The sequence below is a fragment of the Tenrec ecaudatus genome, chromosome 3 (genome assembly GCF_050624435.1).
Source record: "Tenrec ecaudatus isolate mTenEca1 chromosome 3, mTenEca1.hap1, whole genome shotgun sequence".
Classification (NCBI taxonomy): domain Eukaryota; kingdom Metazoa; phylum Chordata; class Mammalia; order Afrosoricida; family Tenrecidae; genus Tenrec; species Tenrec ecaudatus.
Window position 1 is genome coordinate 2,879,664 of NC_134532.1, and position 72,089 is coordinate 2,951,752.

Genomic DNA, 72,089 nt, shown 5'->3' on the forward strand with positions numbered 1-72,089 from the left:
TCAATTCCACTCTTGGAAACATCGTTCCTACTCATCTGTTTGGACGGCTGACAGCACCTCCTCATTTTGTTCTTCACCTCTTGTACGCCATCAAATTGCTGTCCTTTCATGTCCCTCTTCATTTGCAGAAACAAAAAGAAGCTACACAGAGCAAGTTCAGGAGAATAACTGTGGCACTAGAGAGGCATGCTGTTTTTCGTCAAAAACTGGGCACACTGAGATGGCTGCATGAGCAGGTGCATTGTCGTTGTGACCCACTCTGCCCCATACCAGGTCATTTCAGATGCACACTATAATTCAATCTTTTCAGAACGTGTAAATAGAAAGTTTGCTTAAGAGCCTGAGCTGGTGGAACAAACTCCAAATGCACTATTCCCCTCACATAAAAAAAAAAAAGCAAATAAGTATCGTCTTGATCTTTGATTTCACCTAATGAGGCTTTTTGGGTGAGGTGACAGTAGAGTTTTCCACAGGCTGGATTGATGTTTGCTTTAGGGGTCACAAGAATAGCACCATGTCTCGTCACAAGCAATGACCCTGGAAAAAGATTCTGGGTTGCTCAGGAGCTGTTCTTTTAAAGCACAGCCTGTTTCCACTTGATGCTCTTTTTCCTGGTCAGTCAGAACAATCCCCTGCTGGGGCTCAGTGGCTAGATCAGAATTTTCCTGCCTCTCTTTCTGCCTTATTGGGGGGTGGATTACGGCACTTGATGATTTAATCTGTGTAATCTCTAGACAAAACATGTCTCTACTCTGCTTCCAGGAAAATGTTAATGTATTTAACAGTGACACAAATTTCACAGTGACCCTTCTCATTCTCAAATCTTCCACTGAAATTTGCTGAATAGTGTTCCAAGGTAGTCCAGATAACTTCCTCCTCCCTTCATTGATCGGTCATCGGTCGTTGACCACAAGTCTAAGAATTGTGTTAATATTTTCATCCCTCAGGAAGTTGACAGATGTCCAGAATGAGGTTTATTATCAATGAACATTTCACCTTCTTTGAAACAAGAAAACCATGCCTATTTTTGAGTTTTCCTCATAATTCTGTGTTTGTAAACCATGTTCAACATCACAACAGTTTCTGTAGCATTTTCCCTAAGCATGAAACAAAATTTCACAGTGTCATTCTGTTTTCTTAAATCAACCATAACACACAGACACAAAAAATGAGGTTTGAGCGAAACTGCTTTTATGAAAAATTCACTGTCACCAGAGAGAACCTTCCCAGGTGACACCACTGGGTGGAGTAACTCAGAGGGAGTTGCTGGATGCTTGCGTAGCAGGGAAAAATGTGTACTATGAAATATTCGCCAAGAAATAGATGAAGTTGATTGTGAATCCTAGACACCCTATGGTTTTTTGAGGCTGTAAATATTAACAATAACCTCATATTTCTTTTGCATAGCCACTGATGAGTTAGGACATTCAGTCTTTCTTTCAATAGCCCAATGCCTATCTCATATCACCAAGGTTTCACATATATTTAGGAACATTTCATATAACTTTTGGGGTTGTGAAAGGTTACTGTACATCAATTATTCCTTACTTACTTTCCACTCACTTCTAAACCCCACAGATTTTCAGCATCTAAGGCTATTTGAATTTATAATTTCTTCCATCACACTTGGTGGAGGCCAGTATTTAAGAATAAAATTATATATTATGGCTATTAAATATTGAAGAAAAGTGATGTATTCCATCAACTTAATCAATGTTTTTACTGTAAAATTTATCAGAAATAATGCATTTCTTAACAGTCTCTTCATTCAATGTTTTCATAAAGCCATAATAGCAGCCTCATTACATCTTCAACACCAGAAAATGTGAAGAAGAAAGCAGTCCTGCGTGGGCAATTATTGTTCTCTATGAAGGATCAGATAATAAGCATTTTAGGCTTTGTTGCAGTTCATGCTTTTTTGGTTATAACTATTAAACTCTGTAGCTCAAAAACATTAATCTATAATGCATAAGCAAATAAAGATGGCTGGACCAGATTTGGCCATATAATGTTAATCCTTGTACTGCTTTTCAGAAATGGAGTCAAGAGATTGTCTCATAACAACTGGACAGATAGAATTGTCCCATAAGGTCTCTACAATTACAAATATTAATGGAACCGTCTTTTCCCCAAGGAGTTGCTATTGGATTCAAATCACCAATCCCTTAGTTAATAGCTGTGTGCTTAAACGCTACACCACCAGAACTAGTTAATGGTCAGGTACAGGTTAAACATTTATAAATGCATAAAATTAGAACTTAATAAATAAAAATATGATGTACTAAATTCCGAGATAAAAATTCAACTTCATAAAGAAAGTCACAGGCATGACTTAATAATACTTGTGTAAATTTATTGAAAGTACAATAACTTTCGATGTAATGTGCCTTCCAAAGAAGACAACAATGCATCTGTAGTAGGATGTCATGAGACATCCCTTCACAGAAGGGTCACAAGGAAGGGATGAGTCAGCCAGGGCACAGTATAGCACCAATGAAACACACAATACTCCTCTGATTCTTTGTGATTTCCTCACCCCTCACTATCATGACTCCAGTCCTGCCTTTCACTGCAGGCTACACTGGAGCATGTGCATAAGTACAGATAAGAGCTCATGACACATGAAATTCAGGAACAGAAACTGGAGTAGTGATAACAGGAGGATAGGGGTAAGGTGGAGTAAAGAGAGGAAGAAGAGGGAAAAGATCACAATGATTGACATATAATATCCACTCCCCCAGGGAGATAAACAACAAAACCTGTGAGGGAAAGGAGACAGTGGTCGGTGTAAGATGTGAAAATAATAATAATTTATCATTTATCAAGGGGTCACAAAAGTTGGGGTGAGGGAGAGAGAGAAAAAAGAGGAGCTGATACCAAGAGCTCAAATAGAATGTAAGTGTTTATAAAATAATAATGGCAACATATATACAAATAAGGATGATACAATTTAAGTATAGATTATTCTAAGAGCTATAAGAGACCCTAATAAAACGATCTTTCAATTAAAAAAGTGCAATATCACATGCTAGAAATCTTCATATGAAGGATGGCTGGTATGGTGAGTTAACTTTGATTGGGTTATAAGAAAAAAACCCTAAAAATATGACTTAAAATAATTTTATTGGGGGCTTGTTCAATTCTTATCACAATCCATACATACATACATTGTGTCAAGCACATATATACATTATTGCCATCATCATTCTACAAACATTTGCCTTCTACTTGAGCCCTTAATATGGGTTGCTCATTTTCCCCCTCCCTCTTCACTCCCCCTACCTCATGAAGCCTTCATAATCCATAAATTATTATTATTTTGTCATATGTTACACTGTCCGATGTCTCCCCCTGCCTGCTTGTCTGCTATCCATCCCCCAGGGAGGAGGCTTATATGTAGATTCTTGTAGTCTGTTTCCCCTTTTCACCGCACATTCCCTCCACCCTCCAGGCATCGCCACTCTCACCACTGGTCCTGAAGGAGTCATCGGTCCTGGATTCCCTATGTTTCCTGTTGCTATCTGTACCAATGTATGTCCTCTGGTCTAGCCAGATTTTCAAGGTAGAATTGGGATCATGATAGTGGGGGGGGGGGGGAGGAAGCATTTAAGAACTAGAGGAAAGTTACATGTTTCATCTTTTCTACCCTGCACCCTGACTGGCTCATCTCCTCCCCACAACCCTTCAATAAGGGGGTGTCTGATTGGCTACCAATGGGCTTTGCTTCTCCACTCTGCACTCATCCACATTTACAATGATATGATTTTTTGTTACTTGATGCTTGATACCTGATCCCTTTGACAGCTCGTGGTCACACAAGCCGGTGTGTTTCTTCCATGTGGGCTTTGTTGCTTCTGAACTAGATGGCCACTTGTTCATCTTCAAGCCTTTAAGACCCCAGACCCTATATCTTTTGATAGCCAGGCACCATCAGCTTTCTTCACCACATTTGCTTATACACATGTATGTCTTCATTGATCGTATCAGGAAGGTGGGCACACATTGATATGAGTTTTAGTTCTTTGATGTCTGATAACTGGACCCTTCTACACCTTGTGGTCAGACAGGCTGGTGCGCTTATTCCATGTGGGCTTTGATGCTTCTCAGCTAGATGGCCACTTGTTTATCAAAATATGACTTTTTAATCTCAAGAAAGAAAGAGTTCAATGGAACAAGACAGCTGTCTTCTGACATATTGCTATTATGTGTATTATTAATTAGATTTCTTATGAATTGTTCCTGAAGTTAGAATTGAAATTATTACATGCTAAGAAGTAGAGCTGATCTTCAACAAAGTGAATATTTTTGGGGGGCAAATATAGCTACCTTCCAGTGAAATAGATTGCCTTCACGGGAAAAAGTACTGTCTTACTGGAGGAAGCCTTCATTATTGAAGGGGTGTCTATGACCACTTTTTACAGCACTATAGAAAAATTAAATTATTTACTAGATTCAATATAACTCTATAATGGTTTGATTTCATTTACTTGTGAAAATTAAGTTGTCAATGAGCCTTATCATGACAGTCTTTATACTTATTTTTAAAACAAATGTTGGTTTATGATTGAATAGCACTAAACTCCTTTCTGAGTTTGTTTAAAATGTTATCTGTCTTTATTATCTATCTTTCACCTTTTACATTTTCAGCACAAGGTCCAAACAGCTTTTAAAAAATATTAATGATAGAATATATGAAAAAAATATTTGGACACTACATTGCTATTGTTAAAATTTATAAAAACCCTGTGATTGATTATGGAGACAAAAGTGCCCTTTGTTTGTCTCCCTGATTTTATTTAAAATGTGCTGTGACATTTTAAAAGCAAACTTTGCAAAAGAAAAATGGGTAGCTTAGAAACTGCAGTCTCATCACCAAATTCTAATCAAGTGAAGTTACAAGTAATAGCATTAATTATAATGTGACTTTGTAGTGACCTTGTCCTGCAGACAGATTCTTTTTTTGTGTGTGGATTTTTTAGTACGAGTTGTTTAAACCTTTTGTACCTGTGTTCCAAGTGTTTTGCTATAATTTTCTTAGCTAAAAAAATCATTTTATTAGGGGCTCATACAACTCTTATCACAATCCATACAAACATCAATTGTGGAAAGCACATTTGTACATTCATTGACCTCATCATTCCCAAAACATTTGCTCTCCACTTAAGTCCCTGGCATCATGTCTTCATTTTTCCCCTTCCTCCCCGCTCCCCCCTCCCTCGTGAACCCTTGATAATTTATAAATTATTATTTTGTCCCATCTTATACTGTCCAACATTTTCCTTCACCCACTTTTCTGTTGTTCATCCCCCAGGGAGGAGGTTATATGAAGATCCTTCTAATAGGTTCCCCCTTTCCACCCCACCCTCCCTCCACCCTCTCGGTATTGCTACTCACACCACTGATCCTGAAGGGATCATCCTCCCTGGATTCCCTATGTTTCCAGTTCCTATCTGTAACAGTGTACATCCTCTGGTCTAGCCAGATTTGTAAGGTAGAGTTGGGATCATGATAGTGGAGGCGGAGGAAGCATTTAGGAACTAGTTGAAAATTGTATGTTTCATCATTGCTATTCTGCACCCTGGCTGCTGCAGACAGACCCTGGAGCAGTGCAGGGTGCAATGCTAACAGGAGCTCTTGAAATATTCCTTACTATTGCTTAGAAATCATTGTATCCTGAACTACAGTTGCGGTTATCATTACGTCACATTGGTACAAGTCTGTTATTTGTAATGGTAATGCTCTCACAAGTTCTCTTTTCCTCACCACTAGCGTATCTTCCCCCTCCTTTCTTATTGTAAAGTACTGCAAAGTGCAGGAAGGCTTACTTTCAACATTATCAGTGTAAATTATGAGTTGGTTTTAACTCAGATTCAAAGTCATCACAGATGAGAAAAGTCCACACACAAAAAGGAAACCTTAGGAGAAAAAAATCTTTAAAATACGTAGAAGAAACATGCTAGTATAGAAAGAAAAGGCAAAATCATTATCTTTCTTAAATTAAAAACAAAAAAAACCCCTACTCTTCTAAATCTGGGAAAATAATTCTGTTGGAGAAAGTTTACAAGGCAATGTTAACTTTTCTTCCCTTTGGTAGGAAAGAGGGAGATGCTCAAAAGATGAATTGGCAAAGAAGCAGACGGCAGCAACAACGTGCTCCAACCTAACCAGACTTAGGAGGATGGCACGGGACTGGGCAGTGTTCCATTCTGTTGTACAGAGGGTCCTGTGAGCGGGAGCCAACTCAACAGCATCTAGCAACAACAATATCAACAATAGGTAAGTCAATCAACAAGAATGTATAAAAATCAACCTGCAAATCTCTTAGTCTTTCCTATATATAAATTTATTCTGAGGATAAACTAGAAACTGTTGGCTAAATAGGAGGAGCGGTTTTCTTTATCTCCTCCTAGATGGTTTCAGTGGACAGTGTCTGATATGTAGAGGCATAGAGTTAAGTGTACAAATTATACTGTGCTTTCTATTCAGAGAAGAGTCCAGAAAAACCATATTAAATACATTAAATGTCTTATTACATTTTTTTACTTTCTATTCAATGATTGAGGAATCAAATATTTTTGATTACTGTAGAGAATGCAATGTTTGATTTTGTAAAATGTAGACTTGTGAGTCCAAACCAACTCAATGATACCATGCACAAAAGAAAACATAGAGCACGCACAAAACTAGGACTGGTTTTCACCTAGATGTTGTTAGCCTGAGGGCTCAGTCCAGTGTTGAATTACATATTTTTTAAGGTTCAATTTTGGTTCATATTTACAATTTTCTTCTGTCTTCACTTTAAATGGGATATACTATCCACATATCAAATCATTTTCTTAAGGAAATTATTTTCTTAAATAAATAGTAAAGAAATTTCATAAAGAAATTATTTGATATGTGGATATTATATACTGTTTATATGCAAGATAATAGAAAACATCTCAATAATATTTTTATTTTACTATGGTAATTACAGAAAAGTATATTTATGTAGGTTTATATACCATAGTTATACATGCACATATCTTGCATATTTAAAGAGATCATCATAATATATTACATTGTTTTTATGTTGTTGTTATGTGATCCTACCACACAGTTTGTAATACAATGGTGACTGGAGTTGATTACATTGTGCTATTTAACACCATGGGGGATTAGTATGTCGTAACTGAAAAATCACTGAGAATCATGAATGAGTGAATTTGAAACAAAGAGTTTTAAAATTAGTGTATCTTACCAGAACACATACATTACATTCTTTCTTCACTAATGTACCCTTACTATAAAATGATTTCTTCTTCTTGCCATAAGAAGAAGCTTACAACATCAATGAAGTAGAATGTAATAAGAGTAATAAAAGCTAAGAAGTAACATATACTCGAGTATAAGCCGACCAGACTATCAGCAATGGCACCAAATTTTACCACAAAAACTGCATTAAAAATGTGCTGAAAACCTCAGTTTCTACTCGAGTATATATGGTACATCTTCAATGTAGTCCAAGATGCGGACTTCTTGCATCAGTTTGAAACCCTTTTCACAAATTCCCAATTTCATCAAGATCCAATTAAGCTTATTAAGCCAGTATGCCCTGCTTTACTGAGACTGACGTTTCCACACTGTGTTATCAACTGTAGAAGAAAAATACACATATGCACACACTCCTCTTTATATTCACATTCTTTCTCTCTGTATGCCTGCACTTATTACAACCAAGCCACGTTTAAACCTGTCTGTATGCTTAGCGGATGGGGCAGAGAAGTTATCTCAGTCATACCTTTCCCTTGTCTTTTTAAGGTGCTTTCAAAAGAAAGACCAAAGCATTAGCTCAAAACAAATCAAAGCAGTAGTTTCCAGGGAGATCCACTGGGCCCATTAAATTCAATGGACGGAGGTCAGTGTGGGAGGTTATGTTGGCTCGTATGAGTGTGCGCGTGCGCGTGATTTCAAGTTCCGTGAACTACACCAAGAACAAACAGATTTGCCATGGAAGAAGTACAGCCAGAATATTCTTTAGAATTAAGGATGTGAAGACTTCTACTAGATGACATTTCATTCCGTTGTACATGGGTTGCTCTGAGTCAGAACAGACTCAATATATATATATATAATCATTTTTTAAAAAGAAAACAACCTATATATATATATACATATATAACAACCTATATATAACTTTATATATATATATATATATATAACTTTTTAGAAAATTCCATTTTGTGGGTGTAGCCCCTTTTATAAAACCCTGGAAGGATAAATCTATAAAGACAGTAACTTGTATAAGGGTTCCTGGGTGGTATGGTAGGGAAGGGGATGGGGTGTAATGGGGAGCTGATATTAAGGAGTACAAGAAGGAAGAATGAGTTTTGAAAATGTGGTAGAGATTGTAAAATACTGCTTGATGTGATTGAACTATGGAATAGTATGGTGTCTGGATTAGGTCCTAAAAAATATTTGAAACAGAAAAAGAAGAAGGAGGAGGAGGAGGGGAAGAGGAGGAGAAGGAGAAGAAAACAGCTAGCTAAAAAAAACAAGCAAACAAATTGATATAAATATATATAATTTTTTAAAAGAAAACAACCTATAACCCATGAATCACTCTCCATTACATTTAATATATTTGTCAAATCTGTGATTCCACTCTTGGAAACACTTTTTCAAACTCACCTCTTTGGATGGCTGACAGCACCTCCATTGTTTTGTTCTTCACCTCTCCTACATCATCAAATTGCTGTCCTTTCATGTCCCTCTTCATTCACAGAAACAAAAAGAAGTTGCATGGAGTGAGCTCAGATGAGTAAGGTGCACGGGGCAAGAGAAGCATGCTGGTTTTTTGCCCAAAACTGGCATACTGAGATGGCTACGTGAGCAGGTGCATTGTCCTGGTGGCAAAACCAGTCCCTCGTCTGCCACAAAGCAGACCTTTTTCACTGTACACTGTTACGCCATCTTTTCCGAACCTCTAAATTGTCCATAGTTGGCCTTTGAGCAAAATGCACAAATTTTGCCAACATTTTCATAAGTAGGAGAATTTGACAGACATCCAGAATGAGTTCTGTCATCAATCAATATTTTACCTTTTCTGGAAGGAGGAAAACACTTGTATACTTGAGTTTTTCCGTAGCACTGTTCTTGTAACGTGTGTTCAACATCACAACGGTTTCTGAGCCATTTTTTCCTGAGGAGGAAACAAAATTTCACAGCTGCACACTGTTCTCTTAAATTGGCCATTACCAAAAAAAAAAAAAAATGGTTCAAGCTAAATTGCTTTTATGAACAAATTCACCGTGACCAGAATCTCCCTAGTGCACTAACTCAGAGAGAGTTGCTTGAAGCTCGCCTTGCAGAAAACTGTCTACTATGAAAACTCTGACCAGTGGAGCTTTTTTCTAGTTTTTTTTTTTTTTGCTCCCTTGTATACTGGAAAACAGAAAAATACATAGCAGAAAGTCAAGAAAGCTACCCAAATGACAAAATAAAATAGTGAAAAACTCCTATATAAAAACACAGCAAATATGAAAAACCAGATAGAGCACAACATTTATCAAAAGGGAGATCAGATGATGTGGCTTTAACTATTCAAGTGAGATTTATCATTTTCATCTATTTTAGTCATCTGAACAATGTTCTCTGTCTGATCACAGGTTATTCGAAGACCTCTATTATGACTAGAGGGAAATCACCGGAGGCTTATTCTCTATGTAGATCCTGAAAATACACTTTGGCCTTCTGAGCTAGTTGATTTTTGTACAGTTCTTTGGCATGATTGAATTGAGAGCTTGCCAAAGCTAAGATCTTCACTTAACAATTGAAAGCGCTGAGCCATTTGCGAGCAAACTTCCAATAACAAATTCATTGGTGTGAACTGTACAGTTTTCCCACTGCTTTCAGGATTTCTGAAATAATTAATTCATTCCAAGAGTTTGGTGGTATTTTGTTCATCTTTGAAGCCTGCCTAACCTCCCTTCAAGGACTTGATCTACCTAAAAATTGCTCTTTTGTGTGGGGCAGCATTTCAGTAAACCTGTCACCAATTATTTGGGAAGATGCTCAAATGACTGAAAAATGACTCGGGGAGCGATCTACTTGAGTTTCATCTAAATTTTGGCATTAGCCTGGGCCTAAAAATCTTTTTCCCCATGATACAAAAAGTATTCCCCTCCCTTTTTTTTGATGGCACTAATCACATATATTATATAATATATAATAATATAACACATGATATGATAAAATATGACATATGATACGATAAATATGATATGACATGACATGATTTGATATGATACAATATTATATGATATAATAAATAATTAAAATATGATATGATATTATATGATATTATATGATATGATATGATATGATAAAACTGAGAAAACTTGTTTGCAGCAATTCACGGATGACATAGCGGTGTTTAGGGGGTAGGGATGTAGGTCTGAAACAGTTGCAACACTACTTTTCAACGTATCCTCATAAGTCCACAAACATTTTAAGATTGAATGTCTCCTTAGAATTCATTTAAATAGCAATGTCTATTGTAAATCATCATAAAGCAGCATCTTGCCTTGGGGCCTTTTTGCTCTGTTTCACTGCAAACAATAATCTCCAATATATTTCTTTTTAAACTATTGCCACTACTCACTTTAGAGGTGATGAATTATATTTCTTAACATATATACTCTTACACCGAAGTCCCCTATAATGTGCCATCTATTTCTGTTTCCAATTTTATATCCAATTGCACCGCAAAAGTAACTAAATTCACCCCCAAATTAGGACACTCAACTATTTAAGATCAAAAGGGCAACATTTCCTGCAGGACAGAGTTCAGAAGGCTAGGAAAGGAAGAGGAGGGGAAGCAGGAAACACAGCTAGGAAAGGAAGAGGAGGGGAAGCAGGAAACACAGCTAGGAAAGGAAGAGGAGGGGAAGCAGGAAACACAGCTAGGAAAGGAAGAGGAGGGGAAGCAGGACACACAGGAAAGAGGTGGGACAAGTCCCAGGGCATTGAGGGCTGGTAGCAGCTGAGTTGAAACAAAATGTGTATGAACTGGTAAATGTGAACCTGATCATCAGATCTTGAAGCCTTCACCTCATTCACAGTAAAATGCTGAGAGAGAGAGTGGGGGTGGGGGGGTGAGGGGTGGGGGTGGGGGGGTGGGGGGAAGGGGGTAGAATATCCAATCATGCAATTACGTCAGCCTACAAATGTCCCCTATCATTTTCTTCTTCTTAGATATTACTTCTGCTTCATCCATTCCCAGGAATCCCTGCTATCTCTTTCTTTTTACTAGATCTCATGTCAAAGCCTGCTCATCCCTAAAAACCACCAGTTTAAATTTCACCTCCTTTGGATTTCTTTTCTAATCCTCTCAACCATCTTAAAACCCTTAGATAATGGCAATTAACTTGTTGTGATTGTATTGCAGATTATAGGGTTCACACTATAGGGTTCTTTCCTATTTTTTATAGTTGTCTGTAACATCAAAGATAAGAACATAAAAGAGTAGCTATCCATTAAACTTTAAGTTTTTTTAATTGTGTGATTTATTCACTCACAAATAGGATACCAAACCTGGACTTTGGATAATACATAAATTAACTCTTTTCCAAAACTTTTGGGGGGAAACAAAGCCAAAGGGACAAAGAAAAAACAATGACAGATTTAGTTGAGCAATAAAGTCTTTCTTAATAAAATGTAATCACATAAAGTGTGGTTATAAATCAAGAACAAATCTTATGAGAGATTCTAAGAAAAATGATATGTATCCATAAAGCAAAAATGCATCTAAAACTAAGTAATTATGAATTAAGAAAAAATATTTTACTTTAGGTATTTTTTCAATTGCTACTGGAAGCATGCTACCCTTGATAGTTTTTCAGAATTAAAAAGAGATGAAAACAAAAATGTACAAAAATCAGATATCCTACTTCTTCTTTTTAGTTTCTTTTGTAAACCTTGTAATGCACTTACTGAGAAAAGAAATACGTTCTGCTTATTAGAATCTTCAACTTTTTATTACTAGTCTTACATTAATTCTCCTAATTCAACACTAACAATCAAATTCCCAATGACAGGAGTCAAAAATATTATAATTTATTGATTCAGGTCAAAATCCTGAAAGTTTCCAAGTGTAGAAAATTTTAGCTAACAAGGACAAAAATAATAAGTAGGCGATCGATGTTAAGGGAAAGCATTTACTAGTTGCAGTGTGGATTGTTCCATGAACTTTGCTGTTTTGAAAACAGGTATCTGGTTTTCCGTAACGACATTTGGACTTGAATTCCTCATGGTACTGGCAAAGCTGGCTTCACAATGTACATTTCTATGATTAGAACATGCTTCACCGGTACAGTTTGTGAGGCCACTTAAGAAAAAAACTACAGAAACAGCTATCTATAACCCAGCATTTTAACTAATAATTTTTAAAAGTGGATAATCGTGTAGATGCTACTTAAACAACATGCTCTCAGCTTCATAAAATTAACTCTACATCAAAATCTTGCCCATAATTTAAGGAATCTGATTCTCACAACTGTAGGTAGGATATAGTAAGTATGAGTTTTGAAAAATTAAAAGGACACTGATTTGCTAAAACAAACCAAACCATGGTTCCCACAGCCCTTACCTCGGGAAAACTAACCTGAGTTACAAAGTTTTCACAAATTCAAGAAAACTGGAAGAACTCAGTAGGGTTTGGCCTTTGACTTTATCTACTGCTGACTATAAATTGTACAAGGTCTTGCCACTCCATTTCATTATTCTAAATCCAGGATAATAAATTATATTATATTATTTATAATAAATAAGAGAGAGTTCATTTGTGATTTTTGTTTACAAGATATTTCATATTGCATGTGACTTTAAATTGTTAGTGTTCCATTTATTTTCATTGATTTTCCCAGCTAATGCATATGTTAATTTTTAATCACATTTCTGAAGTTTTTGCTCTTGAATTGAGAATAAAACCAGAAAGTTTTACGTCAGGGTCTTTTCTCTCTTTTTATATGATCTATGTTTTTACAGGATGAATTTTGAATCCCAATTTTTAAAGTATTTTCTTCCAAAGCACATTTTAAAAATCTCATTCTTTCCTTTGACACACAGAATAAATCAAAGAGGAAAATTTAGCTAATTGGTAATTCTCTTCCCTTCTGTATAAAATTCAGTTAATAATTCAGGTTTAAAATAAGGAACTGTATAAATCATATCAAGAATTAAAGATCAGAATTTTCCATTAGTAACGATGCCAACAAATATTTCTTTTTCAGAGCTGGAATAGCTCATTTATAGAGTGCATGCTTTCGAAAGACTGGAGGAACCAAGAACTTGATCTATCATTTTTGAAACATGCCCTGAAGCACAAACACAAAGAGACATCTCAGAAGAGGATTGTGCTCTGTGTCACACCTGGCCGCTTGCCTGAGAGAAACTTCAAATCATGAAGAAAGCTGCTTTCAGGCTGAGCAGAGGAAGAGCAGAGTTAATGAAGGCATTCTATAAGCTTTTAAAAACACCTTTCACTAAAGCACTAAAGAGTGCCACGATTCTTTTTTTCAGGTGCCTGAGGCTGTGGGAAAGAAAAATTTCACTCAATTTTAATTAACACCTTGTATGGTCTGTGAGCAAAATAGGGGGGTGAAAAGACATGACTGGAAGTATTCCCTCACTTTTGGCCCTTATCTTTCCTAAATGTGATTTATATGCTTACATTGTTCGCTTATCTTAATTCAGAAAAATGTCTTCCAAATATTTGTTGGATTCTAATAGGAAAAAAGTGAGGGATTTTAAAAAGCAAAGCTGAGTACCAAACAAGCAAGGAGTTAGAAAATGAAGAGACATCTATGAATGCATTCCATAAAACATTAGATGAGAAGAAGTGCTTTATGTCCTGTAAAGTAACAAGAGGAAGCTACCGTACTTTTGGCCAGATAAGCAAACAAACAGAAAACAAATTCACTTCCATCAAATTGGTGCTGACTCATGAGGACCCTACAAGACGGGGGAGACGTGCTCCTGTGAGTTCTCAAGATTTTAACTCTCTAAGAGAGTAGAAAACATTGTCTTTCTTCTTCCGTGAATCTGGTGGTCTAACTGCTAACCTTGCAGGTAGCAGCACAACACACAACCAACACGCCTCCTCCTTGTCCAGCTAAGGCTTTGATATCATTTTTATAGGAATCTATATTGAGAGAGTTTCTTTGTACTCTATAACCAAGTTCTATGACTGGACATGGCCATTCTATAAAATACATCTAAATAATAACCTCCCAAAAGAATAAACCTGCTAGGGAGGCACAAATCTCTTAAAACCTAATAATTCATAAACTAAATATTTCCTCATTAGAGTCAGAGGAGGCATGAGAAATTTTCCATGTAAGAATGCAATGTAATATTCAATATCAGTTTTAATACTGAATAAGCTAAATGTTTTCAAATACTAATTGAAAATTCCTACGGTTGTCCAACTTCTGCTCTTTACACATATCTATTACTCTTTTTCATTGATGCTTTTACGATCATAATATATACTGATTCTTTCACTAACCCATCACCTCATACAATCTCCTCCCCATCCCCCGCACTCAAGTAAATCTCACATATAACACTTTATTGGGTCTGCAGAATCAACAGTCCATTCTTACTCGTTGTCTTCCATTGCTGTGCCTTGACAAACTTAGACATGTTCAGATATTTGCTGGTTCCTATCACACTGTACAATAGCCATGTTCTACTCTGCTTGTTCCTCTCTCAACTGCCTGCATCTTCTCTACACTGTATAAATTTCCAAGGTTTGTATAGCATGATTGTGAGTATTGGTTATGCTCTACTTTCTTGGGAAACTCTCTGGTGTCCTTTTACTAGTGTCTATACTGTATTTTCCCACAATCTCCAAGCTTTTACCCTGTGTCAATGCAGTTACTCACCATCTTTCCCCTTATGTCTGCTTTACATCCCACAGTTTGCTTTTGTAACTGAAAACAGAAAAGGAAAATCAAAAACCAAAAAATCACCTCCTTGGGTATTTTTTTGATCAATGTGAACACATTTAAATAGACACGTTTATTTAATGATTTCAATATAAAGACATTTACATAAACATATTTCTGTCTTTGCTAGTACTCTTCCTTAATCGTCCTACTCCAGAATTAAGCTCGAAATTTCCAAAGCATTTTTGTGATTACTTTTTGAGATGCTTATCAAGTTTTAATTTACTGTTACAATTTGGCTTGAATCCTACATATCTCCTACTAAGTAGGCTGAAAACTCAGTACGGTATGTCTTCCTATTCAAGGGTCTCATCTGGAATATGCATATTATTCTCATATTTGCTGAGTACATAAATTCAAGGATACAGTAAATGTTGTTTTTCTTAGAAATGAACTTGTGGAAAGAATAATGAATTTTGAATGCAAAGCCTCTTTACAGCTTTTCTTAAAATGTTTAATACTCCATTGTCCCACCACTAAGAACTACTACATAGAGGAGGAGAATTGGTGGAGAATTCACATTCCACAAGATTCACTCCAGGGCACAAACCAGGTGGGAGGCAGGACTTTTTATGATAAGAGATTTGCAGCCCAAGGTTAGGAACATGAATCTGTGCTCTTGGCCACATAACTTTTTTTAAGGGACTTGCAGATATTAATCCTTGTTGATTCCTCTGAATAGTGAAGACTCATATTTCAACACAACCTCTACCAGTTGTCAGGATTCTTCATGCCTGATCTTTGAGGCTTCCTTCTGTTCACTGAACCTGATGGGGATGATGGAATTTTTATCTGAAAGGAAAGTAAGTGGCTAAATCAATGTCTTTATTAAAGGGATTAGGCACATAATTATATGGCTGAATAAGGCAAAAGGATGGATTCCATCATCTCACTGAATGGGTAAAAGAACAAAGCTAACCTAGGAATTCAGGGAAGAGAGAGGCCCTTAACATAACAGACAGTACATGAAAGGGCAATTATTTACATGAGTAAATCTAAAAGACAAGTATAGGTTTAAAATACACTTCAAAAATGACATAACTATGTGGCAATGTACTAAGCAACTGAAAATAACATTTTAGTAAAGTAAAATCATTCAAACTGCTTTTTAGATAGTAAATTACCAGCAGTGATAGTTTGAAATCAAGAATGTTTTACTGTTGCATAATAGTTTCCCAGGTATTAACCAGTAATATGAAGGATTGAGTATTTATATCATGAACTATGAACCATGATTTTCCTAAGAAATAAAGATGCTGCTGCTGTGTGTATATGTAAGTAGTTTGTGTGTGTGTGTGTGTGTGTGTGTGTGTGTAGTGTTTGTGTGTGTGTGTGTGTGTGTGAGAGAGAGAGAGAGAGAGAGAGAGATTGTTCTATACATTATGAAAGTCCATGTGCCATTTAGAGAAGACAGACGCAAACAAGCTAACACATTGTGGTAATAGTTTATAAAAGAATATAGGGCTTCAAGGAAATTTTATCTTAAATTAAAGGGAAGCATGCTTGATGTTCACTCACTGAACAATCAAAAAGGATTCTTTCCGTACAAATTATTCTTTGAAGAAAATAAAGGCAATTTTGCCACCAAAATTATATTTCATGTCGTATAGCTGAGATTTCCTAATTCATATCTAGGTTGATACAAGTAAAATGTTCCTGTAAATTGTTTACTTGTCACCTGATTTTCCACAGCAAAATGATTTTAAGTTCAGTATAAGTATAAATGCTTGCAAGGCCCATTGGATTTCAAAGACAAAGAATATTTCTAATCTCAAAGAAAGAGTTATTTTCAATTTAATACACGCACAAGGTATTGAGTGGGTAATGAAGGATATACAGAAGGGATGATTTCCAATATATTGGAGAAAAAAGATAAATGTTTAAAATAATATAGCACTGTTCAAAAGGTGGCAAGGAATGCAAGAAAATCCCAAGTAAGGTGTGTAGTACTGGAATAAAACAGTTACTTTGGGTTCTAATCAAATCAGTCTTCCCGCAGGAATTTTAACAAATGTGATCGATTTGGAGAGTCCAAAATGTAGGTAAGTGTACAGTATAATAAATATGAAGCAAAGGCAAAAATGTTTACACTTGAAAAATAGATCAATTAAAATTAAATAATGGAAACTAACATGGATTGAATTGAATGATATAAAGCTAGCTTAACTGAACTGGAATGAATTGAGCCTTAGGGTAGGGCCTATCCATACCAGGTTTAAAAGTCCTGTTATGAATTTAGAATGTAATATGTTGGTTAGTGAGGTAGTTAGTTTATTGAGCCAACCTAGCTGATAAACACATGTGGGGTTAATTGAAGGGGAGAGAGATAAATGGCTTGGTGAGCCTCCCCTTTCTAGTTCTTGGGTCTCTTGCTTTGTGATGGTCAAACCAAGGTGCAAATTTCCTTAGCCAGTTCCCTGCTTCACCTGGCAAGGCTCACTTCCTGCAAGACATCCCCAAGGAGAAGCTCCATGGACCTACCCCAATGCAGCCCTGGGTGCTGGAGCAGCCGTGTGGAGACCCCTGCGAGTGCTAAGATGTTTGCTTACAAACTCACTGATTCAGCTTTCCTCCAGAAGTTGGCATCATAGTGTGTGTTTTCTGAGGTGGACGAGGACTTTGCGGATTGGTGTTGGACATATGGGTTAATGTTCGACTTGTGGGCTTGGGCAGCACTGAGTTGGGATGTTTTCTTCATATGCACTTAACCTTTATATAAAACTCTCTTATAGATGAGTTTCTGTGGATCTGTTTCTCTAAAGTACCCAGACTAACACAGCTAGTAATGTACTATTCATTTAATGAATATTTATTAATCGCTTCTCATTCACTGTCATTGAGTCTATTGCAACTCATCTCTACAGCTTCTAGGAATTAAAAAAATTAACCTAACACAGTTTGGGGCTTTAGAATATTATTTACTAGTTATTTTTCCAGAGTTAATGACAATATGTTTATTATGTTACCTGACGTGGTTTCACATTGGGCTACAATTCATAAAGTCAGCAGTTTGAAACCACCAGCTGCTCCGAGGAAGAAAGACAGGCCTTCCTACTCCTCTAAGGAGTTACCATCTCTACTCCCAGAAAGAGGTACAAAAACTCAAAGGGGTAGTTATACCTTGTCCTACAGGCTCACTGTGAGACAGCATCCACTTCACAGCACTTTGGTTTCTAGCCCCAGCGGTTATTGTTGCTATGAATCATAAACAGGATCTGAAAGGGTGAAATGGGCAAAGAGGACCAGAAAGAGAATTCTCCTGAAAGGTATCTTGTAGATAAAGACACAGGGGCCAGAAATGGCTTATTGAGTGCTTCGGTTGGCCTAGTTTCCCCCCAGACTTTTCTGATGTTCCCATGGAAACATGCACGTTTCAAGAATCCACACAATTTCAAGAATCCACACAATCGTGAACACATTGGAATCATGAGTCACCCTCATTGGTGAGGATGCATGGGAAAGACCACAAACCCAGTGATTCAGACTATGAAGTTTAGGCAGTCCTGGATTGGATTGTGTCCCTCCAAAACTTGTGTCCACTTTGCTAGACCTTGGCTCTCACCCCTTTGGTCATTATGCAGTTGTGCGGATTGGTAGGTATGTGATGATGTGATCATCCCCAAGATGTGTTCCAGTGTGACAAGCTAATCGTCTGTCAGGGCATTAGGATCGGTTGCAATTCCCTTAAACAGTTTTTTTGGGATATAGATGGAGCTTCCCTGGGGAAACCTGTAAGTAAGGTCAGGATGAAAGGGGAGAGGAGTACGAAGAGGAGGAGGAACCTCCCTACCACCTAGAATGAAGCGCTGGGAGGGCAGTTTGGAAGTTTGTCGTTTGGACCCAGAAATTCTGATCTGAGAATTTAGTGAAGCGAGGGGAAGATGGATGCAGAACACAGCTGAGTGTCTCTAGAGTATGCCGAGGCACAGTTGTTAAAAGGGGGCAAGGAGCTTCCACAGAACTTTCAGAGAAAGCCTTCCCTTTTGGAGCTGATGCCATGAATTTCAACTTCTGGCTTCCGATGTTGTGACAGAAAATATTTCTATTTGTTAAAGGCATCCACTGAGGGGATTTCTGTAATGACAGCACTAGATAATTCAGAGAGACAGGGCATGGCAAAATTTTATGCTGAAAAAATTGACATAGACTGGGTCATGGAGACTTTTACTTTCAGTTAAAAATCCTGGATTTTATCCCTAGGAACCATCAAAAGCTTCTAAGCAAAGGAATTATACCTACCTATTAAACGTTCATCCATAAGAAGGCTATTGACACATTGTCCAGGCTACAATAATATTGGCTTTGCAAATTGAAAATAGAAGGCTTGAGAAAAGAAAGTGGAAACACTTTGAATAAAATATGTGATAGTTGATTATTATGATAATGGATGAAAATGGTGTTACTCATGCATTCACTCATTAATAGAATAATTACTAAATGCTTACTAGGTGAGGACGTGGCAGGGAACAAAATGGGTAAGTAGTTTACATTCTCTTTAGGTTGCCATTACTTGAAGTGAAGAATTAGTTAGTGGAGATATAGATATAGATATATTGTATTAATTCTATTACATTATAGGTAATTCAACATTGAATACTGAAAGTGAAGAGGACTTGAAGCCCTTTTTAATGAAGATCAAAGACTATAGTTCTAAGTGTGGATCATATATCAACAGAAAGAAAATAAAAACCATCACAATTGTGCCAATAATCATGATAAATGAGGAAATCTTGAACTTAAAAGCATTTCATTTTATGCGGGTGATTATTCCAATAAAATCAGAGAAGCCTGTACTTATATATAAGTACCAATATATTTTTTAATATATAAAAGATTTTTGTCGATGCATCATCCATCTAAATCTATACGCTTCATCTCTCTAAACCTTCCCCAAAGAAGTCTGCTCTTTTCGATTTGCACATCGAGATGGCAGTTTAGAGAAATCTGCAGGAGTAAGACGAGGACTGGAGGGTGATGCAGAGAGATGTACCAAACATATTCTCTCACAGTAGCCAGCCCACGCCACCCTCTACAAATAAGCAGATGCAATAGGAGTAATGGTGTGGGCTTGGGGGTGGGGGAGGGTCCACAGTGAAACTTTCATGTTTTTATTCTCACCAATGTAGTTTTCAGATTTCAGAACACTTCTCCATAATTTAAACTCCATGCTCCTCTGATTTCTTTTAAGTAAATATATGAAGACTAGCCCCTTGTAGTTAAAAAAAAAACTAAGAAAAAAGAGTCATCGTAACTTTTGGAGCTGACCTCTCTGCCTTGAATGGATCTGGCCTGGCAGATCACTTCAGAAACCACAGGTGTTTTTTTCCCTTAATTCCAGTAACCATATTTTATATTTATTAGTCATTACAGCACAACTTTTTATGCTCCAAATGAAATATCAAACTATCAAAATGTTTACATTTACTTTTCTTTTAAACAGATTAAGTGGGAAAAAATGGTTTGCTCTGATATTCCCTTTTCAAATTATTGACGCAAACTTACCAGAGAAATAATTATGCACTTTGTTCAACATAATGAATGAAAACTTAGATTCATGTCTTGCTCGATTTCCAAAAATAAATAAGTGCAGTCTAGCTCTCTGAACATCAAAAACTAAAGTACAAAAAATATATCTCAGATAATGAATATCCCACTCAATAACATAAAGCATGTTGTATTCTAAAACTTGCGCAAATGCAAGACATTTACTTCCTAAAACACGAGTCTTCATCTTAAACGAGTCGGTCTGTTTCCATGGCAACACCTCGTGACTCCTTGGCTACCATAAGTCGCATGTGTTGACTGGAATTTCTCAATCTTCTTTACATCTTGAGCTTGGGCCATTCTGTACACCAGGCAAACTAAATCATCTGTTACTTAATACACAGACTCCCATCAGTATGCCTGTATTTAAGAACCACACGCACCTTCATTGGGTCAGTGAAGTATAGCTTCTCAGCAGTTTGGCTGAACTCCTCCCAGGTCTGCAAATGTGGCACCGTGGCACCGGGGTGAGGGGGGAGGGAGGAAGGGTCGTGGGACTGTAGACGGTGAGCCTCAACTTAGTCCAATTGCCTACCTACCCTATTTCCCCGAAAGTAAGAATCCCCCGAAAATAAGACCTACTTACAGTTTTGCCTTTCGCAGAAATATAAGGCACCTCCCCCAAAATAAGACCTCCCTGAAAATAAGACCTTCCCGAAAATAAGGGTTTGGATGGTTATGATGGTGATCCAGAAGATGATGACATGACTGTCATTGAATAAATGAGTAAATGTACCATAGATTGTTGTATATGGAAATAATGGTAGTAACAAGAAATTCTTGATACTGGAGGATTCACAGTTTGTGTGGTTATGCTGGTTTGTGATGACAACTACTACCATACCGTATACAGGTAATACACTTCCTTTTTTGTTGTTCAACAATAAATGTGCACCGTATTCTTCTTCAAGGAAAAGTAAGATAGTCTCTGAAAATAAGACCTAGCACATCTTTGGGAGCAAAAATTAATATAAGACACTGTCTTATTTTAGGGGAAACAAGGTATGTGCTGGCATCTCAGCTACACAGAGGGGATTGTCAAAACCACAGTTTTGATGGGTCCTACTCTATAGATCAAATCCAAGGTGACCCTAGTTAGGGTTCATTACATAAAATTATCTTCATTAGTAGCAGTTTCCTTAAAAGATTCATGATAATATCAGCTCTTACAGCAAGCTGATTTTTGTACAATGTTTTTGGCAAGGCTTGAGCCAAAAACTTACTGAAGCCAAGATATTTATTTAAAACTGAAAATGCCTAAAGATGTGAAATACAAACTTTAGTAGCTAAAACATTAATATTAATTATATAGTCTTCTTCCACCAATTTCTGGCTATTAGCCACAATCTATCCAGTTTCATAATCTTTCCTTTCTTTGCTAATTAAAAAAATTTTGAATAAGAAGTTTAATATTGACATGAGTTCTATGAGGCATTTATGAATAATAATAGTCACTGATAAATGACGCAGTAGCATCTAAGTTTGAAATATATCTTTTGTTTGAAATATATCTTTTATATATTGGGATGGTTAGAGTTAATAATATACAATTTGAAAATTTAGAATCAATAATAGTTAAGATATGGACAGCAGAAAATTAAAGTAATTTCTGTTGTTTCAATGAAGCTAATTTGGGCAATAAAGAGAGAACTTTATATCATAGAGTAATTTTACATTAAGAAAATATCCCAGCCCAGTCAAGTCCACAGGTCTGATATTAGCCGATGTGTCCAATACCAATCAATAATGTCCTCTTCAGACTCAGGAAACAGAAGGAATGATAGTGAATGCAGGAAGACCACAGGTCAGTGTGGGAGAGGTCTTGTGGATCCAGTGGCGTTGTAAGCATCTCAGCGCAGGCAGGGGTCTCCACATGGTTCCTTCAGCTCTGAAACTCTGACTGCCTCAGGGTAGCTTCATGTGACTCCTCCTCATAAATGTCTCATAGGGAGTGAGCCTTGTAGTGGAGAGTCTCCAAGAGAGTGAACAGAAAGAGAGTGTCTCGGCTTCCAGGGAAGAATACAGAGTTCCCAGAATCCTCAGGGGAAAGCCATATCCACACCGAGGCCTCACTGGCTATATAATGATTGACAGGCTATACTCCACCCCTTCACTCATAATCCTCTCAAATTGACAATAGATTATATAACTAACACTATGTTCAAAGTGCGACCTTCATTCCCCCAACAGGCAGCCTATGCCCTCCTCGTCATCAATTTTAAATCACTTGTTCCCTTGTCTCTGAGTTTGTTGGCACCCCCGTTCCATTCCCTTGCTGCCCCCTTTCCCCTGTCCCCCTGAAACCATCAGTCCCTTTGTTTTCTCCTCCAAATGTCTTATCCAACCTATCTTAACTAGATAGACATGCAAAAACAATAAGAAGAACAAAAACCATATAAAACAACAACAAAAACCTAAACCAGACAACAACAAAATAAAAGCCTGTAAATAGTTCCAGGTCTGTTTGTTGACCTTTATGAGTGTTTTCTGGTCGGGTCTGATGGGATTCCATGCCCTGGCCTCAAAATCTATATTTTGTATTCCTTGGAGACTCCATTGTTTTGCTTCCCCTGGTGCTGATGCACACCTTAGTGTTCTCCCTGGTTGCTGGGGTCAGATCAGACACAATTCCCACACTGTGTCTCCAATGTTGTCCCCATAGTGCTATGGGTCAGTGTCTCCTGGTGGGACCAGCCCTATGGGCCTCTTCGTGCATTGACTGCTCTAAGCAATAATATGACCCTTGGGTCTTGGTGAACCAAAATGTGTTCCACTCTCTTTCTCACGTCTTCCCTTTAGTTTGCTCCTGTGTGTTTTGATCAGATATGTCCCTATCCCCAAGCTGTAACTTCAGTGCTGTCCTCTGCATTCTTCAGGAGGGTTAGGATGCGGGTTGGTCCATGAAGCTAGGATTGGGGCCAACCATGTAGACATCTCTAGTGGTTCACTGGTTCATACTGGTATGTTGCATTCATGCCTTGGCACACCAGCTTGAAGTCTGGTCCCTCTCTCTGTCTCCTGTGGAGATACAAACAATACCCTTACCTTGGGTGGGTCAGTGCCCTCTTTCCACGCTACCCATGACTCTTTTTAAAATTTCCCCTTCTTTATAGTTGGCTGCCATATGAATGCCTGGATTGGGCCTGGCCCTTGACAATACTACCTGGACCTCACCCCCAGGACTGGATGGATATACATTTCCCCTCTATGCTTCTTTTGCTTTCCCAGCTCACCTCAGTGGACTCATGCTGTACTTGTCCTTTTGTACTTGCATTACTTTGATGAGCATAATGCCCTCCAATTCTTCCCATGCGATAATGTGCTTCATGTGTTCACCACTGCGTTTTAGGAATGCATAGTACTCCATTGTATGTATGTACCACCGTTTTTTAATCCATTTGTCCATTGATGGAAATTTGGGTGGTTTCCAAATTCTTGTGATTGTAAATTGCACCGCAATGAACATTGGAGCACAGATATCGGATGATTTTTTTCTTGCCTCTTCTAGGTATATGTCCAGTAGGTGATAGCTGGGTCATATGATTGCTCAATTTTGATCTCTTTCAGATATTGCCAAATTGATTTCCATAATGGCTACACATACCTAAGATCTACCAGAACTGAACGAAAGTTCCTACCTCACCAGTGCCCCTTTGATACTTGTTACTCTCTGGGCTATCTTTGAGGGAGTTAGGTGGTATCTCATAGTTGTTTTAATTTGCATTTGTCTAGTGGCTAATGATTGTGAAAAATATTCTCATATGTTTATAGGACATTCAGATTTCTGCCTTGGTGAAACTTCTGTTCAGGTCCTTTGCACACCTCCTCAGTTGGCAATTCGTTTTTTTTTTTTTTCTTATTGTAAGCTAACAGAGTACTGTAGATTTTAGGAATGAGGTCTTTGTCTGATGTGTCATTGTTAAAGACGTTGTCCTACTCTGTGGACTCTTTTATTACTCTCTTGGAAAATTCTTTGAATGTGCAAATACATTTTATCTTCAGTATATCCCACTTAACAATTTGTGTCTCCTCTGTGTTTCTGTCCTTCCCTTTCACCAATAGCCTATGTATTCTCTGTGCCAAGGTGCTCGGGTTTGTCCCAATTTCCTCATGGATAGCCCTAATATTCTGAGGTTTTACCTCAAGGTCTGTGATCCACCTTGAGTTTATTCTTGTGCACGGAGTGAGATAAGGGTCTTGCTTCATTTTTCTGTAGGTAGATATCCATTCTTTCAATTTGTTGAAGAAGGTATCTATTTCCCATGTGATATTTTTGGGACTGTTATCAAAGATTAGTTGTCTGTATGCTGATGATTTCATTTCTGGGTTTTCAGTTCTTTTCCACTGGTCTTAGTATCTGTCATTATACCAATACCACACTCTTGAGCAACGTGGTTATGTAATAGTTGCTAATGTCAGGTAAAATATCTCTCCAATTTTGTCCTTCATCTTGAGGAGTTCTCTGCCAATTTTGCTAATTCTCTGCTTCTTCCCTCTCCATATGATGTTCGTAGTCAGTTTTTCAAATTCTTTGAAGAAAAATGATGGTGTTTGTATCAGGATAACATAAAACTTATATAGTGCCTTGGGGAGAACTGACATCTTTACTATATTTGGTCTTCTGATCCATGAGCATGGGATATTCTTCCATTTGTTGAGGTCACACTTGGTTTCTCATAATAGTGTTCAGTGGTTTTCATTATGCAAATCTTTCTGGTTTTTTTGTTGTTTATTTGTCAGGTATATCCCTAGATATTTCAATTTGTGCCTGGCTATTGTGAAAGGCAATACCTATTTGATCCCCTCTTGTCTGATGTGCAGAGCAGACTTCTATAGACTTGTTTGTTGATCTTGTATCCTGTCACTTTGCCATATTCTGTTATTGCTTCTAGCACTCCCCTGTGGAACTTTTTGGTTTTTCCATATACAAAAATTATATCATTTGTGAATAATGATAGTTTTACCACCTCCTTCCCAAGATTATTACATTTTATGTTTATCTGCTTTATGTTGTTAGCTAGGATGTTAATTAAGAGTGGGAACCAGGGGCATCCTAGTTTGATCCCCTTTTTCAGTGGGATTGTTTTCATTTTTTTCTCCATTGACTACCACATTAGCTGTTGGTTTTTCATATATAGCTTTCGTTATGTTGAGTAATTTTCCTCCCATTTCTATCTTATTGAGTATCTTAAACAGGAATTGGTGTTGGATGTTGTCAAATGCTTTTTCCACTTTTATTCACAGTATCATGTGGTTCTTATAACTTTTCATGTCAATGTGGCAAATAATACTAATGATCTTTTGTATTTTGAATCATCCCTGCATCCCTGTATTAATCCAACTTAGTCATGGTGAATTATTTTTTTTATATATTTTTGTATTCTATTGGCCAGTATTTTGTTAAGGATTTTGCACTGATGTTCATTAAGGATGTTGGTCTGTAGGATCCTGCCTGCTTTAGGTATGAGAGTTATACTAGCTTCATAGAAAGAGTTCGGGAATTTGCCATCTTTTTCTATGCTCTGGAAGAGTATGTGTAAGTTTGGTGTCAGTTCTTCCCTGAACGCTTGGTAGAATTCTCCTGTGAAGCCATCTGGCTGGGGGGATTTTTTTATAGTGATCCCTGATAATCTTGTTTATTTCATTTATTGCTGTGGGTCTGTTGAGATTCTTGATATCCTTCTGGCATAGTCTAGGGAGGGATTGATTTTCCAAGAATTTGTCCATGCCTTCCAAGTTCTTGAGTTCATTAGTGTGCAGATATTTGTAGTACTATGTAATTATCCTTTTGATTTCATTATGGTCCATTTAATGTTTTGTCCTTCATCCTTGCTATTGAAATTTGCTCCTTCCTTTCTTTGGTTAGGTTTGCAGGGGTCTGTCAATTCTGTTAATCCTTTCAAAGAACCAACTTTTATGTGCATTAATTTTTTTGATACTTTTCTTGTTTACCCTCTCATGTATGTCAGCCCTTGTGGTTACATAATCTGTTGTCGATTCGGGATTTATGAGTGAAGGGTGGAGCTTACTTGTCAATTAGGTTGCAGGTTGGAAGCACTAAGGAGAAAAATAGCTCACTGAAGACACTCGCTTACCCTCTGGGAGACATGGCAGCTGACAAGACCCATGTACTAGAGTAGTGCCCTGAGCTGGAGGAGATACCTGGAGACCCCTGCCAGCACTGAGATGCTTACACTGCCACTGGATCCACAAGACTTCCTACCCACTGGCCTGTGATCTTCCTGCATTTGGTGTCATTGCATGTATTTCATGAGTCTGAAGAGAACTTTATAGATTGGTATCGGACATATGGGCTAATATCAGACTTTTGGACTTGATCTGTACTGGGCTGGGATGTTGTCTCAATATTCAATTGATCTTGTATATAAAGCTCTTTCTTATTCACATATGAGCATCTATTTATTGTTTCTCTGGGCTACCCAGACTAAAACAGCCCTGATTTTTATTATTTCTTTTTGTTTTTGATTAGTAGGATTTTCTTGTTGATTGTAGTTTTGCTATAGTTGCTGTAAATTTTTTGCCAGCATATCAATCATGTCTCTTTTCCTTTTACATATGTGCAAGTGTTATTAGCAAACCTCCTCTGATAACTGCATGTGTTTTGTCCCTAAGGTTTGGTACATCGTATTCTCATTATCATTCGTTTCTATAAACTTCCTAATTTCATCTCTGATCTGGACCAGTACCCACTCCTATTGAAACAGAGAGCTATTCATCCTTTAATTGTTTGCCCTTGTTTTCTTAATCACCATTTTGTTGATTTACAGCCTTATTGCATAGTGGTTAAAGAGGAAAGTTTGTATGATATCTGTGTGCTTGAATTTGCACAGATTTGACTTGTGTCCCAGCATGGGGTCTATGTTTGCGTGTGTAACATGTTTACTTGAGAAGAATGTGAGTTTTTGTATTTAGTTGGAGAAATCTGAAAATATCAGGTAAAGTCATTTAATTGTAATGTTTAGCTCTGCAGACTCCTTGTTAAGCTTCTTTCTAGCTTTCTCAGAGAGTGGTATATTAGTGTCACCTACTGTAATTGTTGAGCCTGTGATTTCTTTTTTTATCGTTTGGAGCATTTGATTGGCAAATGTTGTTGGGTGTGTGTATATTTATTATGATCATTAATTCTTGGTCAACTGTTCCCTTGAGCATTATACAGTGTCCCTCCTCATCTCTTATTATGGCTCGCACCTTGAGTTCAATTTTTGTCTGATATTAGAATTGCAAGCCCTGCTCTTTAAAAACTGCCATTTGCTTCTTGTGTTTTTCTCCAGCCTTTTATTCTCAGCCTATTTTTATGCAGTCTTGAGATATGTCTCCTTTAGGCAGGAGACCACCAAGTTGTGATTTCTAAGCCAGTATGCTAGCCTCTGTTTTTGAGATTTTGATCAGTCCATTTATATTTACGATTATTACATCCATCTGTGGATTCTATGACGTCATCGTACATTTTGTGTTGCGTGTTTTCCTACCTCCCTTTCTTATCAGTGTGTTATGCGTACGTGCATGCCTGTTTGGTTCATTCTTGCCTCCTTTCCACCACTGAGTCAATTTTATCTTGGGGGCCTTTTTCTTGTTGTTTCCCTCTAAGTGGAGATGTTCTATGTGGCAGTCTCTTATTTATGCTCGGCGAGTGTTGTTCTTTTGCCCATACTAGGTCTGCAAAGATCTATTGCATAGCTGGGTATCTTTTAACATATTATTTGAGTTTTTCCTTGTCCAGGAAGACTCTTACTTCTTCATCCATCTTGATAGATAATTTGGCTGGATAGAGAATTTGGGGGTTTGTGTTATCTTCCTTGAATTTTCTAAATATCTTACTCCACTTTCTCCTCTTCTTCATAGTGTCTGCTGGAAGGTATGGGTAGAGTTTTGGTTGGGTACCTTTAATAAGGTGACCAGAGTTTAACATTGGTAAAGCAGGACACCATTGATAAAAATCATATCCTGGCCAAATAGCCACACGGCAGCCAAAAATAGTATACCCTAGATTGTCGTGCATTCTTTCCAAAAATCGGGAGTTTTTGAAAACACTGTGGAACATGGGAAAAATTGTTTAAAAGAGGGACTGTCCCGCCAAAAGCGGGATGTCTGGTCACCTAACTTTATAAGTGACTGTTTGTTTTTCCCTAGCTGCTCTTATGATTTTCCTCAAAATTGGATAGTTTATCTTTTTAAAATCATTTTATTAGGGACTCATGCAACTCTTATTACAATCCATACATATATCAATTGTGTAAAGCCCATTTTTACATTCGTTGCCGTCATCATTCTCAAAATATTTGCTTTCCACTTGGGCTCTTGGATTCAGCTCCTCATTTTTCAGTGGATAATTTAAGTATTATATGCCTTGATGACTTCTTGGGATTCACTTTATCTGGTGTTCTTTTGGCCTCCTGAATTTTTGCTTGGTTTTCTTTCATTAGGTTGGGGAAATTTTCCTTTAAGAATTCTCTTACTATTTTTGGCATTGATTTCTTCATTTCATCTTGTTCCAATTATTCTAATTCTTATTAGCATCAGACATGGTTCTCAGGTTTTCTTCAGCTTCTCTGATTATCTTATTTGTCTGTCTTTCCAATTTGTTGAAGTCTGCCTGGTTATCCTCTAGGTCACTGGTGCAGTTTTCTGCCTCCTCAAGTCTGTTGGCAAAGTCTGCTAATTTGCTACTGGCTTTTGTGATCTCGACTTTTAGTTCTTGTATCTCCCTTTGGTCCATGGACTTTACCTCCTCTATCATTTCATCTTTTTTTTCATTGCTTCCCTCATATTCTGTATGACTCCTAAGGTGACCAGATTTTAACATTGGTACAGCAGGACACAATTGATAAAACTCAAACACTGGCTAAATAGCCACATGGTAGCCGAAAAACCATATACCCTAGCTTGTCGAGCATTCTTTCCAAAAATTGGGACTTTTTTAAAACACTGGGACGCAGGAAAAAATAGTTTAAAAATCAGGACATCTGGTCACCTTACCTAAGCAGCATTCTGAAGATTTGTTTTCTGTGACAGGTCAGTGTCTACCTCTTCTTTGACTGCTGTTAGTTTTAGGTCATCCCCTGATTTTATTTCTCCTATTTTCTTATTTATGCGGTTTAGGCAGCTTTCCATTTACATGCCATTTTGGTGAAACTCTGCCATATTCCTGGGAGACAGAAACCGTGGGCTCTCTCTCTCTGTTAGGTTGGTATGAGTGTGTCTACAGCCTGCCTGTAGCCAACTACCCTGAGGAGTTGTGTTATACCTTTTCCCACTGGCATTTTCCTCTCACCTTAGCCTATTGGGATCTGTTGTTTGGAGGGTAGGTTGGATAGCCCTCTCAGACATCAGGCTCTAAGGTCAGCCTGTGTTGTGCTCCAACAACTCTCACTCCTCTGTTGTGGCCACTCACACCTGTGCAGGCTGTGGTCTGAAGGAAAGTGCTAACCTGGGTGAGGTAGCATGTATCTCCTAGGGTGGGATGGGGTAGGGGTAGGGGTTGTCTGCTCCCAGCTAGAAGCACTACAGACAGGCAGGTGGGTGGGAAATAGGGTCCAGCCACATCTGTTAGAGGGTTTAGGAACGCTGGGAAGATCAGGGAAAAGGTAGGATGAAGATGCTGGTCTTGGAGGAGGGATCCGCCTGTGGCCAGCAGGAGGGCCCCATGTTTAATGGTTTCATACTGTTACTGCACAAGACTCTTCTGGGAAGCTTGAAAGCTCGAGGAGCTGCAGCCAGCTGGCGTGTGGCAATCTACAGCATGGCATTCATCTTTGCCCAGACCTGTTCCTGTGGCAGGTCTAGGTCCTCAGGACTCCACCACTTGTGCGGGAGTTGGGGTGGGAGCCAGCTCCTGGTTCAGAGAAGCTCCCTGGATTGTCATGGGAATTAACTGACAGCCTCAGAATCCCTACTCAGCCCCAAGATGTCCCCACTCACCTATCTCCATGGAACTCCCAGTTTGAGCTGCCTACCTCCTCACCATCATGCCCGACTGCTTAACTACTTCTTGACTTAACATTCTGAATTATACATAGATGAGTTGGTGTCACTGGATTTGTTTTGTTAGACAACCTGGGTTAACAAAACAATGTTGTTTGCTGATGGTGAATAAGACTTGAAACACTTTACATTAAGGTCAAAGACTACAGCCTTTACTTCAACAAGAATAAAACAAAAATTATCTCAACTGGACCAATAAGAGCCATCATCATAAATGGAGAAAAAGATTGAAGTTGTTAAGGATTTAGTTTTTCTTGTATTCACAATCCATAGACATAGAAGTAATAATCGATAAAACAAACAATGTATTACAATGTGCAAATTTGCTGCTAAAGACTGCTCTGAAGCAGTAAAACAAAGATATCACTGTGAAGCCAGAAAGGTACCTTGACCAAAGCAATAATATTTTTAGTAGTCTTACGTAAAGGCAAAGTTGGACAACGAGACAAGAAAGATCTGAGAGGAATTGATGACTGAATTCTTGTGTTGGTAAAGAATATGGAATGCATGATGGACTGCCAGAATAATTTAAAATATGCCTTAGGAGAAGTACAGCAAGAAGATTCCTTAGAATCAAGGTTGGTTCGATTTTGTGTTATATACTTTAGACTAATTATCAAGATGGGTCAGTCCTTTGATGAAGGCATTGTGCTTGGTAAAGTAGTAGGTCATTGACAAAGTAGCCATAACAATCGGTGAAACTCTAGCAATGACTGTGAAGATCTTTCAAACTGGGCAAAGTTCTGTCCTTTTGTACATAGAGTTGTACATATCAGGTAGAACCTATTTGATGGCACAAACTAACATCACTAATAATTCAAGATTATTGACACAACAATAATGAGACAAAACACTTTTTAAGAAAGACTTCTAATTGAAAGGAAATTATAAGAATATTATATCTATATATTATATATATGTACACACATCAATGTTTTGAACACATCAGTGTTTTGAAATTATATATATATCTTCTATTGGCAACACGACTTTTCAATCTAAAAGTGTTTAAATCTTTTTTATGTCGAGGGAAATTTTTTCTAAGAGTCAAAATATCTAGTAAAAACAACTTTTCCAAGTGGAACCATAAATTAATCCCTCTCTTAGATAGGAGATTTTATGCTGTGTTCCTGAGTGCCAAGATGTAAGGCAGGCATGCTTTGCATGTCAACAAGGATTATTATCATTTTACTTGGTATTTTTTCTGGGAATTGTGCTATTAGCAGCTCATATAGGAAAAAAGCTTGAAGCCACAGATATACTGTTCTGAAATTCAAACTTCCTGAAAATTCAAATTGCGGAAGGCCCTGGGCATTAATGCTAATCTTAATTTTAGACTATAGGAGTATTTCAGGAAAAAAATACTTAGAAGTGAGGCTTTTGTGGCTTTGCTTGTTGAATGTATTATGTTTCTTGGAATGACTTTGTTTGACTGGATATAATATTTGGACTTGAGCTTCCTCTCTTCCTGTAGATGCATGCTGGTGATGTTGTCTTATTTACAGCCTTGTCATCAGCAGCACATCAGATAGGGGGAGGTTAAAAAGCAAAATGCTCCTAATGCATTCTTCTTCCTTCCATGTTGTAAATGCTCTCCCTCAGCTTGTCATGAGACAATTACTTTGTTATCATGGTTTCATTCGCACTCTGATTCAATAAAATAGGCTGGACAACATAGTGCAGCACATCAGGGCAGTTTGCTACTTTATTTCCTATTGCAGTCAGAAGAAAGGTCAGAAAAATGAGACTTCTCTGCAGCCAAAGGAACACCAACAACTATACAAAAGGGACGCAAATACCAAAAGAATGATGCTATAGCTCTTCTACTTCCTTTTCCCATGGAATCCAAGAAGAGGAGGTGGTTGCTGATGTTAGGTGCCAGTGAGAGGGACCAGACTCATCGTGACCCTATGTACAACAGAAAGACTCACTAGCTTGCTCCTGTACCATCTTCACAATGTTTCTTATATTTGAATCCCTTGGTGCAGCCACTGTATCAATCCATATCATTGAGTCCCTTCCTTTTTCCTCTGTCCCACTACTTTGCCAAGCATGCTGTCCTTTTTCAGGGATGGGTCTGTCCTGACAACAAAGTATCATCCTTCCTTTTTAACACTTTAAAGAGGCCTTGTCCAACATATTTACCAAATTCAATGCATTAGCTGATCACTTACCTGACCTCTTTCATCAGCATTGATGAATCAAAGTAAGATGACATCCTTAAAAACTTCTGTCATTTCCCCATTTACCATGATGTTCACTACTGGTCTTGTTGTGAGAATTTGTTAATGAACCTTCCTCCAATTTTGATGCTATTTCTTCATGTAGTCTATTTTCTGTGTTTGCTCAGTATACAGCTTGAATAAGTACGATGAGTAATATGTGCTTGTTGTGTTTTCACAACTACTTCTTACTTCATATACAGGTCTTGCATAAGCAACACAAAGTCGTATCCTGGAATTTCCATTCTTCTCAAGGATCTTCATAACTTCTACATTCCACAGAGTCGAATGCCTTAGCAGTGTCAAAGAAACAGAAGTAAACACCTTTATGGTATTCTGCTTTCAACTGAGAGCCATCTCACCTCAACAATGCTCTCCTCTGTTCCACATCACGTTCTGAAGTCAGCCTGTATCTCTGTCATCTCCCTGTCAATGCACTGCTGCAATCTTGGTTGGATGATTTTCAGCAAACTTTCATGTGTGTGTGGTATTAAGGATGCTCTTCTACAATTTGAGCATTCTGTTTGGTGACCTTTTTTGGAATGGCCACAAATAAGGATTTCTTCCAATTATTTGGCCAAGTTGTTATCTTCCAAATATCCTAGCATAGATGAATGAGAGCTTCCAGGGCTTTATTCACTTCTTGAATGGGTATTCCTTCAATTCCTGCAGAGTTATTTAAAGAGGTATTCCCTCAATTCCAGGAGAGTTATTTTTGCATAATGTTTTCAGTGAAGAACTTCCTACAGTACCATTGGCTTTGGTCCTATGATACCTCTTGGCATGACCAAATGTCCATACATGTTTTAGGGTACAATGACTCTGGGTTATGACTTGCTATTCTCCAAATTGTCCATACAGTCAAATGCCTTTGCATACTCAATGAAACACAAATAAGCATCTTTCTAGTATTCTCTGCTTTGAGCTAAGATTCATCTAATATCAACCATGATGTTATTTGTTCCACATACTTTTAGGAATCCAGCCTGAACTTCTGGCAGCTCCCTGTCAATGTACTGCTACAACCTTTGCTGGATGTTATTAGTCAAAATTTTACATGTGTATGCTATCGATATCATTCTATAGTTTGAGTATTCTCTTGGGTCATCTTTCTTTGGAATGGGCACAAATATGGATTTCTTCCAGTCCGCTGGCAAAGTAAATATCCATCCTCCAAATTTCCTGGCATGGGGCTTTCCAGCCTTCTGAAACTTTTCAGTGGGTATTCTGTCAGGTCCAGGAGCCTTGACTTGACTAATGCATTCAATGCAGCTTGGACTTCTTCCTTCAGCATCATTGGTTCTTGCTTATGTACTACCTCCCGAAATGGTGGACTGTCAACTAGTTTTTTTGGTAGTGTGAGTCTGTGTATTCTTTCCATCTGCTCTTGATGTATCCTGCATCATTCAATATTTTGGTACTATAATCTTTCAAAATTGCAATTTGAGGCTTGACTTGCTTCCTTGAGCTTGTTTCCATTTCACATATGGTGAATTTGTTCTTCCCTTTTGATGCTCTAATTGTAGGTCCTTACACATTTGCTTATATTTCGCTTTGTCTTCTCGAGCCTTTGACGTTTCCTATTCGGCTCCTTGACTTCATCTATCTCCGTGGACACTAACAACATAGATAATCTAGAGACAAATGGAAATTCTGGAACACTTCATGGTGCTCATTCAGAACTTGTATGCGGATCAAGAGGCGGTTGTGAAAACAGAACAAGGGCATGCTGGATGTTTTTACAATCAGTAAAGGTGTATGTCAGGGTTGTACCCTCTCACCATACTTGTTCAAACTACCTGCTGAGCAAATCATAAGAGAAGCTGGATTATATAGAGAAGAGTTCAGCAGCAGGATTGTAGGAAGGCTTATTAACAACCTTCAAACTGCAGATGACGCAACCCTCCTTGCAGCAAGTGAGGAGGAATTGAAACGCTTGATGATGAAAATCAAAGATTGCAGCCTTCAGTATGATTACCAGTCAATGTAAGGAAGACCAAAATCCTAAAAACTGGACCAATAGGTAACACCATGATAAATGGAGAAAAAATTGAACTTTTTGAGGATTTTGTCTTACTTGGATACACTATCAATGCTCATGGAATCAGCACTCAAGAGATCAAAGGACATATTACATAAGGTAAATCAGCTGCAAAAGACCTCTTTAGAGTGGTGAAGAACAAGGTTATTATTTTAAGGACTAAGGGGTGACTGACCCAAATCAGGGTATTCTCCATTGCATCACATTCATGTGAAAGCTGGACATTGAATACAGAACATCATAGAACAATTGGTGCATTTGAACTGCAGTGCTTTAGAATAATATTGAAATTATCATGCACTGCTAATGAACAAACTGATCTGTGTTGCAAGAAATAAGGCCAGAGGCAAGCATGGCAAGAATTCTTCCTACATACTTTGAACATAGCGTCAGGAGAGATCAGGCCCTGGAGAAGGACAACGTGTTGCTTGGTAAAGTGGAAGGGTGGTGAAAAGGAGGAAGATTCTAGATGAGATGGATTGACACAGCGCCGCATCAGGGAGTAGGAAATATGAATAATTGTGACGATAGCGAAGGATTGTGCAGTGTTTTGTTCTGTTGTGCATGGCGCCTAACAACAACATTCTCCAAATAGAGTAAAAAAACTCTGTATGAGAAGCACTGTTGTAGTGAGTGGCTTAAATTTCTCTTTACTGATCGAAATGAAGAATAATAAGCCATCTGAATTCATTTAAATTCCCTTGTGTCCTCTACACCTTTGTTACTGAAATTACTGCTACCAAGGGTGAATTCTTTCTTCTCCACTCTCTATTCTTTTTTTCCCCCAATCAAGTAATATTTATTCTGAGAATCTTCCCCCCTCCTTTACACCAGCCATCTACATCTTCTCTTTCATACTTCCACCACATCCTCTCTCACTCTCCCCACATATTCTCAAACTACACACTCATTATAATGCTGGGCTTCAAACATATATATTATGTAGTGACTAAGCCAAGCTTGGAAACATTTCCTCACACAAACATTCATGTACACACACACACACACAGGCACACACAAATATCCATCTACAGATTTTGTGTAAAGCCTCAAGTCCTTAAAAGTCACTCCCTGTTCCACGTATCCTTAACAAGCTTCCAAACAGACCAGTCATAGAATTAGAATAGATATGCCCAATGACAACCAAGGCAAAGACTTTGTCATTGTCTCTGAGATTTCCAATGTAAATGGAACTATAGCTTGTAATTTCAAATGGAAGAAACACCAAGGAGTGAAGTCATTGATAAAACTAGCTTAAGTGACATGCATGCTCTGATGTAGGGTCAAAAGGGCCATCAAGGAGTTCTATAAGCTGGAGCTTTGAAGCAGAATTAGGGATGAGACACTTACTTGGAAATAGGATACTGGTCTCAATTCACAGTAAAAAATCAGAAATAGGATACAAGTAATATATGTAATATAATATAAATATTATATATATATGGACAACTCTAGTTCTCTAACATGCCAATTCTAGTCCCAGGATATGTGTTGTTTTAGGGTACTCCAAAAACTCCAATCTCAAGTATAATTTTAGGAGAACATTTATTATGGCTTAAGAAATACAAGGACACAGACTCATCACCCAGATGAAGGAGACCATTAGTAAGAAGTAAACATTACATTCAAGTATTCACAGTAGGGATACTAGTTAAATAGACACGGAAGAAGGCAACTGTCACAAGTTCATTGTAGGTAGCAGATCAATACACCACAGTTAAAGGTCCAACAATAGAAGGAGGAACTACTGTTAGGGACATACACATCATGTTAGACAGAAGAGATTACCAGATTGATCCAGAGCCTTCTGACCAAGGCAGTCAGTGTGAAACTGATAGAACATGACTATGTGATCCGCAGTACTGTCCTCCTTCAAGGATACTCCCAGGGAAGCTCCTCAGAGAAATTGCCCCTCCCTAAGTCGACTGAAAAGAGGTAGAGTTAATCTACTTCTTAAATGCACTGTAACTGAAGCCATGCTTATTTACAACCATGCTTACTGATTAGAAACAATTCAATGGATGCTTAATCTATGGGGCGATGCTGAAAATGGATTTTGGGTGGTCACTGTTATCCATAACTTCCCATCAACTGAGGTGCTCAGAATTTATGCTCTAAGATAGTGTTTAGTAGTAAGTGTTAATTAGGTTTAATAACAGGGATAAAGTTCTCTTTGTTTTCCATTGTAAATTGAGTAAAATTTGTAAACATCAGATTTTAACACTTATCCTTTTGAAATCATAGTGGTTAAAGTGACCAGCTGTTAACAAAAATGATTGCTATACCAGCCCGTCAGTCATACCAGCCCGTCAGTCATTCTTCAGAGAACATGATTTGGCAATCAGCTTTTGTAAAGATTTTAAAACTCAAAACTCACTTCCAGTTTTGACTCTGACTCATAGTAACCCCATAGGAGAGGATAGAACTGCCCCCTGTGAGTTTTTGAGACTATAACTCACTACTGGAGTAATGTGGTAGCTATATAATAATTTGTCAATTTGCGAGGATTAAGAGTGAAAGGGTGGAGTGTAGCCTGTCAATCAGGTCTTAGCCAATGAGACCTCTGTGTGGGTATGGCCTTCTCCTGAGGATTCTGGGAACTCCTGTATTCCTCCTTGGAGACAGGAGACATGCTCTCTCTCAGGTCACTCCCTGGGAGACTTTGCAGCTGACAAGACACATGGAGATAGGCTGATGGCAGCTAGAGACTCCCAACTGATTTAGTACATTTTTTTCATAGCAAATTAAGGACAAAATAGTATTGTCAGAGAACATAACCAAGGATGTACTCTTTACTGCAGCAGACTGTCAGATCTTTCTCCCATTGAGCAAATGGTAGATTCAACCTGCTGTGTTAATCTGGGTAGACTAAAGAAACAAATTCATAAACCCGCATATTATATAAGGGAGAGGTTTATATACAAAAGCAATTGAACATGGAGAAAATATCCCAGCCCACTCCAGATAAAGTCCCAAACTCTGATATTAGCCCATATGTCTGATACCATTCTTTAAAGTCCTCTTCAGACTCAAGAAACACATGCAATGAAGCCAAATGCAGAATGATCACAAGCCAGTGAGTAGAAAGTCTTTGGGTCCAGTGGCATTGTAAGCATCTCAGCACTGACAGGGGTCTCTCTGTGGCTTTTCCGGCTTCAGAGATCTGGTTGTGTTCATGTGACTTGTCTTCTGCAATGTCTCCCAGGAAGTCGGAGAGAGAGAGAGAGAGAGAGAGAGGGAGAGAGAGAGAGAGAGAGAGAGAGAGAGAGAGAGAGAATGAATGAATGAATGAGAAAGAGAGATGTCTTCCACCGCCAGGAGGAAGTACCAGATTTTCCAGAATTCTTAGGGAATGTCATGCCCACAGAAGTCTCATTGGTTATCTCCACATTAGCAGCCTAGACTCCACCCGTACACTCTGAATCCTTAAATTGACACCAGATTGGGTGACTACCACACTTGCCAAACTTTCAATTAACAGCTAAGTGTCTCAACACTCTGCCATCATAGCTTCGTCAAAGCAAATAATAGAGGGGTTTAAATAAGAGTTGATAGAATTAAAGGTCTTAAGAAAATGTTAATGAAAACGACTTTGCTCGTAGTTCCTGTACACTATTAAAGATCGCTTTAAAGCCAAAATGTTTTGTAAAAGCCAAGTTTAAGTTATGTATTGTTCAGTAACTTTTGTCACCAAATTGCTTAGGTGAATATAAAAATTAAAATACATTCCCTACTTTTAATCTTTGCTAATATTTTAATGTCCACTTGTCTGTAGTGTGGCCATGATGGCTTATGTGACACTCTGATACTGGAAGCTGTGACCTCAGTATTTCAGAAGCCAGCAAAATCACCTATGATTAAAAGGGATCAACAGAGCTTCCAGACTAAAAGCAGCCTCGAGACAAGAAAGGGCTGGAACCCTTCTGAAACACTAACCACTGAAAATCTTAAACACTAACCACTGAAAATCTTAAAATCTGAAACACTAACCACTTAAATCTTAACCACTGAAAATCTTAAAGCCATGCGATTACCTGCCACATTGCCAGAAGATGAGCCCTTCACGTTGGAAGGCATCAAAATACAACTGGAATTGAGCTACTTCCTCAAAGTTGTCAGACTTAATGATGTGAATGGGACAAAGCTTTGGGGGACCTCAGAGTACTCAAAATGAGAAGAAAGATCTACAACCACCACTCAAAATTCAGAACATGAAAGGTAAAATGAACGAATTTAGGAAAATTGAAAGTCATCAAAAATGAAATGGAATGCCTAAAGACTGATATCCTAAATGTTAGTACATTGAATGGTAGTGGCCATTTTCAATTGGAAGGTATTGATGATCCTGAGAGAGATAATCATGGTTTACTATTCCCAAAATGACAAATTCATGATAAATAATATCATATTCCTAGTCAAAAAGAACACTTAAAGATACGACATGAAACACAATGAATGCTATCTGTAAAAGGACATCATACATACACATGCCTACAATGAAGAACAGTTAATGCAATTATTATTAAAATTTATACACCAAACACTAAAGACTGTTAAAAAATTATACATTTCTACTGGCTTGAAAAAATTTAAGTCTTGAGTAGCAGCCTTGAAATTTTCTATGGGGAAATTTTTGAATGGTGCAGGAAGCATCAAAAGAAAATGTAAAGATTCATTTTACCATAAATAACTAATCAATATTCCAACATTTCAGGAAGTAGCACATAAACAAGAACCAAAGGTGCTGAAGTAGAAGTTTCAAGTGACACTAAATGCATTGGCCAAAAACAAGGTTCCAGGAACTGATGGAACCCAACTGAAGTGTTTCTCCAAACTGGTGATGCCCTGGAAGCATTCATTGTTTATGCCAGGAAATGTGGAAGACAGCTACTCAGCCAACTGACTGCAAGAGACCCATGTTTGTGCTCCACAGAATGCTCAACTTATAGAATCATGCCATTCTTCTTTCCTGCAAGTAGAATTCTGCTGAAGGTCATCCAACGGCGATTGCAGTGGAACATTGACAGGGAACTGCCAGAGACTCAGGCTGGATTCAGAAGAAGACATGGACCCAAAGATATCAGTGCAGATCGAAGATGGATCTAGGCTCAGAGCAAAGGATACCCGAAAAATGTTTACTTGTGTCTTGTTGACTATGCCAGCCTTAGACTGTGTGGACCATATTAAACTATGGATAACCTTGAGAAGAATGTGAATTCCAGAACACTTTCTTGTGTTTATGCGGAAATTATACATGGTCCAAGAGACAGTTATGGGAACAAAATGAAGGAATACTGCATGACTTTAAGACAAGAAAGGTTTTTGCCAGGGTTGTATCTTGTCACCATACCTGTTAAATGTGTATGCTGGAAATAATCAGAGAACATGGATTATATGAAGAAAAATGTGACAACAGGATTGGAGGAAGGCTTATTAACAACCTGAAATTTGCAGAGGACCCAACCTTGTTTACTGAAAGCGAACCTCAAGCACTCGCAGATGAAGATCAAGGATTTCAACTTACAGTATGGATTACAAAATCCTGATGCTGGACCAAAAGGTAACATCATGGTAAATGGAGAAAAGGTTGAAATTGTCAGGGATTTTCTCTTATATGGATCCACAATCAAAACTCATAGAAGCAGCATTCCAGAGATCAAAAGATGTATCGAATTAGGTAAATCTACTAAGATTTCTTTAGGATATTGAAAAAATGTGGTAGTTACATAATCTGTTGTCAATTTGAGACTTATGAATGGAGGGGCAGAATTTAGCCTGTCAATGAGGTTGCAGTTTGATGATCTCATGTGGAGGTGCTAAGGAGATAAATAGCTAGCTGGAGGCAGGACTAGGTGGACTCCTTAGGAGACATTGCAGTTGATAAGACACATGGAGCTACGCTAGTTGCCTGATTTGGGGGAGTCACATGGAGACCCCTGACAGCGCTAAGATGCTTACAACGCCACCGGATCCACAAGACTTCCCACCCATTGGCATGTGATCTTATTGAATTCAGCATCATTGCAGTGGTTTCGTGCAATGAGTGGCATTGGACATATGGGCTAAGATCGGTTCTATGATCTTGATTTGGACTGGGTTCGGATGCTTTCTTAATTACAAATATTCTTAATATACAGCACTTTCTTATATACATATGAAAAATATCTATGAATTTGTTTCTCTATTCCACCAAGACTACCTCTTCTTTCTCTTGAGTAATAGTTGGTGGTTTTGAACTGCTGACTTTTCTGTTTCCAGCCAAATGAGTAACCACTACAGCTCCTTGTATTTGAATCAACTCAATATCAATGGGTGTAGTGAGTAGGGACTACTGACCTGTCAGCATCTTTCAGAAGACGTTGAGCTTTTTTAATACATAATTTCAATCATTCTAAATTTACTTGTCTACCTGTTAGCCACTCTGTAAGTCTTTGATGACTGCACCAATGCTAATACAAAAATCGTAGAAATAAGTAAAATTTGTAAGCTCATTTTCTTGCATTGACAGGATTTTCAGAATAAGAAATGCATTTATTGAATGTTAAGAATATTCATAGTCATGAAGCAATGTGTTTTATTTAGCTCATGAACTTCTCAGTTTCTCAGTCCAACAGATCCAGTTAATTTTTAAACCCAATGGATTCTCACATAAGTGCCCTTTCTGTCAACGTCAATACCTCTACCCTAGTTGAGGTCACTATTTTAGTCTAGTTGAAATGTCATTTTCTTTCCCCAAGTGTCTTCTTGGCTCTATTTCCATTCACGACAGTTAAATTTTCCATTCTGCCACCAGAGAATTCTAAAACATACATCCAATATTTTTACTCCAATATATAAAATCTTACAAGCCCACCTTCATGTTCTTAGCTGCTTCTTCTTCATGATAAACTTCTAAATGTCTTCATATTGTACACACATTCCAAGATTTCACAGTGCTGTCCTCTTCAGCCTCATTATTGCTCTTATTTCTTTCTTCTCTGTTGAAGCTTAACTAGTTATTTTGGTTCCACATTAGAGTTTACATTCTAAATTGCTTGATATGTGAAATACTGCAGCCTACACCAGGAACCTAAACAGCATTTTGAGTATTGGTAAAAGTTCAGACACTGCTTAAATTCTTTGTTGCATCCCCACTACTTTCTGACCATTACACCAACAATGTGGCTATGCTTACACCACGTCAGGGAGAGTCCAGGGAGGAGGAGTTTGTCCTCAGGAAGAACACAATTCAAAGAAGTGTATTAGTTCTTAAATTCTGAGCACCCCCATTGCAGAAGTATGAAAATGCCCAACAGTGAAAGCCTAAAACCATATGCAGAATCTCCAGGTGGATCAAGCCTCCATTGAATTATCTTTTACTTTCAACCAGTGTATTAGGCAAGATTCTCTAGAGAAATGAAACCACGACACTTATGATTACACACACACACACACGTATATATATATGTATATATATATATGTTATATATTTACATATATGTGGATAGATTTATACAGCGAGAAGGAATATAACAGCTAATTAGTCCACACGGCAGTACAGCAGGTTCAGTTCAACTCACTTCCATGGAACAACTAATATACTGGAAGTCCTTCAATTCACATGGGCTGCCATGTCCAAGGTCAAGAAAGCAGACAGCAGAGTCCTCCCTTGGGCAAAGCAAGCAGAGTCTGCCTATAGGCAGCAAATAGTAGAGTGAGTCGCCAACAGTCAGTTGCTCAGGAGCTTATCAAAACAGGCCGAGGTGGGATAATCGAACACAAGCAATGTAAGGCGATGAAATCCACCATCCTCAAACTCTAGCAATATATGCTCCAGTAGTGTGGTGAAGCAGGTCACATTGGAGCCACGATCTCCAGTGACACGATACACGGTTTGGCCCATAGGTAGTGTAGCTCACAGGTTGAGGCATATAACTAGCTCCAGCAGCTGCACACATGCTCAAGCATACTCCTATCACCAGAAATCAAGAGAGAGCCCTCCAATCAAACTGTGACCTGATTAATCCCACATGTTGCTATTGGAAAGTTGGTCAATAAACCTAACTATCACAACCAGGGATGTGAGCAGTCCTGCCTGAGGGTAGAGTGCACTGGAAAATGGATTATCTCTGTGATCCCTAGCTAGCCCATGGAGGGGTGGTCTTCTTTAGGGGTTTGCCGAGGTATGCCCCAAACGGAGATCATCTTACTAAGGGTTGAATAGTCATGAGTCATGCCCTAATTGCCTTGGTCAGAAGTGTCTTGAGCACTTGTGAGAGTTCCAAAGATAGAGTTTAGGAATCAATCAGTTTATGCCCTGGAGCAGGAACTTTGCAGTCTTTAAATTGTCTTGCCTGATATGTGGCTTAGGAATCAGTTGGCTTATGAACCAGGGCGGCGAACTTTCAGTCACTAAATTTCCCACAGTGTCTAAGCCAGATTCATTCAGGAGCATAACACACTCTATGAGCCAACCTTTTAAACAATTTATTCCAACAGGCATTCACACATACCAACTAGCAAGTCAGAAAAAAAACAGGCAAGACTTACCAAGAAGAGCGGGGTAAAGAGTGAGAGTTCCATTCCATTGCAGTGGCCAAGAAATGCTTCCCCTCTGAGCTCTTAGGTGGATTAAAAAAAATTGTGGGTGTAACCTTTGGTGTGGTCATGGGCATTCAGTCTGATAAAGGATGCAACCTCACGTGTTGTGGTAGTTACATAATCTGATGACAATTTGAGGATTAAGAATATAGGGGTGGAGTCTAGCCTGTCAATCAGGTCATAGCCAATGAGGCCTCTGTGTGGGCATGGCCTTCTTCTGAGGATTCTGAGAACTCCTGTCTTTCCTCCTTGGAGGTGTGAGATACTCTCTCTTTCCACCCTGCGAGACATCCCTGTGGAGAAAACACATGGAGAGAGGCTGATAGAATCAGACCTCTGGAGCCAGAGAAGCCACATGGAGACCCCTGCCAGTTCTGAGATGCTTACAATGTCACTGGATCCACAAGACTTCCCACCCACTGGCCTGTGATCTTCCTGCATTCTTGCATGTGTTTCATGAGTCTAAAGAGGTCTTTATAGACTAGTATCAGACATATGGGCTAATATCAGACTTATAGACTTGATCTGGAGTGCGCTGGGATGTTTTCTCAGTATTCAATGGTTCTTGTATATAAAGCTCGTTCTTATACATATATGGGTGTCTCTGAATTTGTTTCTCTAGTCAACCCAGACATGTTTAGTGTGCTAACCTTGGATTCTGGCCACTCTTTGCAGCCACTTTGTTGTCTACTTCTTTATTCTTGGTGACCTTCTAGTCAGACCTTTATTGTCCATGGTCATTACATTTTGTACACTCTGCTCAAGAAGTTCCTCAACCAATCTTGTGTGATCTTCTGTCTAACACTGTACACTTGTCCCAAGCATGGTTCCCTTCCACCTCAGTAGTCCCACTTGTAACTGTGATGTGTTGATTTGCCACCAGTCATGACTTTGTGATGACTTGCTTTTTTGCCATGTCTTTTTTAAGTGGCTGTGGGTTTCTGAGTCCTTGGATGACATTATGACCTTGTGCTAATGGTCTCCCGCATCCACATTATGTGTCTTTGTCTTTATCAAATCTTTTTCCTATTTAATAAATGTGCCCTTTACATTATATTTGCTATTTGAAATCTTTTTGGTACCCTAAAACTGATTACAACTCCCAGTAAAGGCAGTTGGGCTTACTCAAAGAGCTTGGGCACTTGTCTGGGCATGTTTTTGATGATTTCCTGATTGTAGCCACATACTATTTAATTTTAGGTAAAAGTTGAGATCCTGCTGACTATGACTCAGAGTTGTAGGAATGTGAGTCATGTCCCAACCACCACATGGGAACCCCAGAACCAAACTGGAATTTTCTCTTATCTCTTCAAATACGTATGTATCTCAATCATGCCCTTTTCCCTGCTTCCCCAGTCCTACCTGTGACAGTGAGGTATCAATCAGTACCGATCATGATCATGTAATGACTTCTGCATATATGAAAATTATGAGTCCGCAGCTCTGTCAGCCTCGTGTCAGAAATTTTTCTTATCAAGATAGTTAGGTTTTAATTTATTTTTGTCTTTGTCCTGTTAGGGCTTAGTAAAAGCGTCTATATATAACATGCTTAGGAACCTTGGTGGTGTAGTGGGTTATGATTATGCTACTAACTTGAAGGCCAGAGGCTCAAACTCCTTGGCTGCTCTGAGGGAGTAAGATGAGGCTGTCTACTTCTATAACAATTTTAAATCTTGACAACCCAAAAGGAGAAGTTTTACTCTATCCTGTACAGTCAGTCTAACTCAGAATTGACACAATGACAGTGTGTCTGGGATTTGTAGATTTGAATCTGGGGCCATTGTTTTCCTTGAACAACTTCTTGAACACACCATGTTCTAGCAACTCTAGGAATCCACCCTGATCCACGAGGGCTTTAAAATGTTCATAGGAAAAAGTGGATTTAAAAGATAATTTATTTGGCCTAGAACTCTCCTTGCCATTAACTTGACTGCCCCAGTACAAACCACACCTCTCATATGAATCTTGTGTCTGAATGAAAAATATCTAACTCTGTTAGATATTAATTCAAAATATTTTATTGAAGGAATAACTGTATTAAATGAAATGGAATACACACAGCATCTTATGATATAATCCATGTACTCCTTTGTAGGAGAAACTGTTCTTACTTGTCAAAGTTGAGAAAGCAAACAATGGAAAAGGGTTTTACATCAGAGAAAAAATTATAGGAAAGAGTCAAACATATTTTAAAAAAAATGACAGATCACAAACTTTCTTAACAATTCCTAGCCAAACTTTAATTCTTTATCTCCTGATAGAATTTGACTAAGACACGATTTCTAAATCAACAAGTTCCAGGTTAACAAGCTGTAATACCAATAAGAAAACCTCAGTGTTGAGCAGTTTATCAGGACTTGTTCCAAAGTCCTGTCAAATCTGCTAATAAATGCCCAAAGCTCATACCACTCTGCTATTAGCCTCAACCCAAAGACATTCACCTTAAACTTCGTGGTCAACCAACCCAGGTTCCTGAAGCAAGTGTTCGAAGGCACTCCACTCCAATAACTCTTGGCCCAAAGGCACTCAGCTCTATTCATTGGGGTTCATAAGCTCAACCCCCCCTTTTCAGTGCCCAGAGGCTCCCCATTCAAAGCAGCCTCCTGCATGAAAGCACTGTTTTACTTGCTCTGTGGGTTGGGAAGTGCGCTATTTTGCTCCATGCTCTGGGCCATGGTTCTACTTATGCCCTTCTAATGGCATAACTGTCTGTTGATGAAGAAAGGGGGTCGTCTTATGCACATCAACATGCCTACTCTGATGCACCACTGGTAGCCCATAGTTCTTTCCAGAGCTCCTTGCCTCATACAGGTGGCCCTTTAATAATCAAATTTTTCATTTCCCATTTACCTGAAGATATATAGCCAGGCTGTCGGCCACTGACAACAAGTCTTTAAAAATTCATATGGCTCTCACCACTGTCCAATTCTTGTATCATGGCTAGAAAACTGTATGCAGTTCATCCAAATGAGCTGACAGGTTTCTTGCCTTCTTCAACGAAGGAATTTCCATCCAGTACTCTTACTGCATCAACTTTCCACATCAGATTTTGCCAATGTACCCTGGGACTGCCATCCGTAAACTAAGGAAACATTGCCTGTTGGGAGAAACTTGGTCCTAGGGCACTGTCAATGGGGCAATAGGCATTGGCATCTTATTAGATGGTTCCAGGTAAGGCTTCTAAGGAAGGAGGCTACCTGTTTCTGAATATGGAGGGTGCCACCTTGTATTCCTCCTGTAGCTTGTTTCTGTAGGAACTATTTCTATTTTACTATAGAACTACTCTGGGCGGCAACTTCCTTGTTTGGATGTTTCTCTGATTTTACTCAAGACACTATGAGTATCTCAGGTCTCAAGATAATTTTATGTCCCTCCGTCTTTGAGGCAGTCTCAATCCATGCCCAGTTGTCATTGTTAGGTGCCAGTGAGTCTGTTCTAACCCATAACGACCCTAACTCAACAGAAGCAAACCTTATCCAGTCCTGTGCCATCCTCACAATTGTTCCTATTCTTAAGCCCATTGTTGTAGTCGTTGTGTCAATTCATCTCCTTGAGGCCCTTGTTCCTCTTCACTGTCTTTCTCTTTACTAATGTCCTTCTTCAGGACTGGTCTCTAATAACTACATGTCCAAAGTATGTAAGGCAGAGTTTTGATATCCTAGCCTGTAAGGGCACTCTGTCTATATTTTTCCAAAAACAGATTGGTTTTTCCTTTTAGCAGTCCTCTGTTACTTTCAATATTCTTCTCTAGCATCTTAATTCAGACACGTCTATTCTTATTCAGTTCTCTATATTCCACTTTTCATGCATATGAGGCAATTGAAAATACCATGGCTTGGGTCAGGTGCACCTTAGTCCTCATGGTAACCCTTGCTTTTCAATAATCTAGGGATGTTGTGCAGAAGATTTACCTAATGCCACCCATCTTATGATCTGTTGACTGCTGCTTCCATGATCTGAGGAAGTGGATCTATGTGGATCCAAGTAAGATAAAATCTTTGACAACTTGAACCTTTTCTATATTAATCATGATGTTATCTATTGGTCCAGTTATGCCGATTTTGATCTTCTTCACATTGAGCCATAATAAATGCTGAAGTCTGAAATCCTTGATATTTATCAAGTGCTTCAATTTCTGTCATTTGCATATTACAGGTTGTTAATAAGTCTTCACCCAATACTGATGTCACATTCTTCATATAATCCAGTCTCGACAATGATTTTCTCAGCACTCAGATTGAACAATTATGATGAGGGTATACATTCCAATCACACACCTTTCCTGATTTTTAATAATACGGTATTCCTTGTTTTGTTCATGCAACTGCCTCATGTACAAATCCCACAGAAGGACAATGAAATGTTCTGGAATTCCCATTCTTTTCAAGATTACCCATAGTTTGCTACTATTCACACACTAAATGCCTTGGCACAGTCATGAAATACAAGTAAACATCCTCATGGTATTCTCTGTGTTCAGCCAAGATCCATCTGACATCAGCAATGATAATCCTTATTCCAAATCCTCTTATGAATCTTGCCTGAACCTCCATCAGCTCCCTGTAAATGCACTGCTATATCAATTGTTGAATGATCTTCAGTAAAAATGTGCTTGCATGTGATATCAACAATATTGTTCTACAGTTTGAGCATTATGTTAAGACACCTTTCTTTGGAATGAATACACAGATATATCTCTTCCTGTCAGTTGCTCAAGTAGCTGTCTTCCTAATTTCCTGGCATCAGGGAAGTAGTGCTGTCATTGATTCATCAGCTCGTTGAAACATTTCAGTTGATACTCCATTAATTCTTGGAGACTTGTTTTTGATTAATCCTTTCCAAAGTCAAATAGTCAAGTAATTGCCTCTTATATGGTGGTATCATATTGCAGCTTCTGGAAACTTGCTAGTCCAGAATCCCAATGGGCGTTGTAGGGAAATATTCTCAGGTTTTTACCATAAGCTCCAGTCCACATAGCACGTTGAGGTAGTTTACTGTGCCAGTCTGGCCGATAAACACTTGTGGGATTAATTGAAGGGCGGAGACATAAATGGCTTGGTGAGCCTTGCCTTTCTTGTCTCTCGCTCTTCCATCATCGGACCAGTGTGTGGCTGCCTTGCTTGTTCTGTGCTTCAGTTTGCAAGCTATGCTACCTGTGGGACACCTAACCTATGGACTGTGTCACAGTAATTTGAGGCTCCTGTAAGACCTACCTCGTCAGATAATTGAAATGTACATCTCTGGAGTTTGGGACAGACTGTTGGTGACCTGGCTGATGATGGTTGGTGACCTGCCTTGCAGTTTGCTGCCTGTGCTGGGATAGCCTAATATCTCTCTACAGAGGACTACCTGAGGGCCCTCAAGACTTGAAGACTGCCAGTGTCTCACAATTCTCTCATGGTAGTGAGTCACACTGAGCTGTTTATACTGCTTTATAATTTAACTGTTCATTTCTTGTATTCTATATCTATCTATCTGTATATAATTTAACAGTTCATTTCTTGTGTTATATATATATCTTTATAAATATATAAATAGATATAAAATTATCAGCAATCTGGTTTTGTCTCTATAGAGAACCCTGTCCAACACACACATGTTGCAGATACTTCCATAACTTTTTCTAAAGGTGGTTGTAAGGGTCTAAAGGCAGGAGAATTGAATTGCTTTCTATAGCTCAGATGGTATCTAGCAATATTCCTAGGTGTGGAATACAAATCCTCCAAAATCTAAATAGATTAACAAAAAACTGGGCCTCCTGCTTAGTTTGGGGAGTATGCAGTGAGAGTAACTTGTTCTTGGTTGCCTGTGGAATGTCACAAATTGTTCTTCCCCAAGTTATTTCCAAGAACTTCACATTTTGGCCAGGACCCTGGAATTTTCTGAATTTACTATGAATCATCACGATTTTCAAATCTGCCCTGGCCTGTTCTTCCTCATTTGGTAGTAGCATGATATCATCAGTACAGTGATACTTGCTATCTGCAAGAAGTTCAAATCTCTTACAACCAAATTATGGCAGAAAAATGACAGATTTAGGCAGCCGTGGGCTAATATGGTGAAAGTATATGGTGATTCTTCCCAAATGAAAGTAAACTGTGGCTGACTCTTTTCCGAGATTGTGATGAGAAAGGGAATTTGTAGGAAGAGTACCAGTTTCCTTTAGCCTGCTGCATTTTCTGCACTATCGATAGCATGTCTAGAACTGTTGAATTGGTGGGTGGTCCTGTTACAGGCTTTGATAATCTGCTCTCAATCCCCATGACCCATCTGCCTTTAACATAGGCCATAAGGGAGGGTTATCTGGGGAATTTGTTAGCACCATCACTCCAACCCCTAGTAGATCTTGAACCAGAGCAGTGAGCTCCTTTCGTCTACCAGGTTTCCTATACTGTTTTAGATTAACAATCTGAGTAGACTCAGGCAACTCCAATGGTTCCCGTTTTTATCCCCAATCAAGACCAGACTAAGGGAATATTCACATGCCTTTTGCATTACAATATCAAGTGCAGGGAGCGTTCCACAATCAGACAAAATATCCATGCCAATAATACATTCAGTTAAGGGAAAGGCAACAAATTCATACAAGATCAGTTTTTTTTTCTTAAAAAAAAAATATTTTTTACTCTGGTTCATAAACACACAGCATTTTGTATAATATTTCAAAAGAATAAAGAGGCCCGTGGAGAACTCCTGGCCCCACAGAACGCTGCCAGAGAACTGGAAGGAAGTCAATCTTAACAATAGAGAAGGTTTTGTTTCACCCTTTCTCTCTCTTTTTTTTTATAGTGGAGTAAAAGATTTATTTGTGGATATACAAAGTGAATAACAATTCATCCTGGCAGGTAGTGAGAAGCCTGGAATTTAAAATGCTCATACAACAAAGAACATTGGACTTTGCTTTTGTTTTTTTTTAAACATTTTATTAGGGGCTCATACAACTCTTATCACAATCCATACATATACATACATCAATTGTATAAAGCACTTCAGTTTTAATCATAAAAGATCTGTTCATAGCTTCCAATTCTCATCCAAACGTTCACCTTAATCCCCTCAATTGTTGTATCTCCATATCCCTGCTCTAATGTTAGGTCCCTTCAATATTTTGTTGGTGGGTTTGAGGATCACAGTACAATTCTAAGTTAACCGTGTCAACTTTTTGATGCTGAGCTATCATGATTGGATGTATAGCAACTCAATGTAAGTTGAATTCATTGAAATGTAAAACTGATTTATTTGGTTAAGAAGAGGAGGTTGCATCAACTCTAGTTCTCTGTAAAACATTTACTTTGGCAAGGGAAAGTGATGCTTGCTTAGTTTATTCACATGGTGATTCAAGAAGCAGTCACACCGCCATGGTTTACAAGCAGAGAGAAACATTCTTCATTTATGTTAGTAAGTCTGAACCTAGTCTTCCTTGTTATTTGAACAGTAGTATTTTGAAAGGAGGAGGCCTGATGGCATAGTAAGTTATGCAGCAGGCTACAAACCCCAAGGGCAGCAGTCCAACCCCACAGCCACTGCATGGGAGAAAGAGGAGACCTTCAACTCTCATAAAGAGTTACAACCTTGGAAACCCACAGACGCAGTTCTGCTCTGTCCTATAGGGTGTCGATGACCTATAATTGACTTGATGGCAGCGAGTTTGGTTTGATTTTTATTTTGATATGGGTAAAGGTTGAATGGCTTTCTTTATGAAGGTAGAAATAAAAAAATTTTTTCAAATGAAGTTTCAACTTAGGTATGAAATCACTTATTCAGATTTGCTTGCACTTCGGGATTTTAAAGTTTGTCATCACACATGTTAAACCGCTCTTCAAGTATCAGTTCTGATACACCCTCAAATATTCATGACCCTTGTTTTAGGGTATAAAAGAGGCCCCTATCTCAAACATAATTTAAGGAGAGCATTTAGTAAGCCTTAGAATAGACAAAGCAGCACAAAAACACAGACACATCATTCAGATGAGGGAGGCCATGAGCACAAGATCAAAACAATGACTGAAGAATCAAGCTAGGATGCCAGATAAATAGTCCATGAAGACAAGGAGCTGTCACAAATTTATGATTGGTGGCAAATTAGTGAATCATGGTTACAACTGGGCTGTAGAAGCAGGAAGAGGATCATGATTGGGATATGTACTTTGTTAGATAGAATGACTTATAAGATTGGCCCAGGTAATCTGGCATTCAGGGCAAGATTGATTGGCTTGAGTCATGACCATGTGACCCTCCATATATTGCCTTCAGTATGGTGACCTCCATCAGGACACACCAAGGCAGAGACTGTCCCTCCATGGGCTAGATGAAGAGGGGTGGAGGGAATCCACTTTCCAAGGCATTCTGTGTATTGTTGTTGGTAGCTGCCCTCAAGTCTGTTTGCACCCATGGGGGCTCTCCTCAGCAGGACCCAACACCACCTGCTGCGCCAGCCAGACAATTCTTCCTGTGCCTCAGCTCTTGTTCCAGTCACAGTGTCAATCCCTATGTCAGGCCATCTCCTCGTTCACCATCCCTCCACTTTACCAAACACCATGTCTTCCTCCAAGAGTTCATCTTTCTTAACAACATGTTCTAAAGATGCAAGATCTTTGGTTAATGATCAGAAAGTATTCTGAGGCCCAATCTATCTGGGGGCTCTGAAAATGAATTTTGGGTTGTACCTGGTATCCATAGCTCTTTTCAAAACTGGGATGCTTAGAATTTAAGCTCTAATACACTATTATCTTATCTCTCAAGGTGAGATTGAACTCTATTCCTGCATGTTGCTGTTATTGCTATAATCACATTATTATGTTCAACTGTCATACCCACACACTATCTTATCAAGTCATCAAATGCAGAAACTCCATGTAGTGTTCAACTATGTTATCAGCATCATCAAATTCAAAGTCTAGGTACACAGCAGGCACTCACTGAGTATTTTTATATGAGAAAAGTAGACCAGAGGATTTTTTATTTCTGTAGTGAGCATGGTCTATGTGTTTCCTGGCATAGACCAGAACACATAACACACAAATATAAATTTTTTAAAAGTTTTTGCGTGTGAAACTTGAAATAAAGTTTCAGGGCTGTATGTGGATTTGTCACCAAGGGAAGTTGCACAAAAGACAGTGACAGAATTATCTATTCTGAATGTCCGACCTGGCGTCAGGACCGTGTCATTTAAACAACGCGCTAGCAAATTGCTTGTAGGTAGAGGAAGTTCATAGACCGTTCATAGAAAGGTCAGAGAGGAATCCAAACATGGAAGGAACCCAATGTTTCCTACTAGCACTAGAGCAGGCCATCCTTACAACTATGTTAGCCAAACTCTACAGCCCTATAATTAGTCGAGGAATACGTTTTGGTCTTCCCCTGTACTGAAATAAAGCAAGTGAGCATTCACAAAGCAACTCAGTCTCAAGGTTTTAAAGATACTATCATTCCCTTCATCAATGTATTTTTAAAACTTACTTCAGTTCTATGAAATTGATATAATAGCAGCCAATATGTGTAGACATTAAGAACTCCCACAAAATTTTTTTCTTGACCCCTGCTAACTGTATTGTTTCTTGGAATGGCAATAGAAAAATACTAATCTCACTTTGAGCTTGAGATCTTGTAGATAATATCATCATCAAATCAATATCATAAGAGCTAAGATATATATTGAGCCTCTATTTGATGTTTGACATGTATTCTCTCAGTTAAAGATCACAATAATCAAATAAGTCAATACTATTGTGCTTCGATTTCTTTAAGTAAAATATTTTCATGTTTTCAGTGGAGGTTTAAAGAAACTATAAGGTTTTTATTCTACAATTTCTATACAAGTTGTTCAGTGACAGTGGTTACACTTTTTTTCCTTTAAAAAGGAAACAGAAAGTAATTGAAAAACTAGAACAAATTAGGAATGGGTTAAAAGGGAAATTAAAATACTGCATTCATATATATGTATGCAGAGCTTTTCCTATCCCTGATTCATTGATCAGGGGTTCAAGAGCATCCAGTGGAGCTTATCCTCCATAGGGTCTCTGCAGATGGGTTTGAGTTCTCACTGTTATTCATAGTGTTCTGCAAATGGGTGCTCAGAATTTAAACTTTAATGTATTTACCTCCTCTAATCTTGGATTTTGTTATTTATAATCCTTGAATCACAGGGGCTGATGTGCTTCTTCCATGTGGGTGTCACACAGACATTGCTTGTTCTAATGCCATTTAGATTGCTGTTTGTTTAAAGCAAACATTTAAGACCCGGGACACTATTCTTTCTGACAGAACAGACGATATGACTTCTTCATCACACTTTGCCATACACCCTTAACTTCAGAGATTCCTTCAGGAAGGTAAGTACTGAGTGGGGCCCCATCATAATAAATGATTGTTCTTAGGTTGGGGTGTATGATTGACTATGATATTCTTATATATAAGGTATATATATGGTATATATATATATTCCTATTTTCTGGGCTCTTTTACACTTTCTATGAAGTTTATGGTGCACGTAATATTTATAACAGTGTATTACCTGGTCTTCCTTTTAGACCTTCAATGTTATCTTATTTCTATTCAAAACTTATTTCTTATAGAAGGATTAGTACAAGGCTAGTCTCTATGATGTGGAAGTTAAAGGTGTCTCAAATATCTGATTTTCAAAAATGGGATACCGTTCTATGATCCCTGATATTTCCCCCCACTCCTCCTCTCTGTATTCTATCCCACATCTCAGAGGTCTGCCATCCTCTGCGACCTCTCACAGAACTCATGGACCATCAAGGAAATGGATCACCTATTTGTGGACACTGGCAAGTATCACATCCGAAGTTCAGGTATCTGTCTGGAAGATTCTCCTCACACAGAATAGGTATTACATCACAAGACTTTGAAAGTTAATGACACAGCGAAGGCCATGGACTGCCCACTCAAGGTCCCCAAATCAGATGCCAGACAGAGAGAAGCCAGACACAGGACTGAGAGCAAGAGAGAAACATTGTTCAGTTGCTCAGTGTAAGTCCAAGAGTCCCCCTAGTCCAGGTCAGGCTTGTTCCTAGGTCTGTAACTGGCATCTACTTGGTGTTCAGTACCAGGCGACTCAGCACTAGTCTTCACAGCCTCAGTCAGGAGATGTTGGATGGATCCCAGGGATTCCACAAGGGTGGTGTCTTACCTTAGATTGAGATGTGCTTTTTCCTTTCTGAAGTCAAAAAGTAAGGTATAGGACATATTTAGTTTCAACCAATTCTCAGCTGGCAGTTTGTTTATTAAGCAACTTAAAATAGGGATACTGATTGTCTTATATAATATCTCACCACACGTTTCAGAATAGAATACAAGAGATTCCTCTTGGCTTATGTCTTTGTAGTTGCCTTTAGTGGGGGTTCTATAGAAAATGATTTTTTATATTAAAAATGGGCAAGTGTTAGTAAAGCAAGAGTAAACTTTAAATTTTGATGAACTACCCTATGCAATATTTCCAACCTGCTAATATCCAAAGTAGTTTTGTTTTTTAAAAGTAAAATCGTTACGCTTTCTAAAACTTACTGCATTATATCCAGCAAAGTAATATGCCTAAGAGGAAGTAAGACTGATTACTAGATAAGTAAAGAAGCTTTTATCTGCTTTACTATCTGCTTGCTAACAGACTTTTACATTAAAGTGTTGAGAGGAATGGGGCGGGGGAAGCATATAAAACTAGAGGAACATTAAAGTTAAATTCTTAGTACTTTAAATTGGAGGAATTTAAAACGATATTCCCTTCTGAATAACATTTGTTTCATTGCTGTATTTGTACACATGCATTTCATCGAATGAACAGTTCAATGTGCATCTTTTCTTAGGCAGTTTTCAAAAAGCTCATTGGAAATCTGCACAGATTCCAGAGGCGTATTGATCAGGCTGAACTCTGGGAAAAGGCATATGTCAAAGCAATGAGTCACAGTTAAATAAAATCTTTATCCGAAGCAAAGTATTTTAGGAAATTAAAGTACTTCCTCGTATTTCTTCTGACTAAATAAAGCTTCTTACCATTGTTAAAGCAATGGAAAAGTAGCAGTGGAAGACAAGGGAGAGTTATAGGATTAAAGAACAGAAGCCCAAGGAATCAAAAATATCATGCTGAGAACCAAGGCTATGCAGTTCTGTACTGACTAAAGAATTGTTGCATACTTAAAGTACTCTTATAATCAATTAGAAATCATAGTTTTGCTGGGAAAACTAAAAAAAATTTAACCAAAGTTTTTTAGCAGTCTTCGCTGTCACCACATTGACTAAGTTATGTTTGAAGCACATATTTTTAAAAGTGTAATTTTCATGGGGATTTCTTTCTGATTATGTAATTCATATTAATGATCATTTCTGATCATTAACTTTGTATCCCACAGCCTAAATCACTAATTAAATCCACCACCAAATTATCCCTCCCTTGCTCCTTGGTTCCCTTTCTCTTGTTGACACACATTTATATTTACTCGTTTCTCAACCCAGCACCGTGTTCCCATTCTGTGTTCCTGGCTGACCTTCTGTCCGGTTCATCTCACCTTCTATGGGAGATCCGGAAGGCTTGGTGATTTAGGCACTGGGCTGCTAACCACCAACGATCCATTCAACCCCACCAGCTTCCCTTGGGCCAAGATGAAGACATTTGCTCTCTAAAATATTAATCTCGATATCGTATATAATGTCATCATGGTTCAGTATAGACTCGATGGCAGTACATTTTGTTGGCCTGGCTAGTAATCTTCAAATGCTTCCTCAAAAGGGTTTTGTTATTTCTTTAATCACTTTTGATTCAGTTACCTTTTGTTTTCTACAGCCCTAGATTCCAAAATCTCACCAAATCTAGTGATTCTGTAAATATTTTTGATGTACTAATTTAGCATATTATGCCAAGTACAGGAAAACAGACCTTTAAAAATATTAACTGTTCTCACCTGGAGATATACTCTGTAGATATTTGCCTTAAAGTTTGGAGTTCAACAAAAAATAGCTTAGTATTTTCTACAGCTACCAATTTTAATAAGAAGGAGAAAATGACAATTGATAAGGTAAAGTACCTGTTGCAATAATAACTCTTATTCTTTCCAAAGATGTTCTAAACAGATGGAATCAAATATCACAGTTTTGAAACTAATATAGTTATTGTTCAGAAAAATCTGCTGTATCCATCTTCTTCACTCACTGCGTCCATTTTCTTAGTTATGTTATAATAATTTTCCCCTGGTCAGCCTTTTATTTATTATTCATGTTTCTTTTCCTTTAACTTTATGTGCGTGACTATGCAAATTATACGTTTCAGGATGTATCTTTGTCTAAATTTCTAATTTGAGCTATGTATGTTCACAGTAAGTCCTAGTACACACATACCTTGGGGATGTGACAGGTTTGATTCCAGCCCACCACACCGCTGGGTTTAGCACAATAAAGAACACCACACTAGTATTTTTTTAACTTCCTAGTGAAAATAAATGTTAGATTAATTTCACGCTGTAGCCTGTCTTGTATTGCAGAGTTATGAGAAGTTTGGAAGAGTGTGAGAACGACTCAAAGCTGACATGGAGACATGAAGTGAACAAATGCTGCTGTGAAAATGGTGCCAGTAATCACTCTTGATAAAGGGTTGATGTAAACCTTCAATTTCTGAAAACAACAAGCTAACCTTTGTAGTATATGGATGGTGCAAATAACAAAGCACGATAAAATGTACTTTCTCTATTTTACATGACATGACATTTCTCACCCATATCAATTACTGATTGCCTCAGTAACATGATACAACTAATTTCCCCAAAGTCAATGACTTACTAAAACAAGCATTTATTTTCTTCCTTTGGCTGCACAAGCTTCACAAGGATCCAGGATTTACATTGTGACCGTCTCTTCTTCAGATGTCCCAATCTCAGGTCACACTTTAGGTCAGCAGCTACCTAGTCATGCCTTTCTCATAGTGATCACAGAAGTGAAACCATGAGTGGAAACCACATGACAGCTCTTAAGACCTCAGTCCAGAACTGCCACACGGTCATTTCTGTGCACATTCTATTGATTAAAATAAGTCACAAAGAAAAAAATCCAATATTAACCAGACTGAAAAATATACTCTATCCCCAGATAAAGTCCTGGAAAATATCCATGACTATTGAACAGAGAATATAAATTCTCATACAAAAAAGGATTTGAAAATTGGGAAGGCTGACCAATCTTCCAATGCAATTCAGACTGGATTTTTTTTTGTTGCTATCTTCACAAATTCTACAAATTAGCCAAGATCTTTAAAATTTGAATTTCAAAGATATTTTTTCCTGCCCCACACTGCCCTTTCCACAGGTACTTAACTCAGCCCTATTCATTCTTTTTCCATTGCTGAAAACTCTTGAATTATGTCAAGATCATTATGGCGTTCTGTTATATGGACTCCATGTCTCTAATTTTTTCCTCTTCAATGCATCTGACATTTATGCTGTCAAATCTAAAGGCTTAAAGTGCTAAGTTGAATATGTCGCTCTCTAAATATATCGTTTTCTATTATTCAAAATAAAAATTACCTTTCTTAGCTTGGCAATCAAGTAGCATCATTACTGCAAACTCTTTACAAGAGCATCTATGAAAAGGAGGAAAACTTCATCGAGATGAATTGAAACATTGGCTGCAATAATGCATAGCAGTTGTGGGGATGCGGTAGGACCGAGGAGTACTTTCTTTTGTTGTACAGTGTCCATATGAGTTGGAATTAACTGATTGTAGAACAAAGGAAAATGAAATCTTTGAGAAGTTTAACTTGTTAATCATGATATTATTATGCATTGGTCTGGTTGTGAGAATCTTGGTCTTCTTTACATTGTGCTGTAATCCATACTGAAGGTTGTGATCTTTGACCTTCATTGGCAAGTGCTTCGAGTCTTCCTCACTCTCAAAAAGCAACGTTGTTTTGTTTGACGATTGTAGGTTGTTAATATGCCTTCCTTCAATCTTGAGGTCATGTTTTTCTAGATTCTCAGATTATTTGTTCAACATACAGATAGAAGAAGAATGGGTAAAGGATACAAGTTGAAGATTTGTGGAATGACATCCAGAATATCATACATGAAGAAAGCAAAAAGTAATTAAATTACTTAAAAGAAATCCAAGGCCATAGTGGATGCCAGGGAAACGTCCTAAAGCAAATATAAGAAATGACAAAGTAACATCAACAGTGAGGTAGTTAGTTTATTGTGTCAACTGGCCGATAAACACATGCAGGGTTATAATTAAAGGGCAGAGGGATAAATGGCTTAGTGAGCCTAACCTTTCTAGTTCTCGGGTCTCTTGCTTTGTGATAGTTGGACCAGGGTGCAGTTGCCTGCAAGACATCCTCAAGGAGAAGCCGCATGGACCTACCCTGATACAGCCCTGGGTGCTGGAGCAGCGGTGTGGAGACCCCTGCCAGCGCTGAGATGTTTACATGCTCACTGACTCAGCTTTCCTTCTGCAGTCAGTGTCATAGTGTGTGTTTTGTGAGATGGAGGAGGACTTTGTGAATTGGTGTCGGACATGTGGGTTAATGTTGGACTTGTGGGGTTGGGCAGCACTGGGTTGGGATGTTTTCTTGATGCGCACTTAGCCTTTATATTAAACTCTCTCTTATGCTTGAGTCTCTGTGGATTTGTTTCTCTGAAGTACCCAGACTAACACAAACAGAAAATTTCCAAGGGGAGCTGGAGAAGACAAAGTAAATATTATAATGACATTGGCAAATAAGGGGAGTTAGAAAAGCAAGAAGGAAGAACATGCTTAGCCACTCTCAGAATAAAAGACCCTGAAGGGGAAAGCTAAGCTTCACTGTGAAACATTGAAGGAGTCCATGGGCAAAATGGACCATGCAGGAAGTATCCAAAGAAGATGAAAGGAGTACACCGTGTCACGCTACCAAAAAGATGTTCGAACATTTGAAGCGATAGAAATGATCAAGTACCAATGGTACTGAAGGAAGAAGCCAAGCTGCACGGAATGTATTATTTAAGACCCCAGATGCTATATATTTTTTATAGCCAGGCGCCATCAGCTGTCTTCACCACATTTGCTTATGCACACGCCTGTCTTCAGCGATCATATTGGCAAGGTGGGTATCATGGAATGACCATTTAGCTGAGCAAGATGCTATTGTATTGAGGGAATGCACACGAGGAGGCCCAATGTCCACCTGCTCCCCTAATACTGAACATATAAATATATGCACATAGGTCTAGGCTTCGGGACTTGACAGAATTCCATGAGTGAAAGAGCAAGCATTCAATAATTATTTATTAATATTCATACATTCACAAAAGGTTAAAACACATATACACAGCTAGAAAATAATGGAAACAAAAAGCAAACTATATACAAAGTTGACTAAATAGGGATACAATAGTCAGAATTGGGGCTGATGTGACAATGAGAAGAGGCTATCACAGGAGGATATGTTGGCTCCGTGAAGGGTTCAAGAAGAGAAAGTGCAGAGAATAGAGACGCTGCATACATTGCTTTTCTTTTTGAAATAGTAGTGAGAATCAAATATCTCATGTACTTTCCAGCTAAAACCAAAATGGCAATCTTCCAAAGGTGTAGTTACCCCAATTTGGGATAGTTCTTTAAAAGAAGAGAAGTCATTTGAGTATTTAGAAGATTAAAACAAAATCAGAGTCCATTCATTTTGAAATTGTGCTTTCAGAAATGTCTGACGTTTCAGTTAAATGTAGCTTGTGTTTAGATTTTAAAATAATCTTAGGAAAGACTTCAGGTATGTCTTTGCACCTTTCTACTAAAGAATTCCTCTTTAGAGATCAAAGAGAGAATAAAGTATTTCCTGCCTTTCATGAAAGGCAGGTTCCGGCTTTGTCATCACATAGACAAAGGCCATTAGATCACAATGATTGGGGGCAAATCCCTCTGGACAGCTGCCATTTCGAACCTGATGCACTGTAGCTTTGATGAGAGAGGGAAAAGGAAAGGAAAGGAAGTCAAAAGGATAGAATGTGTGTGTGTGTGTGTGTGTGTGTGTGTGTGTGAACTATTGCCCTGACCATGAGGTCCTGGCCACAAAAGAATGCTATATAGTAAAAGCTCTCTTTATAATAAAAACGATTGATGGCTATGAAGCAATACCTCGTTAACTTAATTTTTAGATTATATAGAAATAGAATGAAAATATATGATATTCAAAAAGAAACCATGTAGGAAATGTTCTCTCTTAAATAGATATTCTTATTCAATGTATACAAATTTACATTACTTTGTGTCTTTTTACAATCATTCAATACAGCAGATGTTCTGAGCACATAATACAGCTTTATGTTGCGCAATCGAAGGGTATAATGTAACGGTGAAGTTGTAATACAGCATCAGAGTTTAAAGTAGGCACCTGACTTCAAAACAGATTTTTGTTTGTTTCCCTAGTAAAGTGAAGAGAAACCTGGATATAAAATGAAATTCCCTGTGGCCTTTGGCTAGACTGTAATAACTCAAATTAAAGTCTCTCTCTGTGTGTAGAGATTAGTATTTATTTTGTGGTTTTAAGCTTTAGAAACTAGAAAGGAAATACTAAAGCATATCTTTGGAGTTAAGCCGTCAATGTTTATTTATCAAGCAAGGTGTGTTTGTTTTTGTTTTCTGTTTTGAAGCAGACCCACTCTGTAAGAGAAATCACTTTGTGTTTTCTTATTTTTTTCCACTTTTTCTACAAGGAGATCAAACCGAAAATAAAATTAGTTCTAAATTTTAAAGGAGAAAGAAAGGAACCTGAGAAGAAAAATCCCCCAGTGCAAAAATCCGGTGACTTTGGTGCTGGAAATTAGCAGGATAAGATGGTGAAGCATACTAATTAAAGGCTTCTGGGGACTCAGAGAAGAGATGAGCTGTTTAGTAATTGGTCCTTGATCTCTCTGTAGTTGCACAAAGAAGCAAGGAATCTGCATTTTGGTTTAGTAGATTTTGATTCATAGCAAACTTATGGGACAGAAGAGTTTTGCCACATAACATAGCCAGGCATGTAATCGTTACTGCAGCAGACTGTCACATCTTTCTCCCATTGAATAAATGGTGGATCGAAACCTCCAAACTTTCAATTAACAGCTAAGTGTCTCAACACTCTGCCATCACGACTTCTTCAAATCAAATAAGAGAGGGATTTAAATAAGAGCTGATAGAATTAAAGGTCTTAAGAAAATGGTAATGAAAACAAATTGGCCCATAGTTCCTGTACACTATTAAAGATAGCTTTACAGATAAAATGTTTTGTGAAAGTCAACTTTAAGTTCAGTATTGTACAGTAAATTTTATCCCCAAATTGCTAAGGTAAACATAAAAATTAAAATACATTCTCCAATTTAAATCTTTGCTAATATTTTAATGACCACTTGTCTGTAGTGTGTCAGGCCATGATGGCTTCCATGACACTCATACTGGAAGCAATGACCTTGGTATTTCAGAAGCCAGCAAAATCACCCGTGATTAAAAGGGATCAACAGAGCTTCCAGACTAAAAGCAGTCTTGAGACAAGAAAGGGTGGAACCCTTCTGAAACACTAGCCACTGAACAACTTAAATACTAACGTCATGAGAGTACCTGCCACATTGCCAGAAGATGAGCCCTTCACGTTGGAAGGCATCAAAATACAACTGGAATCGAGCTACTTCCTCAAAGTTGTCAGACTTAATGATGTGAATGGGACAAAGCTTTGGGGGACCTCAGAGTACTCAAAATGAGAAGAAAGATCTACAACCACCACTCAAATTTCAGAACATGAAAGGCAAAATGAACAAATTTAGGAAAATTGAAAGTCATCAAAAATGAAATGGAATGCATAAAGACTGATATCCTAAATGTTAGTACATGAAATAGTAACAGCCATTTTCAATTGGATGGTATTGATGGTCCTGAGAGAGATAAGCATATGGTTTACTATTCCCAAAATGACAAATTCATGATAAATAATATCATACTCCTAGTCAAAAAGAACACTTAAAGATATGGCATGAAGAACAATGAATGCTATCTATGAAAGGACATTGTGCATACACATGCCTACAAGGAAGAACAGTTGCACCAAACACTAAAGACAGTCAAGAAAAAATTGTAAATTTCTACCGGCTTGAAAAAATTCAAGCCTTGAGTAGCAGTCTTGAAACTTTCTATGGGCAAAATTTTGAATGATGCAGGAAGCATCAAAAAAAGAAAGAAAGAAATACGGAGATTCATTTTACCAAAAAGAACTAGTCAACATTCCAACATTTCAGGAGGTAGCATATAAGCAAGAACCAATGGTGCTGAAGGAGAAAGTTTAAGTGGCACTAAATGCATTGGCCATAAACAAAGCTCCAGGAACTGAGGGAATCCAACTGAAGTGTTCCAACAAGGTGGTAAAGCCCTGGAAGCATTCATTGTCTATGCCAGGAAATGTGGAAGACAGCTACTCAGCCAACTGACTGGAAGACCCATGTTTGCGCTCCACAGAACGCTCCACTTATAGAATCATGCCATTCTTCTTTCCGGCAAGTAGAATTCTGCTGAACATCATCCAATGGCGATTGCAGTGGAACATTGACAGGGAACTGCCAGAGACTCAGGCTGGATTCAGAAAAACACATGGACCCAGGGATATCACTGCTGATTGAAGATGGATCTAGGCTTAGAGCAAAGAATACTCAAAAAATGTTTACTTGTGTCTTGTTGACTATGCCAGCCTTAAACTGTGTGGACCATATAAAGCATGGGAACCTTGAGAAGAATGGGATTCCAGAACACTTTCTCGTCCTTATGCAGAACTTATCCATGGACCAAGAGACAGTTATGGGAACAGAATGAGAGAATACTGCATGACTTTAAGTCAAGAAAGCTTTTGCCAGGTTGTATCCTGTCACCATACTTGTTAAATGTGTATTCTGAAATCATCAGATAGGCTGGATTATATGAAGAAAAATGCGTCATCCGGATTGGAGGAAGGCTTATTAGCAACATGAAATATGCAGAGGACCCAACCTTGTTTACTGAACGTGAACCTCAAGCACTCACTGATGAGGATCAAGTATTTCAACTCAATATAAGAAAACTATATGGCTTACAACTCAATATAACAAAACTATATGAATTACAACTCAATATAAGAAAAAACAAAATCCTCATGCTGGGCCAAGATGTAACATCATGGTAAATTGAGAAAAGGTTGAAATTGTCAAGAATTTTCTCTTATATGAGCCTGAAGGGACTTTATAGATTGGTATCAGACATATGAACTAATATCTGACCTATGGATTCGATCTGGACAGGGCTGGGGTGTTTTCTTATGGTACTTTTAAATTTAACTACTCTTAAAATACAACTCTTTCTTATACACACATGTGTGGCTATGAATTTGTTTCTGTAGTCCACCAAGACAAACACAAAAAGTAAGGATGTTACATTGAGGCCTAAGGTGCACCAGACTCAATCCATGGTATTTTCAATTGCCTAATATGCAAGTGAACGTTGCACATGGAATAAGGAAAACCAAAGAAGAATCTGTGTATTTGAAATGTATTGCTGGAAAACAATATTGAAAGTACCATGGACTTGTTAAAGGACAAACAAATCTGTCTTGGAAGAAATACAGCCAGAGTGTTTTTTAGAAGCAAGGATGCAAAATTTTGTCTTACATCCTCTGGACATATTGTCAGGAAGGACATTTTTGCTGAAATGCACAGGTGGTTTAAAAGAGGAGGGCCTTCAAGGAGATTGATTGACACAACGGCTGCACCAATGGGCTCAGGAGTGGAAATGATGGTGGGGATGGCAGCGGAATATGCAGATTGGTTCTGTTGTGCATAAGGTAGCTATGGGTTGGAACTAACTCGATGCCACCTGACAAAATTAGCATCTTCAATATGAAATTGAGCAAATATGTAATCCAAGGACAATGACATTATTATCAACTGGAGTTTGAAATTAAAAAGATGCATAAGTAGTTAGAAAATATGATCTTGATGAAAGAATGAAGCCAGAAATCAAATGACACAATTTTGTGAGATGAATGACTTGTAAATAATTTTAACTTTTATGACACAAATGTTGACCACACATGAGGACTCAACCAGATGAAATAAACAGGAATCCCATGGACTTCATTTTGGGAGGAGACAATGGAGAAGCTCATTAGCCTAGACAATGCCAGGGACAAATTGTGAAACAGACGATCGATTGCTTCTCTGCGAGTTCAGATTAGAGCTGAGGAAAATTAAAACAACATGATAGCCAAAGTCAAACTGTGAGTATATCCCACCTGAAATTAGGAGCTATCACAAACATAGATTTGACTCATTAAGCACCCTGAGCAAAGACTAAACAAGTTTGCAGATGACACTGAGAACATCCTATGTGAAGAAAGCGAAAGGTAACTAAAAGGGTAACAATGAAAGAACAGGCCAAAGCTGTAAGAAGAGTATGCACTGAAACTTGTTTTTGAACATAGACCAGCCAAAACAAATGGGAGAAATGATGAAGTAAATGAACTGAATACAAGTATCTACCTTGTATAACATATAACCTCCTGCCTGGGGGACGGACAGCGGAGAAGTGGGTGAAGGCGAATGGTGTAAGATATGACAAAAATAATAATTTATAAATTATCAAGCATTCACAGGGGGAGCATAGAAGGAAGGGGGAAATGAGGAGCTGATAGCAAGGGCTCAAGTAGAAAGCAAATGTTTTGAGAATAATGAGGGAAACAAAAGTACAAATGTGCTTTACACAATGGATGTATGAGTGGATTGTGATGAGTTATAGGAGCCTCCAATAAAAGGTATTTAAAAAAGAGCTGAATAGAAAATTCCAACAGCACTTAAAGTAGAAAAACTACAGACAATGTAATAAAATTTGAAAAGACCTGGAGTTAAAACCCCCAAATGTGAGATTATACTCAGTTTATCCCAAGCCCAAAGAAGTGAAGAAAAAAGGTTCAATATATGTGTCGTAACATTGAAGAATTTTTACCCCAACCGTTTTTTTAAATCATTTTCCTGGGGCTCTTACACCTCTTATCAGAATCCATACATTGATTCATTGTGTCAAACACATTTGTACATTTGTGGCCATCATCATTTATGAAACATTTACTTTCTACTTGAGCCCATGGTATCAGATTCCCATTTTCCCCCTCCATTCCCCACCCTTCTCCCCATGAACCCTTGATAATTTATAAATTATTATTATTATTTCATGTCTTACACTGACCAATGTCTCCCTTCACCCACTTTTCTGTTGTCCATTCCCTTGGGAGGGGGTTATAGTTAGATCATTGTGGTTGGATTCCCCTATCTCCCCCACTTTACTCTTACCCTCCTGGTATGGCTACTCTCAATATTGGTCCTGAGGGTTTTATTTGTCCTGGATTCCCTGTGTTTCCAGTTCTGATCTGCACCCGTGAACATGCTCTGGTCTAACCAGATTTATAAGGTAGAATTGGGTCATGATAGTGTGGGGGAGGGAAGCATTAAAGAATTAGAGGAAAGCTGTATGTTTCATTGATGCTATACTGCACCCTGACTGGCTTGTCTCCTCCCCGTGAGCCTTCTATGAGGGATGTACATTTGCCTACAGATGGGCTTTGGGTCTCCACTCCTCACTCCCCCTCATTCACAATGATACAAATTTTTGTTCTGGGTTTTTGATGCCTGATATCTGAGCCTATTGACACCTCATGATCACATAGGCTGGTGTGCTACTTCCATGTGGGCTTTCTTGTTTCTCAGCTAGATGGTTGCTTGGTCATCTTCAAACCTTTAAAACCCCAGATACTATATATTTTGATAGCTGGGCCCCATTAGCTTTCTTCACCACATTTGCTTTGCCTTCAGCGGTCTTTTTAGGAAGGTATGCATCATGGAATGCCAGGTTAATAAAAAAAAGTGTTCTTGCATTGAGGGAGTACTTTAATAGAGGTCCAATGTCCATCTGCTACCTTAATACTAAGCCTATAAATACATGCACATGGGTCTATTTCTCTATTGTCATATATAAATACATTTACATATGTACATGTCTGTATTTAGACCCCTATAAATGTCCTTTGCCTCCTAGCCCTTTCTCTCTTTCCTTTTACTTTCCTCTTATCCCACTATCATGTTCAGCCTTCATTTGGGTTTCAGTAATTCCTCTCAGTTATATTGACCTTGATCAAGCCCTATCAGGCCTCCTACACCCTCCTGGCGATTGATTTTGGATCACTTGTTTTTCCCTTGTCCCTGGGTGTGTTAACACCCGCTTCCTTTTCCCAGTCTCGCCCTCTTCCATATCCCACTGTCGGCCCCATTGTTTTCTCCTTCGGATTGTTTTCTCCTGCCTATGTGATCTACAGATATGCAGAGATAATAATATGCACAAAAATAAGACAGAGCAAAACAAAGCAAAAAAGAAATCAAAACAACAACAACAAAAACCAATGACCAAAAAAATGAAAGAAAATTCTATAAATAGTTTCTGCTCTTTTTGTTGACCTTTAGGAGTGTTTTCCAGTAGAGTCTGCTGGGGTGCCATGCGTTGGTCCAAAAATCTATCTTTTTATTCTCTGGAGACTTCCTTGCCCTGCTCCCCTGGCTGTTCTGTTGCGTGTCCTGAGTGTTTTGTCTCTCTGTGGTGGGGTCAGATCGGGTACAGTTCCCACACTATGTCTCCAGTATTGTCCCCTGTAGGGCTATGGGTCAGTGAGGGATGTCCTGTCTTGTAGTGAGGCCGGCCATATGGTCCTATCTGTGCATTGACTGCTCTGAGTAGGAATATTATCCTCAAGGTAGGGTGGGCCAGGCTGTGTTCCACTCTCTTTTCCTCCCACTTCATTTGCTCCTGTGTACTCTAATCAGAAATGTCCTTCTCCCTGAGCTGTAGCTTCAGTGCTGTCCTCTGAAGCAAATTCTTCTTGGGAGAGAGGGGGATGTCATCAGAGTTGGGATGGGGTCCGGCCCCACAGACCTCTCTATTGGTTCCCTGTTTCATGGCAGTATGTTGCATTCACATCTTGGAGCACCGGGGTGATGTCTGGCCCCTCTTACCCTGTGGCGAGATAAGCAACACCCTCTCCATGTGTGGGTTGGTGTCCCGTGCCCTTGCTAGCCATGTATTCCTCAGCCCCTCCTTTTTGGTTGGTCACGATATATCCCTGGATTTGGTCTGACATCCGCCATACTACCTGGACCTCAACCCAGGAATGTATGTACACAATAGCTTTTTTCCTGTGTCCCTTGTGCTTTTTGAACCATACCTCAGCAAACTCATGTGGTACTTGCCCTTTTGTGCTTGGCTTACTTCACTTAACATAATTTCCTCCTGTACTTCCCATGCGGTGATGTGCTTCATGTATTTATCGCTGGTTTTTAGGTATGGATAGTATTCCATTGTATGTATGTACAAGAGGTTGTTTTAATACATTCATCTGTTGATGGGAATCTGGATTGTTTCCAATGCCTTGCAGTTGTGAACTGTGCCATGATGAACATTGGAGCAAAGATGTCTGGCCATGTTTTTTTTTTCTTGTCTCTTCTGGGTATGTGCCCAATAGGGGGCTTGCTGGGTCACATAGTAGCTCTATTTCCATCTGTTTTTGATATTGCCATATCAATTTACATAGTGGCTGTACATCCCTACAGGTCCACCAGTAGTAGATGAGAGTTCCTATCTCACAACAGCCATTCCAACACTTGTTCTTTCTGATTTTTTTGAATTAGGCTATCTTTGAGGGTGTTAGGTGGTATCTCGTAGCTGCTTCAATTTGCATTCCTCTTATGGCTAATGATCAGGAACATTTTCTCATATGTTTATTGGCCAATCAGATTTCTGCCCTTGTGAAACTTCTGTTCAGGTTGTTTGCACACCTCCTTAGTGGGCAATTGTTTTTTTTTTTCTTTTGGAAGTTAGCAAAGTATTGTAGATTTTAGTAATAAGGCCTTTGTCTGATGTGTCATTGCTAAAGATATTTTCCCAGCATGTGTGCTCTCATATTACTCTCTAGGTAAATTCTTTCAATATATAGAGGTGTTTTATCTTCAGCATATCTCACTTGTCAATTTGTGGTGACTCATCTGTATTTGTGCCCTTCCTTATTTCTGAAAGCCTATGTATTCCTTGCACTAAAGTTCTCAGGTTTTTCCCAATTCCATCATTGATTCTCCTATAGTCTTATTGGCACATAATCTATACATCATACAATTCAATAATTTAATCATATCAAAGAGAATTATACAATCATTACCACACCATTTTTAGAGCATGCCCCACCCCATGGTTAAATCATCTTTAAGATGAGTTGTGAAAGCACAGTTCATCCCCCTCACCCCCTCACCCCCTCCCACCTTCATTATGTACTCCCTAAACTGTTTTCCCTCCCTATCACCCACCCCCAGCCCCTTCATTTACTTTAACTCTTTGTACCCTTATGCATCCACTCCTCCTGTGTTTCACAGGTGGGTAACCCAACAGAAAACAATAAAAAACAAAATCTCACTAAAGTGGTAAGGCTAAAATCATAATAGTATAAAGACAAAGATAGAAATAATGTATAAGAAGGGGGGAAACACCCATCAACTTTCAAAAGACCAGGGAAGAAATTTCTGCCATAGGATAAATGAGAGATACTCGTACCCATACAAATTCGGGTCATATCTATAAGTGAAGTCAACCGTCCAAGTAGCAAGTGTGATCTAGCATAATCAAGATTACATTGGTCTCTGCCTGATAGTAAGGCTGATCCAAGACTCTTGCCTGTGGCTAGAGCAGATCTGCCAGTGGCTCAGTCTGATTAGAGACTCTGCAGATGGGTTTGGGGCTCCCTCTGTCCTCCATAGCCTTCTAGAAATTGTGTGTTCATAATTTTAGCTGATACTTTTCACCATATTTGAATTTTATAATTGTCATCTTTTTACTGTACAAGCTGGTGTGCTTCTTCACGCTTAGATGACTGCTTGTTTGAATACAAGACCCCAGAAACTATTCCAATTGATAGCTGGGCACCATCTACTTTCTTCACCACACTTTACTGTAGCACCTCATCTTCAGTAATCATTTCATGAAGATGAGCATTGAGCAGGATGATGATGTAAAAGCTAATTGTTCTTAAGTTGGAACTAGGATTTTGTGCAAGCCCCTAAATCATTCCTGGATCTATGCTTTTTTTCTGTAACTTGGGAGTTAATACATATGTCATATTATTCAAGGTTTAATCATGTCAAGTATAATTGTACAATCACTTCCATAACCAGTCCTCCACTTTTCTAAGACTTACTGGCTATGTAGAGAGCAGGTGCGACTTGTGAACGCCATGCACATTTAAAGTGTTGACTTACAATTATAGTTTGGTCCAACAGGATGTGTTGTACTATGCTGTGAAAGTTTATGAGATAACATATTCAAGCTGCAGTGTGGTAGTATAACCAAGATACTTTGGAGTGTACATGTTATAACTTTTACATCAGTCCTGTCCAATACAATCTTCTAGGATGACGAAAATATTTTGTACTTTCATTTACCCCATCCAGCAGCCAATAGCACTACGTGAATTTGGGGCATTTGAAATGCAATTACTGTAACTGTAAATTCTCAGATGATGATGATGTCTTTTATCATCATCAAATTCTTCATGTACAATGTCTAACACTCAAAAAAAATATGTAGCCATACAAAAAGACAAGATATGAATAAAAAGTGGGAACTAAAAATCAAAAGCAAACAAAAGTGGATTAAGATAATATTGTCATGCAAAATTAAAAAAATAAGCCTTTGCTATTTTCAAAATCTTTGAAGCAAAGAACAATAAATTATTTTAAAGCATTAATATGAAAATTCTAGAACAAAAAATAACAGGAATTAAGAATTGATTAGACAAATTGAAGTGATGTAGAGAATTGCTAGACACCACATGAGAAAATACTTCAAGTTTAGGACTAATAGGCAGAATGACAAAAAATATTGTACAGAAGATAAAAGATATAATGACATAGGTCAAATGGAATAGCTTCAAGTCAAGAAAGAAAAAGGAAAGTGGTACAGAAGCAGTTTTTAATGAGATTGGCTCATAATTTTTAACACTATCTAACATTCTGTCACGTATGAGAATTATGCTAAACCTGCAGTGCAACAAATACAAGGAAATATACATTGTAGCAAATCATAATAATAATAAACAGAAGGAATTTATTAAAAAATAAATGAAAATATATAGTATATTCAAAATAGCAAATAAAGAACTGAGAGTAAGTTTGTTGCAAAACCAGCAGAGACTTTAAGAAAATTAAGTACCTTCGAAGTACTAAAAAGTACTGTAAGTGGTTTGACCAAGCAACCCCACTCTTAAATCGACACTGCATCACAAGACATCATGCTTGGGATCATCAGCGAAGAGAAAGATGGATTGACACAGTGACTGCACCAGTGGGCTCACACAAAGCAACGATGGGTCGGCAAAGCACTGCGTGGTGTGTTGTTATGTGTGCATCGAGTCGCAATGACTTCCAATCTTGATGTCAGCATTGCATTCATTTGTTGAGACATCCCAGTTGATTTGCTGTCAATGTCTCACTATCTGCAGCCTTGCTTTTCACGGATGCCTTCAGTGCAGCTGGCACTAATTCCTCCAATACGATTAGTTCTTAATCATACGATGACCGGAAATGGTTCAATATTGACGAATTCTTTCCGGTATGGTGTTTTGGAGTGCATTCTTCAGTCGTCTTTGGGTGCTTTATTTACCTTTTAATTTATTGCTCATGGGAGCCTTCGATATTTCAACTTCAGATTTGAATTTTCCCTTCAGTTCTTTCAAGTTGAGAAATGCTAAGCATGTTCTGATTCTGGTTCTAGTTCTTTGTCCGTTACCTTCTGATACTGTCCTTTGTCTTCCCATGCTATATTTTGACATGTTTTGGTCAGCTCTTTTATGTCATAATTTTTAAAATTTTTTTATTGAACTATTCTAGGTTCAAGGACAAGCTTCGGGTTGTTTTTTTTTCTGACGTCGTTTGAACTTTCCTCTCCTCTATTTAGTAGCCTTTTGGCTTCTTCATGCATATTATCTTTGATGTCATTCTACAACTTTTCTGGTCTCTGGTCATCAGAGTTTGATGCATCAAATCTCATCTTGAGATGGTCTCGACATTCAAGTGGAATTACTTTGGCTTTTATTTTGAAGCCGTGTTTTCACTCTTTTCCAGGATAAAAATCAACGAGAGAAAAAAAGAAAGCATCAGAACTGAGCAGGTGGTATCATATTACTGAGACAAATCTAATAAAGCATCTGTGGCTAATGGGAAGCTCTGGAGTAAATACTGCCAATTAATATCACCCATTTTAATTAGGGAATGCTCGGGTAGCAGGGACAATTTCTCAAGTGCTAGCTGAAAGGTTAGTGCTTGTAACCGGCCCAGCAGCACCTTGGAAGACGGCCTGGTGACCTGACCCCAACAGTTCCAAATGCTAATTAGCGCCAGAAACTCTGTGGAGCGATTCCACTCAGCACACAGGGTATAATCATGACTATGCATAGGCCCAACGGCAACCAACAACTACAGCGAGTAGAAACGGCTGCTTGTGTACCACAAGGATTATCTGTGATTCCTCCCAGAGGAGCGCGTCCCAATCTACTGCCCTTCTACTTAGTCACTGAGTGGGTGTCACTAGAAGGTGACCTGGACTCTAAGTCCCAGACTGCTGTGAAGAATGTAACCCGTAGACGTTTTCAGCCAATCACTTCCTTCACAC

At 38.4% G+C, this 72,089-nt stretch overlaps 1 long non-coding RNA gene and 1 pseudogene across 3 annotated transcripts; both read right to left on the bottom strand.

Annotated features, from left to right (window-relative positions):
* Positions 1-2,483: 2,483 nt before the first annotated feature.
* Positions 2,484-43,462, bottom strand: LOC142442548 (uncharacterized). 3 transcript variants are annotated; one of them, XR_012783431.1, is made up of 5 exons: positions 43,329-43,462; positions 14,928-14,975; positions 9,081-9,181; positions 8,671-8,752; positions 2,484-6,251 (listed from the first exon to the last, which is right to left on the bottom strand). It is a non-coding gene; the product is annotated as an uncharacterized LOC142442548 (long non-coding RNA). The 3 variants fall into 3 exon arrangements; XR_012783432.1 differs by lacking the exon at positions 43,329-43,462 and adding an exon at positions 15,697-15,783; XR_012783433.1 differs by lacking the exon at positions 14,928-14,975.
* LOC142443050 (signal recognition particle 9 kDa protein pseudogene) lies at positions 20,652-22,010 on the bottom strand (annotated as a pseudogene).
* Positions 43,463-72,089: the final 28,627 nt, after the last annotated feature.